The sequence below is a fragment of the Martes martes genome (assembly GCF_963455335.1).
Source record: "Martes martes genome assembly, chromosome: X".
In the NCBI taxonomy this organism is placed as follows: Eukaryota; Metazoa; Chordata; class Mammalia; order Carnivora; family Mustelidae; genus Martes; species Martes martes.
The window spans coordinates 31551769-31623857 of NC_137897.1; the positions used below are offsets into that span (position 1 = coordinate 31551769).

Genomic DNA, 72089 nt, shown 5'->3' on the forward strand with positions numbered 1-72089 from the left:
TAGTATTTCAGTATTAGAAATGTCTTCTGAAAACTAACAGCAGAATCCCTTTGCTCTTGAAAATGCAAAGTATACCATCGGTTTTATATAGACTCTCCAGGAGTAGGAGTGGAACATTTGAAATGCAAGAGTTTGGTTTTAGAATCTGTCTGATCATGAAGGGCAGCCCCTTCTCTAAAAAGGAAACAGCTTTCCCAACTTTGAACATCTGGGGGAGCTCTACTTGGAAAGGCAGTCTGAGTTTTAATCTCATGGATTTAATGGCGCTAAATTAACATTTTTAAAATGGATTTTGTAGAATCCAATTATTAAGGAAACACTTCGCAAAGCCATATAAAGGGGAATAGTCAAGCACCACATGTTAGTTTTGGAATGTGTATTTACCAAGTGAATAGGATTTACTTCACCAAAAAGATTTTTTGCACAATTCACAATACTTACAGAAATATGATTGTATCAATGGAGGAAAAAAGCTCACCCTCCTAATGATACATTTCACATTCTCTAGTAAACTAGTGCAATTCTTTATTATTTTAGGGGATACAAAAGAACAATCTGTCAATAGAATATAACTGCTTATTCCTAATTGTATCTTGGAATGAATACATACTATTATTTAAAGTAGTCTTAAATTTTGAAGAACTGATCAATAAATATTATTAATAAAATTGTACTCTTTGCAATACACTTGCCTCAGCACAAATGCAGATTTAACATAAAATTATAAAAAATACACCAAATAATAGAGATTAGTTGTTATTACTTTAAACTTCTAATTTCCATTAACATTAAGTCCAACACCAGTTATCTCTTGCATATAACTAAAATTTTGAAAGTTTGCACACAAAATGACAGGCTTCTTCAAAAATGTCTTTTTGCCAAAAACAGGTTCTACGACCTCTTGCTAATTATATTATATTTCTTTAGGGGTACTTTGAAGCGCATTCAAAGACGTATTGTTAGCAGTTAGGTCTAAATTTAGAGCAGAACATTCTGCCAGATATTTTACTATACCACAAAATGTTGTAGTACTGTATTTTATAATGAAACCAAATTCTCAAGTATTCTGGTATGTTACATATTATTATACCAAAAAACCACTTTCTATAAGTCTATTATTATGTACATAATATTTTAAAAAATGGGTATTTCAGTCCTAGAAAGAAAGTATAATGTAATACGTGACATTAAATTGATCTTTAGTCAAAGTCCGCTTAGGTATTACAGGGAAAGAGCAATCATAGGCTTGAATGTATACATTATTCTCAAGGACAAAATGGTAAATGATAATACATAAAGACACGGTCATTGGGGCAAGTTAGCTGGTGTGCACACTGAGAAGGATCAACTTGCAAATGCTCATCAGATTTTAGCTTTTGCTATTGGTTGTTCCTGGAGGGGGAAGTGCTACTAGTCAGTTGATCTTGCCTCCCCTTCGTGTGGGGGGAGTTTCTCACCGCCTTAGCGTGGTATAATGAAATCTCTTTAGAAGCAAGATTGAGTCAGAAGCTTAGAGACGCACCTTACTGTTTTAAAAACTGCTGTTACAATGTTCTAAGCACTGTGATCTTTCCAAATGTGTTTTCTGTATTTTGTACTGTAGAAAATAATTCACCATTAAACTGGGCTCTATAGTGTTTAAAGCAATGTTATTTATTGGCTTATCCTTCCCCATATTTATGTACAGTCTACTTAATCATATGGAACCTGTGATAATCCTTTGCCTTAAATTAAAATCCAATGCTAAATATTGAGTGCGCTCTAATTAATAATTCTAAGCTACAAATTAATTCGTCCTTTACAGCTTAATACGGTGTCAAATAAAATACTATCCAAATATTCTGTGGAGTGTTGCTGCCTATTCTGTGTTTGTGACAGTGTGTGTATCTTGATCCAGGACATGGTGGCCTGCTGGGTTCTATAAATAGATATCAGTAATCCTTTCAGAGAATGGGCCTGCTACCTCTCAGCTGTCGGCTGTATCCTCCCCTCAACCCTTGTAAATAGATTTTCCCATGCCACACAAGAATGAAGAAAAACGGCCCTTCGTGTTCTCTCCCTCTATAATTTTTGTCTTGATTTCTTCTGAATCTTCATATTCTGTTTGTGTCGACATCATTTTCCTAAATAGAAAAATGACAGATATGCCTTATGATTGATGGACTGCCCTAATTTCAGCAGGGAAAGGGACCTTGTAATTATGAAGGTCTAATCCCTTATGGAACAGGTTAGGACCAGAGTTTTAGGGAGATTTAGTGCCTTGCTCAAACTCTGAGGGACAGGGGGGTGGGCTGAGCCCATCCTGATGTTCACAAGGTTGTCACAAGCTCAGTGAGTGAAAAGGAGTTAGTCCTGGGGCTGGCACACACTATCAAGCAGAGGTATGCCTTGGGCTAGAAAACCGTTTCCTTATTAGGTCCTGGACTTCCCTCTGCGAGTTAGTCACAGTTACAGAGGAATAGATTGTGTAGGCAGTTTTTCTGGGAGAGCAGGCGTTGGCTCCTAAGGATTGTCTCTGATGCTCTTCAACCACAGCAAACAGCGTTTTAGACCACTGTATCTGGAAGACTGAAGGGCATGCTTATGGGACCCACTGAAACGGTAAATCCTGGCTACAGGACTTTACACTTGTACTTTGAAAAGCATCTGTGTGGTCTGGGTATTTTTAAATGACCGGAAACGCTGGTTCTTTGAGGAATTAGGCGTTCCCTAGGCCCACAAAATAGAGACTGGGATGAAAAGGCGTCCAGACCCGGATTCTGGGCCCCATTGGTCGCAGTTTTTCAAAAGGATGTGAGCGGGAGCGCGGCCCAAGGGCTCTAGGACCCAGAGGCTGCGCGCGGGGCCAGAAGGGCCCCCCGCAGCCGTTGGGGTTGCGGCGCGAGCAGTCGCAGGACGCAGGTTCGCGGCCCGCCTGAGGACTGTCGCCGCAGAGACGCAGCGGGCAGTGTGGCGCGCGGGCGGCGCACGGTGCGCGTGGGCGTGTCTCGGCGGGGCCGCGCTCCTCGCCCCACCCCAGCCCGGCCGGTCGCCCCCAGGCCCCGCTCCAGCGCCCCGGCCTCTGGGCCGGCCCGGTGCCCTCGGCGGGCAGCGCAGGGCTCGGGAGCAGTCGGGGCCGGGCATGCCGGGAGCCCCCCCCACGGGCAGCCGCCGCCGCTACCCCGTCTGCCGCCGGTGCGCGCCGCTGACGCGCGGAGATGAAATTCCCGGGCTCCGTGCTGGCGTCCGTGTTCCTGTTCGTGGCCGAGACGACGGCGGCGCTGTACCTGAGCAGCACCTACCGCTCGGGCGGGGACGGCATGTGGCAGGCGCTGACGCTGCTTTTCTCGCTGCTGCCCTGCGCGCTCGTGCAGCTCACGCTCCTCTTCGTGCACCGCGACTTCAGCCGCGACCGGCCGCTCGTGCTGCTGCTGCACCTGCTGCAACTCGGGCCGCTCTTCAGGTGCGTGCGGGCCCCCGGGTCCCCTCCCCGCTGCCCTGGCCGAGAGGGGCGGCCTTTCGGGAGGGGCGGGTGGCTGGACTGGGTGCCGGGCCCAGGCCGGCCCAGCCCTGCTCCTCGGGCCCCACCGTTCCAGTCACGCGAATGCGACAGAATCCGGGGAGAGTGGGAATAAAGCTGGGGCGGACCGCCTTCTTCTGAGGTTCTCGCGTATGAAATTGCCAATATTCAACTGAACTTGACCAACAGAAACGGTAGTTGCATATAGTTCGACCTCGTAAAATACAAGACTTCTCTGGGGTCGGGTGGGCTCTGGCAGGAATGGCTTGTGTCGTGACAAACCCTTGAGAAGTGTGTGGGCTAAATCGCCTTTAGAGCAAAAGCGTGTGCAGATTCTTTAATTTATGAAACACGTGGAGTTTCCTGTGTGGCAGGCACTGTTCTGAGCGCTCTACAAATACTAATTTATTTAATTCTTACGCAGAGCTCTAGAAATCCACGCATCATTCTCTTGGTGTGGAAACAGGGTTGTGGAAATGCCTTCCGGCCCTGCCTAACTTAACAAACACAGTCGTTGAAGCTGGAACACAGTGTGCCTTGAAGACACAAACTTGCCTGCATTAAGAAAAAAACCATTAGTGGCATTCCTGGAAATTAATTTCTATTAACACAAAGCAAGTAGAATGCATGGTAATGAAGTAGACTGGCTTAAGGACCATGAAGAGAGTTTAAAATGTGTTGTGTTGACACCTTTCAACCCTGCAAGGAAAAGCAAAACAAAGGATTCTTATCTGTATTAGAAAGCAAATTATAATACAGATTTTTTTTTAAGATTTTATTTATTTATTTGACAGAGATCACAAGTAGGCAGAGAGAGGGGGAAGCAGGCTCCCTGCTAAGCAGAGAGCCCGATGCGGGGCTCAATCCCAGGACCCTGAGATCATGACCTGAAGTGAAGGCAGAGGCTTTAACCCACTGAGCCACCCAGGCACCCCTATAATACAGAATTTAGACACAGGCGAGAGATGAATTGGAAGAGAAAGCCTAGAGCTAATCTACGGGAAGATTCAGGTAGCCAGGAATCTTTCCCTACCAGTCATCTAGTCACGAATCTTTCCCTACCAGGCAGTATCTCCCCTGCCCCAACATACACAGAGGCAAAAAAAAAGTCCAGTAGCAAGATAGATTTGAGAGAGGCCTATTATAAAACTTTGCACTTCACATTAAATACTGCTGTCCCCAGCTGACGCCCAGAATACCGCCCTGCAGCTCACACACAGTCAGGACAAACTGGGTGAGCAAGTCCCCCCAGCCTCCAGAAGCCACAGAATCCTAGAAAGGAACAGAAACAAGTACACTAGCAGAGCTAAAGCGTTGCTGCTGACATCTGAGAGCAAGGGAAGAGTTAGGAGGGAAAAAAAGGACAGAGAGAGAGAGAGAAAGAGAGGAATTTTCAAAGTCATGCAACTTGGAGCTATTTAGTGAGGACTTAGTCCTCTCTGGCCAAGTAGGCGACAGCATCCTAATTGTAATCCCCCCCCCCCCCAGTAAAATCAACGGGACCTGACTTTGGGCAAGGCACTCATCCTTTATTAACCTCATCTGTGAAAAGAAAACTCATTGCTCACGATGTTTAAATGAAGTGACAGATCAAGGGAAACTGATAATTCTCAGTGCTGCTTGTGCTACATGGTTTGGTAGGTGCTAAGATCCCTCAGGATGCTGGATCCTCACCATGAAGTAGATGTCATTGTTCCCATTTTATAGATGAGGAATAGGATGCCTTAGACCATGTTCGCAAAGCTTCTTAGAAATTGAGTTCGGTTAAAAAAAGAAAAAAGAAATTGGGTTTGGTTAATTATGTTCCTCACACTCTGAAAGGAAGCAAAAGAGTGTGGAGTACATTTTACCAATAATCCCATCCTAAATTAAAACAGTTTGGTCATCTTGGCAAAATCTAAACAAATGACCTAAATAGCTATCCAGGTGAGTGATCTCTATCATTACTGCCATTTAAAATCTTTCTAAATTCTAATAGTGACCCAAGACAAAGCTAGTGACGTGATACGTATAAAAATAAGATGGCACATCTGAACCTGAGCTCAAGGAAATATACCAAGTTGTAGAGAGTGGTAATTTCTGGATGACGGAGTTATGGGTGCTTTTAATTATCTCCTGGAAAATACAGAAAAGTATATCATTTTCCCCTTATTATATACTACTCTACATTTTTCCATTTTTATAGTAAAAATATTTTAACTTTATTTTTAAAAAGGTGGGTACTTTGAAGAGAACTTCTCAAGCTATATAAAAAGTTTCAATACCGTAAAAAGACCTATTTCCAGAAAATTCTGAGTGGGTCATTGTCTTCTTGGGGGAAAAAACAGGATAAGACGTAAAAAATAAAGCACCGAACCACCCCCTTCTGTCAACAAGGACTCTCTCATTCTAATGGAGCTGATTTATTTCAAGGAGATAATTGAACCCATGATCTTAGAGCTGAGGTACACAAAACATGGGTCCAAACCTCTTAGCTTCCAGATTAAGAGAAACAATTTGCTGTTGTGTATTTTCAGGACTTAATATCTTTTTTTTTTAAATTTTTTCGACAGAGAGAGAGATCACAAGTTGGCAGAGAGGCAGGCAGAGAGAGAGAGGAGGAAGTAGGCTCCCTGCCGAGCAGAGAACCCAGCCTGATGTGGGGCTCCATCCCAGGACCCTGTGATCATGACCTGAGCCAAAGGCAGAGGCTTTAACCCACTGAGCCACCCAGGCGCCCCAGGACTTAATATCTTATTCAAAGTTTTTCCTGCTGACAGTTTGATTCTATTTTAACTCCCAAGGCATCAGCTTTACTTCAAGATCAAAATTATTTCCCCCAAAGGAGAGTCATGGTCTGTTTCTTTCCCCTCTTTACTGATTTGACTTACTAATAGTTTGAAATTGTCTTTGGAAAATTTATTTTTTGTTGGGTACTAAGTAGCCAAACTCATGTTTTTGAATTCACTCAGTTAAACTGTACCGCATTACACTGTAATAATTATGGGCTAAATACTAAAAACTAGGCCCCACTCCTTCTTTCCCTTAGGAAAGCACTGGGAAAGCACCATATTTCATTTATCAGTCTTATATTTAAAACTGTAGTTGCAGTTTTTGTGGTTGTTTCCTTATTAAGGCTAGATTTGAATGATGTGATCATTGAATAGTATCTTGAATTTTTTTTTTATTTTAAGGATGATATTATTGTGAATGATAATGGATATTCTGGAAAACCAGAGGGGGGAAAACACCTAACAACAATAAAATCTGTTTATAATCCTTTTACAATTATGTTAATTTTTCAAATTAATTGGGAGAAGAAATAAATGAGTTTCAAGTTCAAGGAATTTTCCTCTCTTTTTATTTACTGGTATAGTGAGGAAAGTCTGGGTTTATAAAAATGAAAGCTAAGAAATCCTAGTAATTTTTTTACAGAACATTGCAACATGATTCATCATAGTATTTCTTTGTATAATAAGCTTTCAAAAGATTTTAAAATAATAATAATGGCCTATATTTGAAGAGCTTTTTTTTGTTGTTAGTGAAATGCTTCTATGTATAGTATTTAATTCCATCCACTCTAAAACCCTGAGATCTGTCATTTTCTTTTTTGTTACATTTGAGAAATTGAGACTCTTGGAGATTATGCAAGTGGCTTTTAAAAGGTCAGGTGGTGCTTTCTATGTAACTAGTTTGATTCTTGTGTAGCCTCACTGAGCATGTGTGTCACATCAAGACGACATGGTGTGTTGGAAGTCTTAGAATTTCTTTTGGAAATGTGTTTTTATTAACTGCTTTAAAGGGTCTCTGGTACCACAGATTATTTGTGGAGACACCAACAAGCATGGTTTTAGCTAAGGGATAATCTCCTTCCCCTATGATGCTTGAAAATGGGGTGAAGTGAAAAAAAAAATGGATCAGCCTGCTGATTATCTATGTTATGGGTTGGCAGACTATGCCTCACAGACCAAATCCCCCCTACCTGTTTTTGTGAATAAAGTTTTATTGGAACACAGCCATGCTCATTCATTTAATGTATTGTATATGGCTGCTTTTGTACTGCAGTGGTAGAGTTGAGTAGTTGGGATACAGACTGTGACCTGCAGAGCCTAAAGTATTTACTCTTTGTAAATTCTTTACAGAAAATGGTTGCCACCCCTCAGTCTACATGATACTGAAAAATAGCCTTGAAAGATTTTGGTGAAAATATTTAATTTACAGCTATATTTAGACAATCTCTCCAAAAAAAAAAAAAAAAGAAAGAAAGAAAAGAAAAGAAAAAAGGAAAGGAAAAACCCCACATTTGGAGTAATTGGTTGAGTCTTGCAGAATTCCAAAAAGAATTGTAGTTTGTTTCTTATCAGTTCTCTTTATCAGTAGTGGCAAGTAGGGGAAGTCTTAGGACCATACACACATTTATTAAACACCTACTATATGTAAAACTCTGTGCTGAGATAAATTTATTAATTGGGAAAAACAGTGGATTGAGAGGGTGGCCACTTGGGCTTCAGGGCCACCTCTGTCATTAGCCATTCTGGAACCTTCTATAATCCCTATTGGTAGACCTTGAGAATGGAACCTTCTATAATCCCTACTGGTAGACCTTGAAGTTTCAGTTTGTCAACAGTTCAGTACATGCTTCCTGTTTCATACAGCACCCTCCTCCGCATCAAGAGACTGGCTTTCTCCTCTGAACCTTTGTTTTCATCCATTCACCTCTTAGCCTGTGCTGGTGTTTGGTTGTTTGTTTAGTCTTTAAAAATTCTAAGTTTGATTTTATTATTCAGGTGAAACATATTTGTTGTTGAAAGGACAGAAGAGCAGAAAATAGACACAATTAAAAAATTTTCAAAAAACCTAATTCGACTGCCTAAAAAGAATTTTTACCCTTTTGTTGTATATCCTTACTCATATTTTTATAGCAGTAAGCTGGTAAACTATCTCTTGGGGGAAAAAGCCCTGAATTGTGGAGTTTCCCGGTTTCTGTGATATAAATATTCCCGTCATGGCCTATTTCAAGCTACCAGTTTTTTAACAACTGGCTCACGATTCCTAACTAACAGTCTCTTGAGTCAGTATGAGTCAAATTAAGCACTCCAGTGTTTATATGTATGTGTGATTTATATGTTTTTATATATGTGACTTTTTTAATAAAAAATTGAATTTTCTATATGTATTCTATTTTAATTTATTCCTTTCACTTACCAAATATAGTAAACATTTTTATATATTAGTAGCTTTATGTTTGTACCATCAATTTTAAGGATTGGGTAATACTTCATTGGCTATATATATTATGATTTATTTAATTATTGTTTTATTTTGGAGCCCTTTAGATTATTCCCAGAATTTTGCTATTGCAAATAATGCTATGATTCAAATCTTTGCAGTAGGCTTTCTGAGTTAATATATGAGAAATATTTTGTAAACTGAAAGTGCTATATAAATATTAATTGTGGTCATTAGTATCCTCATTGTGTATATGTACCCTTTTCCATTTAGATTATGAGCACCTCTGTGAACGAGGCAGGTGTACCCCAGCTGTCTTTGCATTTCCCACAGCACTGGCAAAGTCCATCTGCATTCACCACATATCTGAGAATTAAGACGATGGTCAATTTATTCTGTCTTGTACTCCTTGTTGTATGAAGTTGCTAGGCCTCAAATAGTTCTTGTAGATTTGAGGTTTTTCTCAGAGAAAAGTCAGTTGCATTAGCTGAACTTGAACTCATAACCTGTACTTCATTATTTTCAGTTGAACAGATTGGCCCAAGCTGTTTTACCTGTTTTTATGTATTATATCAAAGTGTCTTTGACCCCATTGAACAAAATGTACCAGACAAACCTGTCTTCCCCACCTTATCTCTCTTTCTCTTACATACACACATACACTGCCATGTACCTTCTTCCTCCCAGGAAGAAACGAACAAAGACAGCAGTCACAAAATATGTCCACTTTGTATTCATCAGAGAGGTTCTTGCATTTTCTTTCTTACATCAAGTTTTATTATTTAAAATTATAAATGTATTCTTGTTGCCATAGTGGCCTCAGGTGAGAGTACAAAGTTAACAACTTTCAGTAAAATAGATGAAGCCATAAAACCTTCTGGCAGCATTATAAGGTTGTTATAAAAATGCACATTGGGAGAAAAAACATCCTTTAACAATTTTTAAACCTAAGGCCATGAGCATTTTTCTTATTTCTAAGAAAAACCCATTTTCTCCCAACATTTTATTAAGAAGCTTTTCAAACATACAAAAGACAACTTGAAAGAATTGTACAGTGCTCACCACCTAGGTTCTACAGTTAACATTTTGTTTCATACGTGTTTCCATCCCTCGACTGACCCCTCAAACCGTGTGTGTGCGTGTGTGCACGCGCTCACACTTCAGACTAAATCACGCACATCAGCACTCTTCCTCCCTTTAGTATTCCTATCATTACCTAGAGAGGAAAATCTAATTTTCAAAGCCGGGTACCTCTGTTATTCTAGAAAGGTGACTGGTTAAGTCTCCATCCCTGGGGCAAGCTTATTCATAAGACATAGCTGACAGACCTCCAGACAGGACAGACTTTAGTCATGTCCCATAAGTGTTTATGAGAGCAGAGAGCTAGGTAGTATATTGTGGTCTCATAGGCGAGTGCTAGATGGCAAGCCGCTCTGTGCTAGGGGCTCTCCCAACCGTAGCTGCTGCTTTAGCTGAGGTGATACAGGGCATCTACTGGATGTGGAAATATATATATATATATATATATATATATATATATGCCTACATGTATCAGTACACACACAAACATACACACCCTTTTACTGTATTATTGCCATAGCAGTGTGGCCAAGTAGGTATTATCTCTGCTTTATAATTGAGGGAAAGGGTTCAAGGGTTAAATGACTTGCCCAGGGCTGCAGAGCTAGTAAGTGTCTTGAAGGGAAACTGAACCTTCTTCTCTCACTCTGCAGCGTGAACCGCTTCCCATTCCCTACTCGGTTTGGCCTTTGGTGTCATCTCTCAATTAGGTTCACAGTCATTTTCAGCCGACCTCCTGGAGGGCCGCAAGAGGATTCACTTCATGCTCAGAACGCCTCGGAGTGGATGATTTGAGAGAAGCGGCTGTAGCCCAGAGTGGCCAAGTCAAAGCTTTGAGAATCAGGCTCGTAAGTGTAAGCAGAGACAGAATCCCATCTGTCTCTGATTACCCTGACTTGCTGATTTGTTTGCAGGTGTTTTGAAGTCTTCTGCATCTATTGTCAATCAGGCCACATCGAAGAGCCTTATGTCAGCATCACCAAGAAGCGACAGATGCCAAAGAATGGCTTCTCAGAAGAAGTCGAGAAGGAGGTGGGCCAGGCGGAAGGCAAGCTCTTCACGCACCGGTCTGCGTTCAGCCGCGCGTCGGTGATCCAGGCCTTCCTGGGCTCAGCCCCGCAGCTGACTCTGCAACTGTACATAAGCACCCTGCAGCAGGACGTCACTGTTGGAAGATGTATGTATATTTTTCATTTCCGCCTCCATTCTGGGGTCAAAGCAGGGAGTCGAACATCAAGTTTCTTTGGTTTCATGTGAAATTCATTCATATGGGCCTTCCGTTCGGTGTCTGCATTCCAGTTACCAAACTGAAAGCTTAGTTAAAGTAATACAGTGTTTATTTTGCTTTATGAATCTGCAGTTTGTGCAGGCGGCTCAGGAGGGCTCACCTGTGCTTCGCTGTACATCAGCTGGGGTGGCTCAAAGATAGGGGGCTAGAATCCGTGGAAGGTTCATTCCTGCACATTGCTTACGGCTGATGCTAGCTGTTGCTGAGTGACTCTGATCTTCTCTATTTCCCCTCTCTACGTGGGCTAGTTGGGGCTTCCTCCCAGCGTGGTGGCTGCTTTCAAGGGTAGTGTCCTGGGAGCGAAAAAGGGCAGGTGGATAAGTATCACCTTTTGTGAACCAGCCTCAGAAGTCACGTGACATTATTTCTGCTGTGTTTTCTTTGTTGAAACAGTCAAAAAATCCCATGAAGGTTCAAAGGAAAGGGAGGGGAGGAAAGCTCTGACTTTTGACGGGGAATGGCAGAGTCCTAGAAATTCATTGCCGTGACCATTTTGGAAAAAACAGCTTGTCGTTGGCTGAAAATACACCTGTCAGAAGCTGGGTCTCTTTGGATTTTGCCTCCGTCATTCAGTGGTACAGTGCTCACCACCTACAACCAGCCGGGAGCCTTGGTTGTAATGGGTTCTTTGTCATGAATGATGGAATCAAGAATCAATCCTGTCTTCTTGAAGTTCTAATAGGTAGCTCAGCTTTTAAATGAACACAGTTATCTAACCGTTAGACTGTTCTTACATCATCAAATCGAGGGCAGGTTTTGCTTAAGGCAGATTTAAAAAAACAAAAACAAAACAAAACAAAACCCCTCTACATGCCTAAGACACAAGTGAAAAATCTTTATATGAGGCGAGGAAATAACTCCTCCCAAATGTTATAGGTAAAGGAAAACCACATATTCTGGTAAGTTTTACTATATAGGTAAGCAAAAATGAGTTAAAAGCCTTCAGCTGAAAGAATACATATTTAAGATAACACTGAAAATGGAATTAAAAAAATGAATCACTCTTAATGAATGTTACTCCCCTCAGTATTCTCTTCTTTCTGCCTAGGCTAGATTTTACCCTCTGGGCTCACTAGTAAAATGGCTTAATTCACAGAAGGGTCACAGGGTATTTGCGCAGCAGAGCTCATTCAGGTTACCTGAGTGACTATGATTCTTAAGATATGTCAGGATGGTAAGTTGAGGTCTTGAACCTTGGTCCACTAACATTTATGTGAAATGCCTCCCACAGCCCCAGGCAGACAGTAGGTGCTCAATAAATGTAGCAGTATCCTTGTTTTCTAAGGGCTTGTAACTGGCATGGGCAACTGACCAAGGGGAGTCCTCTGCATGCCACTCTACCCTTTGCTCAGTTCTTGGTGTTTCCACGTGACAGGGACACAGCAAGACAGCAGAAGTGGTGATAGCCCATTTGATTTTGGCCAGTTGATCCAATCTTTTCCCTCAAGTTTTTTGAAAATGAAGATTGTCTTTGTTGACCTAAATGAAGAGGCAAGGTCAAAATCCTAAAAAGAGATGAGTTTATTTGGGAATAGCGGAGAAATTGTAATTTGGGACCCACAAACGATAGCAAGCTGCAGGCAAGTCCACTGGAGGTTGCGGGTAGGCGGTCCTTCTGGGCGGGGAATGCAAAGAGGGGAGAGTTCAGTTGGAATCTGTTGGAAACAAGTAGAGACCAGCCTTAAAAATTCCCCGAGCAGACAAAACCAGTCCAGTCTTACAAACAAAGCTCAACTCCGCTCATTTTGCAAGACAGGCAACCTGGGTCATTTCTTGTTCATGCCTCTGGGAAACCATAAGCAAGGCTTTCCAAGTTGATATGAAGCAACCTCTGATTACTTCCCTATCATTAAGAAAATCACAGTATTATCAGTTTTGTTGTAAATCAGACACTTACGAGAAAGCAGTCTCTCGTCCTTAAGTTTTGTTTTCTTTGGAGCACAGGAGTACAATTTTCCATTTCATGTCCTCTGGGTCTATTTTAGATTGAAGTCCTTTCACATTTCCCCCTTTTGATCTAGATCTTTCACAGAACACATTGCTGATCAGTTATGTCCTTCAGGCATATTGACATTTTTGTCAAAATATAGTTCTTTGTAGATGGATTGTGTGGTTTGTCCCATGGAGCTAAGGAGGGTTTTCCTCAGGTGTCTCTTCCTATGGAGCAGAGGACCATCCTCAGTCGAGTCTTTCCTCACAGAGCTGAGAAGGATCCCATTTTTAAGTGTCTTGTCCCATGGAGGAGGGAAATGATAAGGAATGTCAATGACCTCATTTGAACAATAAGACGATTGAAAAATGAATCATCTCAGGTATGTCCCTTTAAGGTGGATGGCTTAGTTTCCATGATTATTTGAGTTTCAGGAAAGGCTTTTCAAAGGAAAAGAATTTTACTTTATACATACATTTGGGAAGAAGACAATGGCTTATTCATACAAAACAGAAGAAATTTAATTAAAATTAAAAAGATTAAACTGAGGACCAAACGCTCAGTGGTAGCTAGCGGTTGAAATGCACTTCTCAATCAGTTTCCCTCCTCTTCTCGGAGTAGGACACTGGTTGCCCCTGCTGGGCAGTGAGGAGGTTTAGGGTCCTGCAGTTTTATAGAACTACTTCGGCAAGGCTATGGATTTGGGGCTGCTGATATGCAAAACCTTGGACAGAAGCATTGAAAGTGGTGGACATAACTTTAGAGAGATTGCGAATTGTTTTTTTGTCTTGTTTTGTTTAATTTTTGCTACTTCAACCCAAGGAAGAAAGGCTCTGGTAAAAGCGTGCCCCAAACTTTTTCTGCCCACTATAGGGTTATATGTAGGTATCCAGCCATAATTATAACCTTCCCAGTTCTGACGTGTTCTTTTAAGTTGATAGGACAAAGACCTTACATTAGGTATAAAAGCAGAAGAAGAAAGGATTTTTCTTATTTCGGTATCAGGGGTAAGGCAACAATCCCTCCACATCCCTTTCAGTTGAGGAATAGTAAAGAATATGTTTCTTCCACATAAAAATAAGTACCCGCTCTCTTCTAAGGATAAGGCATAATTGGGTCCTTTTGCCCACATTCTTTCCCCTGGAATGAGAGAAACGATCTCATAATCAGAAATGTAATCATTATTATACAGAGCACATGATAATCTGTTTTACTAGCATTGTGGGAATGATTATGCGAGCGCTTTAAATTTTTATGGATCTGAAGTAACAAATGAGCTGATCTAGTATAAGTTAAGATTTTGGTTGAGGTCTGGGAGATCTCTAGGAAAAAATTAAGTTGAACTAAGTTTCCATGTTTACCAGATATTGGTCAGTCCCCAATGAAGTACCATTGAATGGGAGCACATTAGCTTCCCATTTCCAGTCTTACTGCATTCCTGTTGCCCTGCCACAGGGAATAGAATCTTCTGGATTCTAACAGGGAGTGAATTCATGTTCATCTAGGCCATATGAAATAGTATAGTTACAAATATTTATGGGGAGATACCCTAGAGTTTTGCCATTTCCATCATTTTTTTAAAAGGATTTTTGGGTAAGAGTCCAGCCCTGAGTGAGAGTATTGCATTATGAGTGTGTGTGTGTGTGTGTGTGTGTGTGTGTGTGTGTGTGTGTGTGGTGGTGGTGGTGGTGGTGGTGGTGGTGAGGGGGGAGACCCAATGGAAAACCATAATATTTTGTGCCAGTTTTCCAGGAGGGAAGATGTATGGTTTCAGAGGTACCAAAGGAAGATCCTACACCTTTGCCAGGTAGATTTCACCATCCTTCTAAAGATAGTGGCCAGGCCACCAATTTAGATTCATCATTGTGCATATTATTTCCTCTAGCACAAATCCAGAAATCAGTAAGTTTAGCAGAATCAGAGAGTTTTTGTAAGGTGAAGCTAAAAGGATGCATTAAAGCTAAAGTAAAGGATAGTAGGAAAACTAGGGAAGAAACAATTGAAGGCCTGAATGACAAGATTAAACACAGAATGAGAAGAGAAAACGTACTTAATACAGGCCTGGTCCATACATCTTGGGTACGCTGTCTACTTCTGATGCCATCTGCTTCAGTTCCTGGAAATTTTCATTGTTCGGTCACCAGATGGTGTGCTGGTCCATTCAGATTTGGGGGCTTTTTTCCTGATAAGACACATGAATCCAGCAATCTATTCCTTGAAGTTTGGCTGCTCAGAGGTTAATCACACCTGGTAGGGGCCTTTCCAGTGAGGGTGAAGAGAGTCTGTTTGGAGATGTCTTTTCCAATAGTTGAAATGTCCAGACTGTAAGGTATGATGTTTGATGTCTCGGTTTCCCAGGAGCTCAGTGTGGAAAGATTGTTCTACCAGAGTGTGATTATTTTCTATGGACTTGATTAGGCCTTTGCAAAACGGAAGTACATCTCCCCACCTCCCACCCCCTTATTAGTTGTGGGTCAAAAGAAGTGGGGGCTGAGCGCATTGGCCATTCTGTAATTATTTCAAAAGCCAAAAGTTTATGCATCCTGAAGAGAGTAGATCTAAGGGTTATAAGAACCAGTGGTAATGCTTTTGGCCATGGTATTTGGAAGATATCAACTGATTTAGCTATTTGAGTTTAGTAATTCCATTTGTACTTGACCAGTCCTGAAGACTGAGGATGGTAATGCACAGCTGCCGAACTGGCCAGGCAGCATAGACTTGCCAAAGTATTTGACCCCTATAATGGGTTCCTCAATCACTGTGAAGGTCAAAGGGGAGTCCCCAGGGGGAAATAACCTTTTCTAGTAGGAATTTAGGTACAGAAGAAGCAGTTGCCTAGCTACTTGGGAAAGCTGCAGTTCAATCTGAAAACAGGCAAACCATTATGAGAATGTTCTTCTGCCCAGTAGATGGGAGCAATTGTATGAAGTCCATTTGCCAAATCTCAGTGGTCCACAGGGCAAATCAAAATATCTGGGCCAGTAGGTTTCCCTGAGTTAAATTTAGGGCATATAGAGCAAGGAAGATAAGTGCTTTTTGCGCCCTTGTTGGCGTTTCCCCACCAATATTGGTTAATGAATGTTATTTTATCAGTTAATTAATGATTTAATTCACATATGGTAGTTAATATGAAAGTTTTAAATTTTCTGGCAGGACTGGTTTGTTATTGGGTCCAACCGTTTCTGTCTTCATGACACCAGCAGCCTTTAGATTTCCAATTCTGTTTTTCCTTTTCAGGGGCCAGTTGTTGTATTACCCTAGCTAATTCTCTTGGGTTGTCACTAGGGGAAGCAGTTTTCTGGACCATGACAGAGGTTTGGTCTTTGGATCCCATAAGAGTGGCATTTTCGCAGAGACATCAGCAAGGTGGCTTTCTTTGGCTTCCAGAGAGTCAGACTTAAATGACCAGGGACTTTAATAATAGCCAGGGGTCCTGGCAGGAGTATAGCATCAAATAAATTTTGGACGTAAGTAACATTTTACATTTTGTCTCTGTTGGACTTGCACCTGAGGGCATGTGTTGTTCTCAAAGAGGCGGCTCAGGTGCTGGTGGTTGCCCAGGGCCCTCTGCACAGGCTCTGGGGTGATGCGCATCTTGTGGTTGTTGCGGGCCTCCTGGCCCACCAGCTCGAGGATGTTGGCTGTCGGGTACTTGAGAATGCCAGCGAGGAAGACAGGTGTGCCTGAGCTCAGGCAGTGGATTTAGTGAACTTTTTTTCAGTAGGAGGTCCATGTGGCTAATGGGGAGGAGCTGCAGCTTGTTGCCTGATATCATCAGGGAAAGCACCAGCAGGAATCCAACAATCAGAAACATAAATGGGCACCTGGGTGGCTTAGTCTGTTAAGCGGCTGCCTTCGGCTCGGGTCATGATCCCAGGGTCCTGGGATCGAGCCCTGCATCGGGCTCCCTGCTCAGTGCGGAGCCTGCTTTTCCCTCCCCCGCTGCTTGTGCTCTCTAGCTCTCTGTCAAATAAATTAATCAAATCTTTCTTTTAAAAGAAACATATAGTAGACAATAAGGGTGCTGACAAATCTCTAGGAACTCTGCATACAGTATAGAATGAAATATTGACATTCATAATATTTTCCCTATTCGACTTTAATCTATGGAAGGCTGAACACCTCTTTTGATTTACTTTTTCTTATGCAACTAATCGAACTAACATAGCAAGTTGAGCTATTTTTTTCTAATTTTTTACGAGGTAAAAGAACAAATCTTATTTACTTCTTAGGGACCACAGTTTTGAGTACAAAGGGGTTGTTAAGTTTTATTTCATTTTTCACTTTGGATTCAGTGTTGGAAGGTAAAATTGAAAATTTCCCAGGAGATTTGAGAATTAAGTATACGGGTGATTGTAGCTTGGCTATTTATTAAATAAAGTAACAATACAATATTTGAATAAACATACAAAAATCACTAACACATTTTTAAATGCAGGTTTCTTTTATTTTAAAGGGAATAATAAAAAAAGGGAATAATCAAGGGCGTGATAAAGTCATAAGAAAGTGTTACTGTGGTGAGATAGGGAATCTCTGCTATTTGGACAGATTATGTAGAAGCAAAGTGGGAGCCTGAATAATGACCCTGAGGATAGTCAGGTTCTAATCCCTAAAACTGTGAATGACATCGGTGGGCCCTTAATGTAATCACAAGTGTCCTTATAAGAGAGAGGCAGGAGGAGTTTTGATGACAGAGGAAAAAGATAATGTGAGGATTGCTGGCTTGAAGCTGAAGGAAAGGGCCACCAGCCAAGAAATGCAAGGAATATAGCTCTAGAGGCTAGAAAAGGCCATGAAAGGGATTCTCTCCTCTAGGGCCTCTGAAGGGAGCAGGGCCCTACTGACACCTTTATTTTATTTTTTTAAAAAGATTTTATTTATTTATTTGACAGAGAGAGAGAGAGAGAGAGAGAGAGATAACAAGTAGACAGAGAGGTAGGCAGAGAGAGGAAGGGAAGCGGGCCCCCTGCTGAGCAGAGAGCCCTATGTGGGGCTCAATCCCAGGACCCCGAGATCATGACCTGAGCCAAAGGAAGAGGCTTAACCCACTGAGCCACCCAGGTGCCCCTGACACCTTGATTTTAGCCCAGGGAAGCTGATTTCAGACCTCTGACCTCCAGAACTGTTAAGAGAACAAATGTGTATTGTTTTAAGCCACCAAGTTTGTGGTAATTTGTTATAGCAGCCATAGGAAATTCTATAACAAGTGATTTTACTTCAGACAGAAACATTCTCTTTTTGGTACTTAATTAAAAAAAAGATATATAGCCATTTCTCATTATCTAGAGACTCGTAGTAGAGTATCAGTCACATGTAGTCTCATTCATATTACTTATAAGTTTTATTTTATTGATTATTTATTTTTATTTATTTATTTGACAGACAGAGATCACAAGAAGGCAGAGACAGAGGAAGGAAAGCAGGCTCCCTGCTGAGCAGAGCGCCTGATGCAGGGCTCCATCCCAGGACCCTGGGATCATGACCTGAGCCGAAGGCAGAGGCTTTAACCCACTGAGCCACCCAGGCGCCCCTACTTATAAGTTTTAAGCACTTGCATTTCACAGAGGAAACTGGGGCGGGGGGTGGATAATTGTGAACTTCTGTCATTTTAGCAGATTTCGTGAATACAGTCAGCCTAGCTTTTATTCAGCTACACAGTTCCCTTATACCTTTAACAACATTGCAGAAATGAATACATTCATCTATAAACCCAAAGATTTAGCCTCTTTGTAGCGTATACAAGTAAGAAGTAAAAGTATATAAACTAAAATTATGCTTAGTAATGAATGTTTTAGTATTCTTACTTAGAAATGACCTAGGTGTCCATTCTGTGTCTAATGTTTCATAATATCGGTCAAAGGTCTGCAGTTATCTAAAGATTTTGTAAACACTTTCAAGGTGACATACTATAAAACCTTATTACTGTGGAAATACAAGTTTGTCAGAATAATGATTCAATTTGCTTAAACATAAATTGATATTTTTGTAATCTTAAACATTCTGTAGGTAATTCTAGCCCATGTGATTATAAACCTGTGTAAGTTCAGCAAAACTATACCCAAGAGGCATAAAAATGTATGCCTGTATTATATTTCACAAAAATACATATCAGAGAAACCATTTGTTTTCATTAAACCCCAAATATTATACTAGTTGAAATTGTTAAAGATTTACATAAATTCCATATAAATTTGAATTCTTAAAATACATTTTTAAAGTTTAGCACATTTAAAATATTTGATTTCTGTATTTTAGGAAATTTCCGTTATATTCCATTTATATAAGTAATTACTTATCTACATATACCAGTGAGAACAGAGCTCCTTTAAATTAAGAAAGAAACTTTATAATCTAATATATTAATACCATCTTAAGGTAAGAAAATGTCACACATTCACACAATCAGTGGTGAAGGCATTTCTGAATTATTACAGATATAGAAACATATAGCTCCGGAGAAACAGCTTCAATTTTGCAATTTTAACCATGGATCAAGAGTAAATACAGAAACAAAATCTTCCCGGTTCAGATTTCAAAAAGCTGTTTCCCTCCCAAAGGGCATGAAATTCTGAATTGATTTAAGCTTAAAAATAGACTAATAAACAAAAAGACTGACAAACCAGATTCTCTGTTGCCTCTCACCCAGCAGGGGCTGGATCTCTATAAACCATGAGTCCATGTAAAGAGATCTCCAGATGGTCAGATCCTCAAACCAAATTCCCATCCATTTCTGCCAACCATGGGGAATAACTTAATGGCCATAAATGAACAAAAACAAAACAGAAATACATTAGTATAGAGGCAATTTTTTAAAAGATTTTATTTATTTATTTGACAGACAGAGATCACAAGTAGGCAGAGAGACAGGCAGAGAGAGAGGAGGAAGCAGGCCCCCTGCTGAGCAGAGAGCCCGCCCTGGAGAGAGCCTGCCATGCAGCTCAATTCCAGGACCCTGGGATCATGACCTGAGCTGAAGGCAGAGGCTTTAACCCACTGAGCCACCCAGGCGCCCTAGAGGCAATTTTTTAAGACAGAAAAAGGCAGAGTGAACACAGTTCTGTTGGCACTTTGGCTTCAGCTAAGAGAGCCAAGAAAAGACAGTCCTGGGCTTTAACTCTACATGAAATACATTCTCCATGTACCATTTACCTGCCTATCAGGCATCTCATTGTGAGTTTCAAAGCTGTGAAAAGGTATTTTTCAAAAGGTAAAATCATGTGTCACTTATATAGATATGGATACATGTTAAAAGATTTTATTACTTACGAAGGAGTGGACAGGTGTTAAAAACCACTTCAAAAGAGAACAAAGGGATGTTGATTAGGAACATTGAAATAAAGATATCCTTGGGAATGAAACTGGTTTTTTGCACCATGGGAGGGGAGTCCATTGAACCGCCACTAGACCATGTGCTTTGCATGCTTATCAGTGACCTGACAGCCTGTATCCTGGAGCTGGCAAGCAACAAGGCCCGTGACCTTTGCCTCGAAATATGTGGAGTGGGTAGTGCCAGACCTTGAGCTTTACTACTTCCTTAGGGGTGGGACAATCTGTCTAATTAATGACATGTCCAAATTCAGGAAGAATTGCTGATGCCGGTGTTCTAGAGCCTGGCGAGGGCCCTCATGGCCTCATCCACTGGCCGGTCCCCTCACAGTTGAGGGAGCCCCATGCTACTGCCATCAGCAAGTGCTATTAAAGGATTTGACTCCATGGGTATGCCTCTGCCTCTTCTCAATTTCTGTCATTTTGAGTTGGAAGTCATCATAGTTTGATGACTTAGTTTAAACTAAACATAGTTTAGTTTTTGTTGGTTTTTTTTTCAGATTATATTTATTTATTTATTGTTTTGTTTTTTGGGGTTTTTTAAATATTTTTTTTAAATTTCTTTTCAGTGTAACAGTATTCATTGTTTTTGCACCACACCCAGTGCTCCATGCAATACGTGCCCTCCCCAATACCCATCACCTGGTGAAGATTTAGTTTGCAAGCAAGAATGGATGTATAGCCAGGAAAGCTAAATCTGGGGCCCATAGCAGGCTCTTGGATACTCTGAGCCACTTTCCCTTGGCCCTCTCGATTTCAGTGCAGCTGTGGGGAAGAGTTCCACATGCATTGCCAGCATCCCACATGAACCGTGAGTCCCAGCACACACTGTGGCATTTCTCTTTTTCTGCTTCCAGGTTTTCTCCTATGCCAGAGAACGCAGCTCAGATATAGATGAGACGGATGGGGGAATACTGTGGGGCCACCTGCAAACTAAAGGAGATGGTAGTCAATGGATATAGCCTCGGCCTCTGTCCTTAAGATAGATAATTTGGGGTCCAAACTGTATAGTCGTCTGTGGATCGCCAGAGACAATGAGCCCTGGTTGCCACGGTGGTAGTTGGCTTCATGTAGTCTTTATTAGCCTTGCTGCCGTCACTCCTTCACTTCGCTTCCCAGGCTTACATCCCAGATGATCCGCGTGCATCCAAATGCTTGCCTCAGGCTCTGCTGCTTAAGAGTAGTCATCTGAGTTGTAATTTGAACCACAGCAGGCCAGGCATGTGCAGCTGTGGAAAAGGCCACTAGAGTCCTCCAGGGTACAAGTTCTACCAGAGGCTGCAGAACAACTGAGGGGCAGGTGTGTTTGAGGTTTGTACGAGAGAATGAATGAAGTCGTGCACCAAAGGTTCTTAGCGGGATGGGGGGAAATAGAGGGTTCATTTGATGTGAGTGCTTGATAAGAATAAAAAAAAAAAAACAGTCGTAGTAGTTCTTAGACAAGTGAGTTGAATGGGTAGAAAGTGGTGGTTAGCATAAGATGTTTCCGGAAGTGGTTTCAGAGATGCTTCTAATTCATCCCTCCTGTTTCATTTCTGCTGTATCTGGGGAAAGGCTGAAGAGGCTAGGGTTCACCGGTCTAATTTTATAATACGGTTCTTTGAACTTTGGTAACCTAACATAATTGCCTTCATTTTAATCAGGTCACTTCCCAGAGATGTGCCTTGGCTGGACATAGTGTCTAGCGTCAGGAAAAAACTTCCTTAATATATCACATATTTCCAGGGCCAGCTGTGTTTTATGAACTAATCTAAAGATAACAGTTATAATTCCTACATTCTTAGAGACATGTGGAAGGAATATTGAAGGATAGCTCTGTGTGTGTGTATGTGTGTATAGTGCTTTATATAAGTTTATACATTTCTGCCACAACATCTCAGTTTTTTGCATGTGTATACACACTCACATACTCATATGCACATATGTACACACATACACAAAATAAAAAACTTCAAAAGGAGTCTCAAAGGAAACACCGAAATGTTAGTTTTCTTGAGATAGTGAGGTTGTGGGTTATTTTTTCTTCTTTCCAGTTATCTGTGTTTTTCATGCTTCCTCAATGAATGCTTATTAGTTTTGGTTGGGGATGGGGAGAGTGGTCTACTGGTCTAGCCACGATCTTTGTCTTACTCATTTGTGCAGTTTGGCACTTATGGGTTCTCAGAATATAGTCAATGAATGATGAAAACTAAAGAGCAGGGCAATTGTATTAATTTCAATTTTATAGACGAAAAGGCAGAGTGTATCATTTAAAACATTGCAATTGCAAATGAAAGAAGTCCCGACTAAAAGTGGCTTAAAAATAAATAAAAATATAAAAATAAATATATATGTAACATAATATATATCACCTCACCTAAAACATTCAGAGGCAGTGTGATCCCATGGTTGGCTGACTTATTGGCATGACGGTGTCATCAAGGGCCTGGGGATCTTCCATCTGTGTGTCTGTTTCCCCTCGTGATTGCAAGAGAACTGTGTATTCATAATATATTGCTGCATAGTAAACCACCACAAAACTTAGTGACTTAAAATAATGACAGTCATTTCTTTTGCCCATGAATTTATAATCTGGGCAGATCTCTGCAGGGTCAGCTTATCTCTGCTCCTTGTGGTATCAGCTGGAGCAGCTTGACTGAAGGCTGGAGAATCCCCTTCCAAGGTGGCTTAGTCACGTGGCTGGCAGTTTGGTACTCTGTTTGCTATTGCTTGCTTAGCTGGGGTTGAGAGCCCGAGGCCTTAGTTCTGTTCCATGCGGGCTTCTCCTTTGCTCCCTCGCAGCATGGCAGCTAGGTCTTAAGAATGACTATTCTAAAAGACATGAAGTGGAAGTTTTCTGTTTCTTAGTATGTTCGCCCAGAAACTGGCAGTCATTTTTGCCATTTATCAGTTACCAGACCTCAGGTTCAAAAAGAGGAGACACAGACTCTACTTCTCAATGGGAAGAGTATCAGAGAATTTGGGCGCCGTGTTTTAAAACATGTACAGGTTGTTACAGATCTAGACATCACATGTAGGCATGACCCAAGTCAGGGAGAAGAGAGAGGTTTCTTGCTGTGTGTCTTTCTTTACTGGGGAGGAACACCTTTTCTTTTCTTTTTTTTTTTTTTTTAAGATTTTATTTATTTATTTGACACAGAGAGAGAGTTCACAAGTAGGCAGAGAGGCAGGCAGAGAGAGAGGGGGAAGCAGGCTCCCTGCTGAGCAGAGAGCCCAACGTGGATCTCGATCCCAGGACCCTGAGACCATGACCTGAGCTGAAGGCAGAGGCCTAACCCACTGAGCCACCCGGGCACCCCAGAACACCTTTTCATTCAGCAGCATTCTCGGGTTTCACTGGCCAGGCATAGGTCAGGCTAAACCAGTCCCTAGCCACAGTACTGGAGTTACAGATGCCTCTAAGGTATAGATGCCTTTGTCCCTGAAGAGCAGCTGGGTGGGGTCTGGAATAGATAGATCAACTTCATCTACTGAACCCTGTGAGTACAGCATGCAAATATCATTTTTTTTTTCCATTTGCAACACAAAATTGTAGGAGACTGGCCTACACAATTCTTGATGTACTCCAGGGGCCAAAACTGTGAGCATCTTCCTTGAATATGTGAGAGGTTTAGCATGTAATCAGAATTAGAGTTCTGCCTACAAGGAATGGAGGAAGGGTACCAGTTAAGTGGAAGGCCCATCATATGGGCGGCACCAAGGTTCAGGAAGTTGAAGGGCCCAAAGCCAAGACTGAAACCCGGGATTTTGGATGCTTGGCCCATTGCTAGTCTTTTAGCCAACACTGCTTCTCATGGAGATGGAGAATGTTAAGAGGTAGCAAGGATTTAAGAGGTCATCATGTCTGACTTTGTACTCTATGTAGAAATCTCGTCTTTGGTGTCTCTTAAAGGTGGTCCACCAGCCTCTGCTTGGTTATGTTCGGCAGCAGAGCTCTCAGTCCTCAAAAGGCACCATTCCATTGATAAAACTTCCTTGTTAGTATGTTCTTTGTTGTATAATAAGTTAAGTGGGACTTTTCCCTTTTTCCCCAGAAGACATCAGGCCCAGGAGCTGAATGTGCCACATACAGGAAAAAAAAAAAAAGCCGCTAAGAATTGGTCAGATTCCTTTCTTCAAGATTTTCCAAGTGTGACAAACCAGCCCTACCACAATCTGCCCCCACATCCCCACCCTCAGATTCTATCAGGAAATACCTTTGGGAAGGGGTGAGAGAATAAGGGCTTCTATAATATATGTGGTAAGAAGCCACTCCCACTCTTTCCCTCCCAGAAACCACCTAAAGTGGAATTTCAAGATGCAAAGTGCTCACAACATGGGTAGTGGTGAAACACTTCATTTCGTGCCTTCTCAGCTGGGAACCCACAGGCCCACCCCACTGCTGGTCTCCTGAAATAGTTCAGGGTGTGTACCCTGGAGTTTGGGAGTATTCACAAGCGTAAAGACTGAGACCTGATTATGATCTGTAGATTTTTGAAGGTGGGAGACTTGAGGGAGTAGCCCCTAGGGTGAGAAGAGACCAAGGTACCATATGCCAAGAAAGGGGACAAGAGGGCTCCTTGATAGACGCTAGCTGCTGTAAGTGGCCCAGACCACCTAACACATTTATTGTTGCTCATCAGGGTACAGGTCAAGTGGGCAGTTCTGGTCTGGGCCATCCAGGCACATCTTGGGTCATTTGGGACTGACTGATCGAGGATGGCTGCCCTCGGAATGGCTCACAGGGGCTGTACTCCCTGTTTCAAGGCTTGGGGAGGAGTCAGACCATGCAGAACTGCAGAGCCCCTTGTGGTCTGGGCTCAGAACTCGGACACCGTCACTTCTTCCACATTCCCTTTCCACAGAGCACAGTTGAGAGGAGATTGGGGGCAAAAATAAATCCCTTTCATGATAATACCCCACCAAGCTGACACTACTAAGTAGAGATTTTTCATAGTAATCAGCCTCCTTTAATCTTCAGCCTCATGGTTAGATCTGGTTTTTTCCCACTAACAGCAGCACTAACACATCCACTCGCCCTTACTTCATGGCAGATCTCCAAATAGTCACAACTATCTCGTCTCCTTTTTCATTTCCGTTCTCCAGATCTTCCATTCATTTCTCTAATGGAATGCCTTGTAGCCATCAAGGTTACTGTACTCAGCATAAAATCTGGCTTGTCACTTCTTTTCTTAAAACATAGCATTCATAATTGCATGTGATGTTGCAGACTTATTTTGGCAAAAACTGATAGCAGTGGGACTGTTTTATTTTATTTTTTGGCTTTAATCTGAACTCTGTGGTTTTATTTATGTGCCCAAATGATTTAGCTTCAGGAGGAGCTGAATAATGCAATTGGTTTATATGGATGGATATAAATTCCCCCCCCCCCTTTTTTTGGTCATACTGAGAGTAGCTAAGCCAAGATTTACCCATCTGTACCTGTACAGTGTATTTTTAAATATATAAAGGTAGGGCTTGATGTTCTTTCTTGTTCTATTTCCTTTTCTTGGATTCACGCCCAGGGTATCAGCCTGTTGAGATCATTCTGAATCACGATTCTCTTGTCTTCCCGGTTTTGTCCCAGGTATATGTGTATGTCTTCAGTAGTTGACAAGAATGTGAGATTAGGACAGCCCCAAAGCCACAAGCCTCAAGCTCCTTGACAAATGCCCTTTAGCCTGAATGGAAGTAGTGAAGAGAATCAGTACGGATTGCTTATCCAGGTGCAAATCCATCTAACTGCACTCATGTTAGCATATGAGTTTTCTGTGACTTACCCACAAGGATGTCATGAGGGCTTTTTTGGTGTTTTTCTGGCAGCCTGGTAAAAACCACACAATGTCTGCCCCATCTGCCCACTTATTAACTGCAGGTATTTTTTTCTTTACATTAACTTAAAATATTGGTATTATAAAATATTAAAACATACAGACAGGAGTAGAGAATAATGTAACAAACACCCACATACCTCCTTGCGTCCTTTATCAGTTATTCACATGACATGTTTGCTTCAGAATTATGGGTTTTTTTTCTCTTTTAAGAAATAACGTATTAGTATAATTGGGGCACCATGTGACCCTTGTCATGCTTTCAGAGTTTAGCATTCTCTTGAGGATTTATAACTTAATTGCATTTGTACTGTGTCCATAAATACCATATATTGATTTTGCAGGGTCTTTAATCTTTAGCATTCTGCAAACATCATCTTGGAATTTGCATTTTTTGCTCCACATAATTAGCATTTTGAGAACCACGCATGCTGATGAATGTAGTGCTAGTTTATTTTGTGTGTGTGGTTTAGAAGTGTTCTATTGCAGGTGACAATTTTCCGTAAAGGGACAGATGGTAAATATTTTAGATTTTTCAGGCCATCATGGTCTGTGTCACTTATTCTTTGTTTTTGTATGTTTTTCTGACCCTTTAAAAATGTACAAAACCTTCTTAGCTCTTGGGCTGTACAAAAATGGGACCCAGTTTGCCAACCTTTGTTCTACCATATGACTCTAACGCTATTTTTCCGTCCTCCTTTTGATTTTATATGGCCTCCTGGATCTCAGGTTCTTTTCTGAAGCAGAAGTCACAATGACTCTCTTGCTCACCTCCTTAGGAGTGTAGGAAGACAAGGCAGAAAATGAATTTGAAAGTGCTTTGAAATGTTACAAAGGCTGTTTTATTCCTTTCCTGTCTTCTTACTTCCCTATTCTTTCTTTTCCTTCCCTTCTCCTTCCTTTTTGCTGGCCCAAGTAGGCTCTGAGTTAAATTTCCGTGAAGCGATCCGGGAGCTCACTGAGAAGCCTAGATGGTCAAGACACACACATGAAGATCGTGTGAGGCAGCTCGGGTTTGGGGAGGTCTGAGCCCAAACCGTGGAGTATTATATTCTCACTGGAAGCTTCCCCACAGCTCTGGAGCATCAGTGCTGCGAAATTCAGGGGGCATTCTCATTCTGGGCAACCTCAAAGCTGAAACACAGCTGGTACTTTGTTTAAATCCTCTGGGACTAAGGTCAGGAGCTTGGGCTCATTGCCTGTTCTACTATTGAATAGTGCAACTGAGCTGACCTCAGAGACCTTTTGTCTCTTAATTTATAAACTGCATCTATCAACACAGGCTTCGCGGGAGTGTTGTGAAAATTAAATAAGACAAGCAGAAAACATTGGCATGTGGTACGGGCCATTGGTTAAGATGCTCAGTAGAGGTTAATTAACTATATTATTAATTGTTTATTTATGGAGGGCCCCCTTTTAGAGAAGGGGTATATGTCTTTTTTTGGTATAGTATTGGTAACTTTAATGGATTTTAATTTAATGAAAATTTTAACCTTATAGAAGTTGATTCAAATGGGTTTGGATTCTGTGTTTTGGCTCCTTCTCTGGTCTTGAGGCAAACAGTAAGAATTAAATTTTCTTCATGGGACGGTATTGCTAATGAATTTAATTTTTTTTTAAAGATTTTATGTATTTGACAGAGACAGCAAGAGAGGGAACACAAGCAGGTTGAGTGGGACTGGGAATGGGAAAAGCAGGCTTCCCGCTGAGCAGGGAGCCCCTTGTGGGGCTCCATCCCAGGACCCTGGGACCATGACCTGAGCTGAAGCCAGACGTTAGCGACTGAGCCACTCAGCCGCCCCTGAACTGAATTTCTTTAATAGATAGACAGCTATTCAGATTTTTAATCTCATCTTTTGTCACCTTTGGTAAGTTGTATTTTTCCAGCAATTTGTCCATTTCACCTAAGTTACTGAATTTATTGGTAAACGTTGTTAATAATATTTCCTTATATGTTTGATATCTGTAGTGATATAGCCCCTCATTTCTGATACTGGTAATTCATATTCTGTCTTTTTTTCCTCAATTGGTCCAGCTAGGAGTTTATCAGTTTTGTTGATTTTTTTCAAAGAACCAACTTTGCTATGTCTATTTTTATTTTTATTTTTTTTAAGATTTTATTTATTTATTTGACAGAGAGAGATCACAAGTAGGCAGAGAGGCAGGCAGAGAGAGAGAGAGAGAGGGAAGCAAGCTCCCCGCTGAGCAGAGAGCCCGATGAGGGACTCGATCCCAGGACCCTGAGATCATGACCCGAGCCGAAGGCAGCGGCTTAACCCACTGAGCCACCCAGGCGCCCCGATATGTCTATTTTTAAAACTATTCTAAAATAAGTTTAATTTGAGAAAAATATGCCTAAATAATAGCATTCCTCATACATTACTGCCAGCACCACCTTAAGCACATGTTTAAAAGCACTTGGCCTGGTGAGAGGCATGTGAACATACTAAAGACTTTTTAAGAAAGGTGAATTGAATTCACATTCGTGTTTCTTAAGTGTGACATACTCAGTCCTTCCTTGTCCTCTGCTGTCAAAGATCACCCTGATCACTGAGTAGAGGAAAAACAGGTTGGCTAAGGGCTGGAGATTTGCAGATGGGCAAGGGGAACGTGTAGAAAGGGTCAGGTTAGGGGTGCCTGGGTGGCTTAGTGGGTTAAAGCCTCTGCCTTCGGCTCGGGTCATGATCCCAGGGTCCTGGGATGGAGCCCCGCATCTGGCTCTCTGCTCAGCAGGGAGCCTGCTTCCTCCTCTCTCTCTCTCTGCCTGCCTCTCTGCCCACTTGTGATCTCTATCTGTCAAAAAAATAAATAAAATCTCTTTTTTTTATAATTTTTTTAAAGATTTTATTTATTTATTTGTCAGAGAGAGAGAGAGAGAGAGCGAGAGAGCGAGCACAGGCAGACAGAGTGGCAGGCAGAGGCAGAGGGAGAAGCAGGCTCCCTGCCGAGCAAGGAGCCCGATGTGGGACTCGATCCCAGGACGCTGGGATCATGACCCGAGCCGAAGGCAGCCGCTCAACCAACTGAGCCACCCAGGCGCCCCATAAATAAAATCTTTAAAAAAAAAAGAAAGGGTCAGACTGGCTCCCACAGCTGTGTTAAAATGTGGGTAATGTCATTGGTATCGCTGGCCTTTTTTTTTTTTTTTTTTTAATTAAGGCTGATTCTGCAGTTTTTCCGCATGTAGGAGACTGAGAAAGATTTAGAGAGCCAAGCTTTATATTTCCAGAGATAAGTAGTTTTTAATGCTTGGTTCAGATTGGAAGCTATATCTGGTATTTCTAATTGTGCCTCAAGAGACCTAAAAGTAATTTGGAATCAGTGGATAGAATGAAATTGAATTTTCTCTAGGGAAAATAATATTAAGCAGAAATTCAAAGCATCTTATAACAAGGTTATTGTAGTGGCATATGTTCATTGTGTTTAGGAAAAAGTAAGACGATAAATTCATGACTTCAGAACTTTCAAGAATTAGCTACTTCGAGTTGAACTTAAGGACATGCAGTTGTTACTGTCTGCTTCTGTGAACATTTTCGGAGTTGTTATGGTGTATGTGGATGAGGATCCAAATGCCAGGGTTAATTAAATGGACTGCATATGTGTGTGTGAGTAGGGCAATGAATTATCTAGAAAGAATCTAGAAAACTTACTCTTTGATTCAAAGTTTTCTTCATTTTTAAACCCTTTAGAAATGCATTTGAATGATTTTAGCTAATGCTTAGTAAAAAGGATGGTAATATATTGAGCAAAGAGTTGGTTAAATAACGGTGACTGGCAGAGCAAATGTGCCATGAAACTCAGTTAAACAGTCCAAAGGAGATGGAGATTTCTGGGTGTTTGATTTTCTGGTAAACAGGGGCCTTCCAGAAACCTATTTTGTTCATGTATTTTTCAGCCTTATATTTGTTATCTTTCTGCCTTTCTTTGGAGAAGATCCCATATGTATTAGAAATATTCTTTTTTTAAAGATTTTTTAAAAAATTTATTTGACAGACAGAGATCACAAGTAGGCAGAGAGGCAGGCAGAGAGAGAGAGGAGGAAGCAGGCTCCCCGCTGAGCGGAGAGCCCGATGCGGGGCTCAATCCCAGGACCCTGGGACCATGACCCGAGCAGAAGGCAGAGGCTTTAACCCACTGAGCCACCCAGGCGCCCCTATATTAGAAATACTCTTCAAGGATTGAGGATGGTGTACTGTTTGGAACATGTTTGTAGCATATGGTTTGGTAAATCAAGAAGATATGTTATACTGGCTTGAATACATGATTTTTAAAATTTACTAGTATATCTCTGCTATCACCTGACTTCTTCAACAAATATCTATCAAACACCCACTGTGTGCCAGGCACTGTACTTGGTGCCGGGCATCAGTGAACAAAACAGGATGTGTGGTACGGTTGAGCTTGTATTCCATTAGCATGGTGAATTAGACCTAGTTCTCTTTTACCTACAAGTGAGCATTGGGTGGTTGGAAAATTGGTTAAATAGAAGCTCATTGAAGTTAGTGGTTATTTTAAACTTTAGCTACTAAAAATTTTACTTGTATAAGTCCAAACTCATCAAATTATACACATTAAATATGTACAGTTCTTTGTACCCCAATTATACCTCAATAAAGCTGTAAGAGATTACTATAGCTTGTTTTCTTCTCACCCCAAGGTTGAGTTAGGCATATTGTAATACTGTATTGACTTTGCTCCAGCATGGAAGATCCTTAAACCTCTGCTCTATGTTAGATGTCTGTGTTTGAGCTGCACAATGTTCTCATCAGCCTGTAACCAGATGAATTTATTTGGCCATTGCAAATCCAACAAAGATTTGGACTATATATATATAGTCACTTCTTTGTTGGAAGTATATATATATATATATATATATATATATATACACACACACACACACACACACACACACACACACACACACACACACATACTTTTCTGCATCAAAGAGCATTCTCAGCTATATTCAGTATAGTAGCAGTCTAAACAGTGGTCTCCGTGATTATGTAATGGTGTATGTCAATGCATATTACAATACGAAGTCTGGAAGACTTGAGGGTGGGTTTCCATCCATTCTTCCTAAATTTAACTCACCTCTGAATGCACTGGGCAAAAAATACTCTTGTGTACCACCAAAACTTCTTATCCAGGCTTGGCTTCTGTCTGGGTGTAGGCTTCGATTTTCTTTTCAGGATTCTGTGGCCACAAGCCAGTGGAAGTTACTTAGTTACTTAATGCTACTCAGTGGGAAGGACACCCCCCCCCCCCCCCCCGTAAAGAGTATGTTGTCAAGGCTGTGCTTGGATTCCCTGGAGGATGGCAGTGCTGTTTATATAGCTTCTCAGGTTTCCTTCTAGAGCCTGTGTTTGAAGAATCCAGCACAGGGCCTTCTGATTCCACATCCACATCTCTGCAAAGTAGGCCTTGGTAGTACAGCTTGGAACTGGCGGCACTGAGCAGGTGTAGTCACACACAGAAGAACTGAGGTCTGCTTTGCAAAGTCCGAGGCATTTACTTATCCATTTTTTATTATTTACATTCTACATATTTCTAAAGGTTTTCATGTTATTTACAGCTGTAAGCACATACAAAATAAGGCCATTAAATAAGAACAGAAAAGCATTTGAAAAGAGGGAAGGGAAGATAGATTTGGGGGGAAAATTATACTGAGAATCATTGTGGGAGTTGAAAAGACTAGTGGAGGTAAGGAGGTGTGTGTAAATATATGTGTTTCTGTGGCTCAAGTGTTGGCAAAGGCAGAAAACGGAAGAGATTATTTCAGTTGTGGAGGGTCAAGTGGCCATGCCTGATTATTTTCAAAGTTCACTGTACATGAGTAACTGTGTTTTAAGAAGGTTTGGTGTGTCTTGCTGTAGTTGAGAAGGTGCAGCAGAATGCAGAACTTCTGTCTTGGGCTTCTGAGTGGTCCTGCTACAATCTTGCTGTTAAATAACCTGATATAGGGGCCTGCACATGGGCCAGGTACTGAGTTTCTTTGTCTGGGTATGGAGGGCAAGGGTTTTCTTTTCTGTAGCTCAGCTCATTGGTGCCTCGTCTCTCTGCCTGAGGCAGGGTGATAAGGAAGTTGGTAGGGCAGATAGAGGAGCATCACCACCCCCCCCCCATTTGTTGTGCCTTGGGAGATGATTCCCAGAAACCAGCTTAGTGCAGTGAGGCCTACCCACTCCCCAGTGCCTAGACAGCATGATTTCGGGAAGTTTTTATGTAGAGAACACTCATGTAATAGAAAATAGGTATGAAATTTGGGCTCAGTGGAAGCAAGGAAGGATTGGACAACTCCCCAAATGCTTGGGAGGGATTCTCCACACTCCTTGAGGCCCTGGGCAATTTCAAGTGTAGCAGATTCCTGCTTCTTGCCTCCCATTGATAAAAAAGATGAAAAGTGAAGCTAAGACCACAGCTAGGGAAATGAACCTCATTATATTTATTAGGCAGAATTGCCTACTGGTTAAGACCAAGATTCTAGAGCAAGATAGCTTAGGTTTGGATTTTAGCTCTGCTAGTTGAGTGATTTCTGGGAAGTCATTTAGCATCTTTGTGTATCTGTTTTGTCATCTGTATAATGAAGATAATAAGAGTATTTACTTTATAAAATTGTTGTTAGGATGAAGTGATGACTACCTATAAAATGTTTATACTAGTCCTTGGTATGAAGTAAAAGTACAATAATTTTTTTGGACATAAGAGAGATGATCTGGAGTATATTTTATCATCCAGTTTCCTTAGGCAAGAAATACAAATATTTTGGAGCGAAAAATAAAATCATTCAGGATCTTTGGGGATTATAGATGGTAATAATCACATTATGCATGCTATGAATATTGGGCTATAATATTTGTTCTGACACTTCTGAGTACAAAACAAGATTATAAATACATATTGAAACTCCTCAATTTCTGACCAAACATCTAGAAAACTGGCAGATGTTCAAGTGGGATTTTGGTAACAGTAAGGTCTTCGTCACCTAAACTTTAAAATGTATTTTACAGCATTTTAGGGTGTCATTCTGGTTACATCTTTAGAACCAGTTTGCTAAGTAGCTAAGTAGTGCTAAGTGAGCTAAGTAGGAGTTTGAACTGTGTTTTCTATTTGACATTTTGCCAGCGTAGGGAAGGAAACTATTTCTGGAACAACTTCATTGCAATAATGAATGAGTAGTGGGTTTTTTGGCCTTCTAAAAATGTAATCTAATAAACATTTATTAAGTGCCTAGTTTAAGTATAATAGTACATCTAGATGTATTTAAGTAAACATTTTCATTGAAGTATAAAAGGTGCGCAGAAAACTATACTCATCATGTGGGTGATTAATTATCACAGAGTAAATGTGCCCATGTAGCCCTCTATCCAGGTCAAGAAACAGAAGAGTACCTACACTCCCAGAAGCCTCCCTTATACCCCTTATCACTTTCCCAGGCTTCCTTCCCAAAGGGTATCCACTAAGCAGAAAGCAGACTTCTAACATCACAGATTTTTAATTAATTTTTCCTGATTTAAAAAAATACATGTAAATAGAATCAGGCCTAGCTTCTTTCATTCAACACATTTTGTGAGAGTTATTTATGTTGTGGATTGTGGCACAAGTTTATTCTTTAGCGTAGTTGTATAGCATTCCATTGAATGAATATACCACAATGAATTGATACAGTCTTCTCTTGATTAATACTTAGATTATTTCCAGATTAGGATTATTAAGAACAATGCCACTGAAAAAATACTAGTAAATGCCTTTTAGTATACATGTATATGCGTTCTCTTATGTCTATACTCAGGAGTAGAATTCCTGGGTCATAGGAATGCCTATGTTTAGCTTTCGTAGAAACTGCAAAAGTGGTTGTATCAGTTTACATTCTCACAAGCAATGTATTAGAGTTCCAATGGCTAACACCTGGTTTTAATTTTAGGAACACAGTGGGTATGTAATAGTGTCTCATTTTAGTTTGAATTTGTGTTTCTTGATGACTAATGAGCTTGAGTTCCTTTGCACATCTTTAGGGGACATTTTGGTGTGTGTGTGTGAGAGAGAGAGAGAGAGAGAGAGAGAGATATGATTGTTCAAGTCTTTTTGCCCGTTATAAAAATTGAGTTGTATTTATCTTTTTGGTCCCTGTTCAGACCTTCCTGTATCTCTTCATGTTTCCATGTGGGATCAATTTCACTGGGCCCAAAATATCACCTTTATTATTTTCTTTAGAGCAGGTCTGCTGGTGACAGATTTCCTCATTTTTGTTTTGTCATAAGATGTCTTTTACCTTCATCTTTAGACGTTATTTTCTTCCCACTTTGAGATGTTCATTCCTTTGTCTTCTGGCTTCCATTATTTTTATTGCAATGCCAATGTCCTTGTTGCTTCTTTGAAGTTAATTTTTTTTGTTTGCTTGATTGCTTTTTAAGGTTTTCACTTTGACTATAGTGTTCAGCAATTTTAACATGATATGCTTAGTGTAGTTTTCCTATTTATCCTGCTTGGGGTTTAGTTTTATCTTTCAGCAGCTCGGGAAAATTCTCAGCCTTCATTTCTCTAAATATTGTTTTGGACCCCTTTTTCTTTTTTCTCTCTCTCCCCACTCCCTGACATTTTCACTTTCCTGTAAGTCTCTCATCCTTTTTGTTTCTCCATTTTCTTCTGACTTGCCTTCTGTCTGGTACCAATTATCCTTATAGCTATTTGTAACCTCTTAAACTCATTTGTTGATTTTTAAACTGTATTTACTATATTTTTCAGTTCAGTTTTTAAAATAGTTTCTAGTTCCTGGTAAATTCTCCATCTTCTTATATAATTTTGTGAACATATTAATTACAGATATTTTTAAGTCCAAGTCAGATACTTCCAGTATCTATTATCTTCTATTGGCTTGTTTTTATCATCTGTTTTCATTCTTGGATTTTGATAATTTCTTGGTTCTGTTGTTGGCATGCCAACTTATTTTTAATTAAACGTCAGTTGTTTGTTTGTTTTAAAAAGAGATAATTCGAGGCTCTGGATGAATTCTCTTTCTCCAGGAAGATTTAACTTTTTTTTCTTTTTTTTTTTTTTTTTTTGAGAGCGAGCAAGTGAGTAGGGCTGGGGGGTTAGCTGGGGAGGGGCAGATGGAGGGGGAGAGAGAATAGTAAGCAGGCTCGATGCCCAGTGTGGAGCCCATCTTGGGGCTCCATCCCACTGCCCGACACCATGACCTGAGCCGAAATCAAGAGTCAGACTGAGCTACCCAGGTGCCCCCAGGAAGATTTAACTTTTGTTTATAGCAGGTAATTGGATTAGATACAGATGAATGTGATTCTTTTACAACTTGAGTTGGTTGACTTCTATACTTAAGTCTTTGTGATGGCTTCTCTATTTCTGGTCACCTATACTCCTAACATCTAATCTTTTGGGTTCTCACCAGAAAGCTTTGGGTGTATATCAGGACCATTATAGGGCCAGAATGCAATATTTGCTCCCATACCCACCTGCTTTGAGATATTACTGAAAGCTGTGTTCAAAGTCTTAGTCTCTTAGTACCTGCTGTCATATGGGCAAATATCTTGAGGGGAAAAGTAGCTTCCAAATTTTTTCTTGGGACTTTTCTTTGAGATCTTGGCCCCGGAAATACTCACTGCTTTGGTAGATCTCTGATGCTTTTGAGTGGATGTTTTTCCAGTTGTTCTTGGCAGAAACATTAGACCAAAACAAAGGAATCTACCATTGCCAGGATGAAAATCCTTTTTGGCTTTTTCATGCCAGTTTTTTTAGGGAATTAAAAATGCATGAGAAGATAGAATTATACTTTTTTTAAATGTTCATTGATGGCTCTTGGTAAGGCTAATATATTGTTCTTAAATTAGTCTGTGCAGATCTGGCCTTTGAATTTTGTTAAACTTTTTGGGATACATATGGGACAGTGTGAAATCTCTTGTGAGTTTGTTCTACAGTTAGAAATGAAAAGCAACGAAGGAAGATGGACAGATGAACCAATAAGCACATGAAAAGATGCTTGGCATCAAATTTTCCTGAGTCACCAGAAGAATGTAAATCAAAATCACAGTGAGATACTACTTCACACCCACTTGGATGGCTAGGATCAAAAAGTTAGTAATAATAAGAATTAAGTCAATAATAATAACAAACATTGACAAGGATATGGAGAAATTGGAAACCTCATCCGCTGCTGATGGGAATATAAAATGGTTCAGTTGCTTTGGGAAACAGTGTGGCGGTTCCTCAGATGATTAAATATAAAGTTATCATATGACCCAGCATATGATAGACTGAAGAGAGTGTATCTGTACATGAACGTTCATAACAGCACTACTCAAAGTAACCAGAAATGATGCAAATTGACATCAACTAATGAATGAATTGAGAAGTGTACTATATTCATACAGTGGAATATCATTTAACCGTAAAAATGAATGAAGGACTAATACATGCTACAATATAGAAGAACTTTGAAAACATTATGCTAAGTGAAAGAAAACGGTCACAAAAGACACGTGATTTCATTCACGTGAAAGTCCAAAACTGGGAAATCTATGGAGACACAAAGTAGATTAGTGATTGCTTAGGGCCGAGTAAGGAACGGGTCTTAGAGAAATGATAGCTAACGGGCACTGGGTTTCTTTTTGAAGTGATAAAAATATACTAAAATTGACTCTGGTGATGGTTGCACGTATTTGTGAATGGACCTCAAAGAAACCCACTGAATTGTACACTTTAGATTGTGAGTTGTATGGTATGTGAAATTATATCTCAAGCCATTAAAATAAAGAACCAAAGCCATTTTTGTGGTAGCAGCTGGGGAGGGAGGGTGGCAGATGCGGATACAAGTTCATGGTGATGATGAGCTCTCATTCTCAGCCTCTTTGTTGACAGTTTGTTAACCGGTCGTCGGGGCCTGGACTGGAATTAGAGCTGCACACTGGAAAAAAACAGTGAAGTAGAACACTGGGTTTTAGAATAAGCAGTCAGGGATCACTCCCAGGAGTAAACTGTGGAATCCCGCCAGAATAGTGATCTACTAGATAAGTGGCCCAGGAGAACCCAGCACCGCCAGGATCCTCCAGAATGGTCTTGCTTCTGGTTGGGCCTCACATGCGGACGCAGTGCTTAGCTTCCTTAGTTATGCCTGTGGTCAGAGAATATTGTACGGGTCCTACATCTCCCTGTTTTGCAGGCCTCTCATGTACCTCAAAGAGGATTTTTTTTTAGAATGTAGACTTGAATCTCAAAGACATTTTCTAATTTGGATCCGACCTCAGGAAATGTTGGAAACAGGTGTAACTTCTTGATTGAGAAAGGCCTGCGGAAGCAGATGTATTTGCATAGGAAACCCATAACCACAGACATCACCCTCTGGTAAGGGGCTTTGAGAGTTCTCATTGCTCACTTGAATTATAAATCTGTGAGAGACCCGGAGCTTACATTCTGTATTCAGTGCAGAAAAGAAGGCTGTTCACAGGTTGTGCCATTTTTAATTCACTTGTTCATTCATTCATTTATTCGGCATACATGTATCAATTACCTGCTGTGTGCCAGTCACTGTGCTAGGTGCTGGTGACAAAAATCTGTATCAAAACAGAGGCACCACCTAGGAGATCGTGCCAAACCCAAGATATCAGGTGATGAAATCAAAGTGTGCGTAGGTAGGCGGCTGTGAGATCTCAATAAAGGGGCAGTTAATTGGGCTCAGAAGAGTCTTGGAAGCATTTAGCACAACTGAATGAATGTAGTCAAATAAAGGCTGAAGAGAAGCATGATTGATGAGTTAACACTTTAACTGAACCTTAAGAACAAGTAGGGTTTATCCAGGCAAAAAGACAAGGAAGACTGGCGGCAGAGAAGGAAAGGAGTTAGGACCCTGTGGTAAGAACCACATGAGGGTTAACAAGTGACAGAACATGAAAGGCAAGAGGAATAGAACTTCGGGCAATATCAATGCCCGTGTCAGTCATCTTAAAAGTGTTTGACTGATGAACTGTAATGGTCATACAAATCACCTTGAAAATCCTGTCGAAATACAGATTCTGATTCACTGGGTCTGAGGTGGAGCACGTCTAACAAATTCCCAGTGGTATTGCCGCTGGTCCATGAGCCACGCAGAGCAGCAAGAGTTGAGAGATCTACTTGGCTGTGATGGGAGAGGAAGGTGGAAAGTCCTACTGAACACGTAGATTTCCGGATAGGGTGATCTGGGCTGATGGTGTCATGGGCTGTTAGAGGAAACATCAGGAGTTTTCAGGAAAATACGTTTTGTTGTGTTTGTGGTTTTGTTTTGAGGCACTTGTAAGATCTGTAGGAAGAGAAATCTAGTAGGCCATGGGATAGGAGGAGACCATGAAAGTGTGGTTCCTGAGTGGAAGAGAAGGATGTGCCTATGGATGAAGTTGAGAAGAGGCTGCAAGGAAAGCAAGAGAATGATTAGCAGCAAACAACGTGATCTCTTCTCCAAGAGAAGTTTCAAGAAGGTGTGAGTAAGCAGCATCCCATGTTACAGAGAGATCAGGAAGGAGCCAGACCAGAATCCAGACTGCAAGGAGTTCAGGATGAAGGAGTGAGTGTTGTGATTAGAGATGACTCAGGAGGTTTGACTGAGAAGCGTCAAGGACAGTGGAGTGGTAGACAGAAGTTCAGGGTGAAGGAGAGGTCCTTCCTCTCTCTCTCCCGCACCCTCCTCTTCCTTCCCTTCCCTCCCTCCCTCCCCGTCTCCGTCCCTCCCTCTCTTCCTTCCTTCCTTCCTTCCTTCCTTTTAGCGTTATTATTGTAGCAATTTTGCAACAGGCGAAAAGATGGAGAAGCTACTATAATGAATCTCCCATTCTATCACACAGCTTCCACAATTATGTCAGTTTTTGCAAGTGAAGGATGGTTTTTTAGATGCAGCTGACATAGGCATATTCATACACTAAAGGAACAGAGCCAAGAGAGAGGAAGCAGCTGCAGATTTAGAGGAGAAAGATGATAATTCTTGGAACAAGGTTTTTGAAAGGGGAGCAAGTGGTGGAGTGCAGTACAGGTGGAGATCGCGGCTCTAGACAGTAAGGAAAGCACTTTCCAATTGCTGAGTTGAAAGAAAAGGAGATGAAAGCACTGCTCTCCAGAAATCTGGTTAAAGGCGTGCCTGTGTGGCTCAGCCGCTGAGCATCTGCCTTCGGCTCAGTTCGGGAGCCCAGGGTTCTGGGATCGAGTCTCACACGGGGCTCCTTGCTCGGAGGCGAGCCTGCTTCTCCCTCTGCCCTCCCCCTGCTGGTGCGTGCATCCTCTCTCTCTCTCTCTCTCTCTTTCTCTGGCAAATAAATAACTAATATCTTTAAAAAAGAGAGAGAGAGAGAGAAATCTGGTTAAAATTCCGATTTTCAGAAGCTTCCTCAGTGTGCCTCGGTTCCTTCCTTGAAGTCATTCACTAAATTTGGGGGAAATGTCTATTCCACCTAAACATTTTATAAGTTCAGTCATTTTTATTTGAAGACCCAGTGTCCGTGGAGAGTAGTCACATCACAGAGAACTGCCATACACTGTCTCCCATCCGGGGAGCCTCCTCTGTTACCTCTCCAAAGCAACAGAGAAGCTGTTCCACTTCTCCTACATAGAGAATTCCCCTGCTAAGAGGAATCCCCGGGAATAAAATCTTCTTCATCACTTAACATAGAGATTCGGTTTGGGTGTCAAGTCAGGAAATGAGTAAATTCATGCCTAATAACAATTCGTTTCTCTGTGAAATAGGAAAAGAGTTCATTTGGAAGGAGATGATTTGACGGGAATTGAGTGGGAAGAAGCTTTATAAGTATGGCAAGAGTTTGGAATAGTGCCAAAGTCTTCTGTTCAGCTTTACCTAAGGGGATGTCTTGCCTTCTAATAAAAGACGAAGGCAGCAAAATGCAACCCCCGCCCCCGCCACACACACACTCATAGGAAATGAGAATAGGATTATTAGAGGGAAGTGAGACTTCTATGAAGTGCCACTGAAATGAACAGGATTGCCAGCGGATCCCTTTTGTGTTGACTGTGGGAAGATAAGGTTGGAAAGTGGCATCAGGGAACTTTTTTCCGTTTAAGTCTGAATAAGTAGGTATTCGCATGACAGCTTAATTCAAGAGGTAGAGATGTGCATTCCAAGCATTTTGTACAAGACTTCTTGTCTTCCAAGTGCATCTCTCTTCCTGGACCCCTTTCTATCTGTGACATTTTGCAATGACCACCCAACAGTGGGAATGACAATTGAAGTCAGTGATTTTATGACAATTTCTTTGCATTCTCAAAAGGCTTCAGTGGGTGATTGCCACCGAGCACCAGTTGGGTAATTGTTGGCTCATTCTCTTTATAGAGAAATAAATGCAATTTGGAAATAATTGGCCTAACAAGAGAAAAATGGGTAAACGCTTAAAAAATCACTTGGGTCATTGTGCTGTTAAAAGTAATAAATAATTTGAAGTACCAAAAATATAACTATATAAATACTGTATGTGTGTAAAGATAAAATTGACATTTTAATTATGTATGCTTAGCTCATCTTCTACATATGAAGTATTTTTCTTGTGGGGAAAACCTAAGGGCTAAGAGAAGAAGATTCAGTGTTAAATTCTTAGGGTGTAGAAATTTGTAAAAATATAAAATACATAAAACATATAAAAATACATCACTGGTAACGTACTGCTTTACAACGCTCCACTGAGTTAGCCTCTCAGGAAAAATAATTCAGTCCAATTGCTGCCCAGTATACTCCTGTGATAGTGTTTCTGTCTTTTAAATTTGATTAGTAGATGATAGTCTTTCCAGTGAATGAATTTGATGATTTAAATCAGTGCCAAAAGACAATGAAAAAAGTCGATGCTTTGAGTAAAATTGAACTTCTCCCAGGCAAATAAGTACCAAAGCCTCAGAGCTTTTATGTCCACCAAATATAGATGTTTTTTCATTGATTTAGAAGTTAAATAAGGAAAAAACTCTTTATTCCCATGTGTTTTAAATTATACATTTAGGGTAGAGACAATTATGTTATATGGACATTGCACTTCATGAAGCCGACATAGAAGGTATTATCATCTCAATTTTATGGGTGAGAAAACAGAACCCAAAGAGATCACCATTTCCCTGGTGTGGCCTGGCGGGATAAGACCAAAACCAGAGCCAGACTCTGGGTTCCTCACCCCAAGCCCTGCCTCCCATCTCTCCTTGCTCCAGTATTTGGAGGTGGTGCTGGTCTGTTGTAAGGGATTATATTTCAGTTTCAACCATACAGTTTGTGTTCATGGCTTGGCGGCACATTTCTGAGACAGTAGCTCACAACCAGGGTTGTGCTGTCGAACACGGTACCATGTCCCTTTTTTTTTTAAATTTCATTTATCTGAGAGAGGAGGGGAGGGAGGAGAGAGGAAGCCTGAGCAGGGGGAGGGGCATTGGGAGAGAGAGAAGCAGGCTCCCCACTGAGCAAGGGGCTCGATCCCAGGACCCTGAGATCATGGCCTGAGTCGATGGCAGATGCTTCACTGACTAAGCCCCCCAGCCACCCCACCAGGTCCCGTTTAAAATGAGCCATATTTTGCCCCCCACAATGCCAAACTTCTGCTTGTTATAAATTGAAGAAAGCCATTAGCCACAGGTCATTTTAAGAAATAGGCAGCTCAAGGGGTGCCTGGGTGGCTCAGTGGGTTAAAGCCTCTGCCTTCAGCTCAGGGCATGATCCCAGGGTCCTGGGATCGAGCCCCGAATCTGGCTCTCTGCTCAGTGGGCAATCTGCTTCCCTCTCTCTCTCTGCCTGCCTCTCTGCCTACTTGTGATCTCTCTCTCTCTCTGTCAAATAAATAAATAAAATCTTAAAAACAAAACAAAACAGCAACTCGAGTTGAGACTTCTCAAAACACCAAGGCCTTGCAGCCCAAGACAAGATTCCCAGTAATGGTGAGATTCTCGTTTCTTCAGCAATCCACAGTTATGGTCTTAAATGTAACTGAGGAGTAAAGAAAAGTGAGCATTCTGTAGTCAGGATATTAATTGCAAGTTCTCGCAGATATAGAGGAACTCACTGAGCATTATTGAGACCTTTCTGTTCGTGTACCTACTGCTGTTCTGTGTTCTGAGGCACCAAGACAGGACGTCAGGCTTGGTCATTCTTTTTTTTTTTTTTTTTTTAAGATTTTATTTATTTTTTTTTACAGAGAGAGATCACAAGTAGGCAGAGAGGCAGGCAGGGGCGGGGGGAAGCAGGCTCCCCGCCGAGCAGAGAGCCTGATGCAGGCCTCGATCCCAGGACCCTGAGATCATGACCTGAGCCGAAGGCAGAGTCTTAACCCACTGAGTCACCCAGGCGCCCAGACTTGGTCATTCTTGACTCTGTGGGAGTTTATAAGCTAAGTGAGGAAACAGAACACACCACATAAAGGACCTTACATATTCTGGCAGAGCAAGATGGCGTTAGAAAGGCATCTGAATTTGAGTTGACCCTGAAGCAGACATGGAGACAAGGCTCTGCATGCATGTGTTTTTGGAGGAGGGTGTAAGGAGCACGGGAGAAGGGACTAAGACATGGCAGGCACAGCAGCCAACAAAGGGAGTGTGATTAGACAGCAGTCACCACGCGTGACCAGCAAGTTGCCTGTAAGGAAACACTGGAAAATAGGAGAGGACACAGGCCTCGGAGTTACACTACCCAAGGCGTGGGGGGCGGGGGGTGGGCGGGGTAGTTCTGTTCCAGCTCTTATCAGGGCTAGACTTGGATCTGGAGGGCTCTCCCGGGGCATGGATTCCCTGGCCCATGGGCCTCCCCGGCCCCTGGGCAGAGCAGCGTCATGCGGCCCTGGAAAAAGCCATGCAGCACAGTGAGTGGATACGGACCGCTGGCAGTCAGCCTGTGAGCAGAAAAGAGAGGGGGTCTGAGAAACAGGGGCAAGGAAGTATCTGCGAGAGCAGGATTCTTGGTGCAGGTGAGACTCGACCGTGCTCTTTCTCTCCTCTCCCCAGGTCTCTTCATGGTCCTGTCCCTGTTGTCCATTGTATACGGAGCGTTGCGCTGCAACATCCTAGCCATCAAGATCAAGTACGACGAGTATGATGTCAAAGTAAAGCCTCTGGCCTATGTGTGTATCTTCCTCTGGAGGAGCTTCGAGATTGCCACTCGAGTCATTGTCCTGGTCCTCTTTACCTCCGTCCTGAAGGCCTGGGTGGTAATGGTCGTGCTCATCAACTTCTTCAGCTTCTTCCTCTATCCCTGGATCCTCTTCTGGTGCAGTGGCTCCCCATTCCCCGAGAACATCGAGAAGGCCCTCAGTCGCGTGGGCACCACCATTGTCCTGGGCTTCCTCACCTTACTCTATGCCGGGATCAATATGTTCTGCTGGTCAGCCGTGCAGCTGAAAATCAACAACCCTGACCTCATCAGCAAGTCCCAGAACTGGTACCGGCTCCTGGTGTACTACATGCTGAGATTCATTGAGAACGCCGTCCTCCTGCTCATGTGGTATCTTTACAAGACTGACATCTATATGTACGTGTGTGCGCCTCTGCTGATTCTGCAGTTGCTCGTTGGCTACTGCACAGCCATCCTGTTCATGCTTGTGTTCTATCAGTTCTTCCACCCTTGCAAAAAGCTCTTCTCCTCCACGGTTTCCGAAGGCTTTCAAGAGTGGCTAAAGTGTGTCTGCTGTCACTGCAGGCAGCGGAAGTCCCGTGAGTCTGTAGGCAAGGCGGATCAAAGGTCAATCGGAGACAGAGATGAGACACCTTCTAGCAGTAAAATAAGTTCTGTGCCCAGCCAGATTTTGAATACCGAAGAGCTCTGCTCAGCTTAGTAGGACCTGAGTCTCTCGGAGTTCAGACCTACTGTTTTCTGGGTTGATCCTTGTTCTTCATACAAGGGACGGGCCCTGTGCAGTTGACAGAGAGGGAAGTTAGCTCTCAGCTCCCTGTGAGTTGCTCCTCTTTAGAGAGCTCTTGGGCATGTGGGAACTATGGAGAGAAGCCAAGGAAAGCCCTGAGTATTGGAGAAGCAGCCCAAGGTACCACCATTTGTAGTTGACCTTGTTCTCCCAGGTGTTACTGGCCTTTTCCCTGACAAGGGCCCCTTGCTATCTGAGCTGGGCTGGTTAGATCCGTCAGGTAGAATGAGGACAGGACCTTTCTTGTTTTCTAGGTTTTTTTGAACTGCTGGTGTAGGTAGCCTCTTGTTTTATTTTCTCTGAGCATAGCTTTCATCCAAGAGCTGTCCTCATGACCACAGAAGGTGACTGGGGTTTTGTCATCAGCCATATCATTCCTGTCAGACTTTTCAGAGAGGGCTGTTCAAGTTTGCTTTTTGAATAGGCAGATGTTCCATTTTCTGTCATTAGGGCTCTTTGTACATAACCAGCTGTAGCCACCTTGGCCTGCTCGGATTCAAAAGTTCACACTTGGAGACTTTATTCCCAAGGATCCATGGATGCAAAATTGAATTCTGGATTTGGCTTTGGAAGCCCTCGGATTTTAGGAAGGTTTGTATTCCTTCAATGTGTTCGAGAGAGTCTGGATTACAAGGGTTGTTAAAATATAAAAATAGGCTTTTATAAGCAGAAATCTTACCTTCTCAGGATGGTTGAAGATAAATGAATCTGCTGGAAGGTAGGTTTAAACTTCCTCAAGGTTCAGTCCCATCCTACAATTCTGGGAAATTTATAGTTGACTTTTGTTAGGATTTGCCTTCTTGACAAAGAAGAAAAAATAGTCTTCTCTTCCCCCTTTCCTTCCTAGCCTGTCAGAAGAGTTTTAGACAAGAGTTACATTGGTTAACTTAAGCTTTTCTAGGAAACTCCTCAGAAATCTCTCCCCAGGCGTAACTATGTAGGGCATTTTACTCTTCATTATTGGAAGGGAAAGGGTCTCCTCTCCCAAGTTAGATACTGACTTCAGAAACTTTTAAATTATACAAAGAGATGAAATGACCAGGGGACTTTTGTCTTTAACCGAACGTATTTTGATTTGGCATGATTGTGAGTTTTTTGAATGCTATCTCCAATTTTATGCTTCTGTGCTCTCCTGTCTCCAGTATAATTTCTCCTTTAATCTGGAACCGTATTTATTTCATCAAAGGATTGTATAGCGTATCCTCAGTTGTCTCGGGAAAATGCCCGGATCTAGTGCCATTATGTCTACCATAAAAACCGTGATAATGAACTATCTGGACCACGTGACTTGTCACTGACTAGGCTGGACATTGCAAGGCAGTCAGGGTGTATGGTCTAAGGACCCCTAATGGCTGAACTTTCTGACCCACTCAGTTTCTTTCTTTTCTTCCCCACCCCACCCCCAATCCAGTTTTTTTTTTTTTTTTTTTTTTTTTTTTTTTTTTAAAGTTTTATTTATTTATTTGAGAGAGAGAGAGAATGAGAGAGAGAGAGAGCATAAGAGGAGAGCGGTCAGTGGGAGAAGCAGACTCTGTGCCGAGCAGGGAGCCTGATGTGGGACTCGATCCTGGGACTCCAGGATCATGACCTGAGCCGAAGGCAGTCGCTTAACCAACTGAGCCATCCAGGTGCCCCCCCAATCCAGTTTTTAATAGGCAGTCTGTCAGGAGACAGGTTACACATGGTGAGTTTGAGCAGGAATTGTGGTCCAAATTAGAGAGGGATGGAGGGATGGATACATCCAACCTTGGCTTGGAAGCCTGTCTCAAGAACTGTTACCAAATCTCAGCCTTCAAATGCATTTTAAATCATTTTAATGGAGAAGATAGCTAAGCATCTTAAATGACCCCAAACCAAACTAACAGTGATGGTCTTTCAGGCTCCCATAACCCAATTATAAGCCACATTTATAAGGACAAAAAGGTTTGCTAACTAAATGGGACATTTTGTCATCTTTAACCCTTGACAGACAGATATCCCTGCTCTGGGGCTATGTGTGTCCATTCACTTTGGGGGAGAGAAACCACTGTTATTTTCTGTGTGGTAAAAATTTAAGTCATGGTGAACTGAGAATTTTTGTTTTAAAATTATTTATATTATACCTCTGAAATGATAAAGTGATGATAGTTCAGACTGCAGAGCTAGGTTGCCCAAAAGACAAACAAGCAAATTCCCTCATGTGTTGAGAGTTAAAATGCTTTTCATTATAATTTCAATTTTTAAAACTCTCAGTGCTTTGTCTAATTAATTGCATGCTGTAACTTGTCATGACAGCCGCTCGAACTGAATCATGATCATTTAGCTGAATGGAGGTGAAGTGTTTCATCAGAATATATTGAAATAAGATCATCAAAATGTTTAGGTTTTGTCTCTTCATTACTGGAGACAGCACAATGTAGAGACTGGCGCCTCCCCGTGTAGCCCACAAGTTACTGAATTGTTGTATGCCTCAGTTTCTTCACTCACCAAAATTGATTGATATACTTGCGCGGCCTACCTCACAAGGTTGTTGTTTGAAAGATCAAATTAAAATAAGAGATATGAAAATGCTGTGAAAATATCTTAAAGTGCCATGCATATTTAAGGAGTTGTTCGTATAATTATTCAAGTCCGTAAACAGGTTGTTACTATGTTTTTACTGTTAGAAAAGAAATAAGCAGTATCATCTACATGAGTGTCTCGAGTGAATACCTTGGCCTTTGACCTTATGGAAGGGCAAGTGTAAATGGTCTTTATTCTTGGAGAGAACTCAGAAGTTGCCCAAACCCGTGGTACTTGGAGGAAGAAAACCCACTGGAATCTGAGAAATTGCTTTTGGTGATTATGCGTTGTTCATTTTTGTATCTTTCATCTTTCAGTAAGGACATAGTAGCTATTGTCTTTCGACAGTTATGCTTTATGAGTTGAATGCCTGATCCTGGTAGACTTTAATTGAATGTGGGTTTAATCTTTTCAGGCTTGTAAATGGGAAAATAAACATTAAAAGTGTCAAATACTGCGTTTCCTTGGAAACCACCTTAGAACATTAGTGCTGTGGTTATGAGTGTTATGTGTCAGTACCTCTCAGTCAATAAACTGTGGATGTGAGCTTTTTCGCAGGCTGCTTCCGTTGCAGCCGTTGACTCTAATAACTACTGTTTATGTTTCTTCATATAATAAATTAATTTTTCAGTTTCCCCTTGTGTTTCATTCCTTATACATTTCTTTCCTGGCTTTTTGATGTCAGGGATTATTTTAAAAACAGAAATTTGAAAATGGTTTCATTGTGATTAATTATGGTTTTTTTTAACCTCACCTGGGAATTCCTTCTGCAGGACGAGAAATTTGAGACTGCTAGGATTGTGACTTGCAAGACACCAACAGTTCATGGAATCTTCTCTGTTTCATAAGCATTTATTCCATTCGTTGAAGCTACACTGCTGGATACTGAGATTCTGCTCAGCTGACTGTTGATTGCTGTGTGTGATACCAAAAAAAGAGAGGCAGTACAGATCTCTTCTAGACAAACATAAATGGTGTACTGATTCAGAAATAAATGGGTGACTTGATACTAACATAAATAATCAAATGTAAATGACAATCCATTTACAAACTATCCATTGATAGTTTTGGAAGAAAAACTATCAGCTATTGAAGGAGTTGTTTCAGAGCATGAGATAGACGTGGATTGTTTGAGTAATTCCTTTTCTGAAGGTGGCCTTGCAATTTGGAAAGACTCAGCTAAAGGATAAGTCCTTTCAAAGACAGCCCTTGGCATTCAGTCAATCCCTTGAGAAAACTGAATGTCAACAAGTACAATGTTTAAGTAGGTCAATCTAAAATTACTTCATTTGCTGTTTGTAAGTGTTTCAGTTTGAAGTATTTTCAAACTAATGGAAAAACCTCAAGAAACTGCAAGGGATTCCTTTCTATCTTACACCTAGCTCTACCTATTAACATCTTTCTGTGTTTGCTTTGTCATTCTTGCTTTGTCTCTTTCGTGCTTTATTCCGAAATACTTCAGTGTGTGTTTCCTAAGGGCAGAGGCATAGTACAGTGACCGAATTTGGGAAATTTAACACAGACACAATACTAGTTATCTGTCTGGCCTCCACAGTCCATTTCACAATGGTGCCAAACACTTCGTTTGTCTTCACAAAGCTTCCCCAACGATGTGAATCTACACAGTCCTCTTCTTGGAAGGTCTCTTTATTTAAAGTTATGAGTAAGGTTTAACTTCCTGTGAACACTGGGACATGTTGTCAGTACTGATGAACAGCTTAAAACCATACATTTGGGATGTTTACTGGTAAACTGGGAAATTTTTTCAGGGATGCCCATTTTACGCATCAAGTTTGGCTGCCTAATAATGTGAGCCTATAGTTTACTCTCTTCCCCCACCCACCGTGATAGTTCTGTTTTACAGTGTGTAGGCTTAAGTTTGTAAAGATTAGGAAGGAGCTGAGGGAAATATATGTTATTCCTCTATGGCTATATTCCTCTGGTGCCCCCCTTCCAGGAGACTATGCACTCTATGCATATCTTTCCAAACAGGAAAGAGCTCAGAAGTGTCAACTCTAGGGGCGCCTGGGTGGCTCAGTGAGTTAAAGCCTCTGCCTTTGGCTCAGGTCATGAATCCAGGGTCCTGGGATTGAGCCTCGCATCAGGCTCACTGCTCAGCAGGGAGCCTGCTTCCTCCTCTCTCTCTGCCTGCCTCTCTGCCTACTTGTGATCTCTGTTAAATAAATCAATAAAATCTTTAAAAAAATGTCAACTCTATACTGTAATTAAATGAGTAACATTTTGAGCATTTTTTTCCTCCAGAAAAAGGCACTTTATAACAGCAGAGTTTGGTATAAAACTGGGAATTCAGAGGGATGCCTGGGTGGCTCAGTGGGTTAAAGCCTTTGCCTTCGGCCCAGGTCATGATCTCGGGGTCCTGGGATCGAGCCCCGCATCGGGTTCTCTGCTCAGCGGGGAGCCTGCTTCTTCCTCTCTCTCTCTGCCTGCCTCTCTGCCTACTTGTGATCTCTGTCTGTCAAATAAATAAATAAAATCTTAAAAAAAAAAACCCTGGGAATTCAGAAATATCCCCAATGCTGTCATTCCCAGTGCATAATAAACCCTATCAGACTAGGCCCTTAACCTGCGAAGAAGCTGTGTCTGTTGCAGAAGTCTGCCCTAGGGAATGCCCCATTCCTCCTTGTCACCCCCTCTGCAGACTTGTTTCTCTGTCTGTGATTAGGCCCAGGAGGTCAGAAGCAGTGTTGGCCTAAGTGGGTTTTGGAAGCCAGAGCGACATAGATCCTGCCTGGGCTTCTGGTCCCTCCCTGCCTCCCATCCTGAATTAATTCTTTCTCTCCGAATGATGGGTTCCTGATTGAAACCTGATTAGCCTGCTTCCTAGAGCCCTGGGAATAGCACCTTCCGTAGACATCTGGTTTCATTTCTTATCAGTCAGCTTCCTACTTTAATTACCTACACTGTAGTGTTCACGAGGCAGGTTTCAAGGAGCGATAGCACTCAAGAAACAAAATAGGATTTAGAAAGTCTATTTTGGGGTGGTGCTGTAAGACTATCCCCACCAGCTCCCCAGTACAGAGGAGAATGGTTCCCTGGTGTCACCTTCTTCTAACAAGGGGACTTGAAGCAGAGTGGCAGCATTTTTTAGAACAACGGTGCCCAGCCCGACCTCCAAGAACTGGACCGGCATTGCCCTCCTCACACTAATGAGAGATGTTTGCACACTAACTAGACATGTCTGGCATACACTTGTGTGGTTCATTTTCAAACCAATGGGGATGCTTTTGGGAATGATAGACCAGGACTGATTAAATGTGTTGCTGTATTTAAGGTAACTGCGTCATCATCCCCCCAGCCTCTACCATGAACAGATCTTAAAAATTCAACTACGGTCATGAGGGAGGTGACCTTAAAAGACTTCCTTTGTAACTGGAAATGTCAGGAATTACTACCTAGAAAGTCGTTTTTTGTTGTTGTTGGTTTCTTCTTCTTTTTTTTCTTCTTCTTCTTCTTCTTTTTTTTTTTCTCTGCTGGAATAATTTCTCAAATATACTTATCATACACTCTTTTCTTTTGGAAATGAAGGTTGCTCACATGCAAATCACTCGGCTTCTCTCATTTGCAGTTGGATTCAAGAGATGAGAAAATATTTTTAGTTTCAAAATGTGATGTGAATGTTCTAACTTCACGAAGTAAATTACCCACCTTCACACAAAGTATGTCATCAAGGTGAAATGTTTTTATACTTTCAAAGCACTAATAAATGTATGTGTCAGCAGAATAACCATCCCAATAACGAAGTGATTTCCGGGCATTCCTCACTTCACCTCCCAAGTCACCTCCTTGGACTTACTAGGAATTATTTTATCAAGATACCTCCAACTACAATTTGTAGAACACCCTATCAAAAGTGGTTTTTAAACAACAGGATTGTTACCTGACCTAACAAGTTTGGAGAGAGGTGGTTCTAGATTGCAGTGGGCCAAACAGCCTCAGGCCCCAGGGGCCTTCCAGCTTCCTTTCTGTTGTCTGCAACCTGTCACTTCACCTCCATGCTCGCCTCCTTGTAATTCCAAGATGGCAACCTGAGTCCCAAGAATCATACTTACAGAACTGAGTCCAAAATTAGAAAGGAGATTTTCCTTTGGGCAGCTCTTTTACTTCTGGAGAGAAAACTTTCCTAGAAGCCCCCAGCACCTACAGCAGAACTTCCCCAATTTCTTCCTGGCTGGGATTGAGTCACACCCCTCCTCTAAAGCTGTCTCCAGCAAGGAGAATGTAATTACCATGCTTTCCTATGACTGCACATCGTTCATCCCCTGGGGGCTGGCAAAGGGGCCACTGTCCATTAGCCTATGGGAGGATGAATACCCACAAAAACAGGGTTTGGGTAAATAGCCATTTGCTGGGCAACCTGTAGTGTCTTTTTTTTTAAAAAAAGATTTTATTTATTTATTTGACAGAGATCACAAGTAGGCAGAGAGGCAGGCAGAGGGAGAGAGTAGGAAGCAGGCTCCCCACTGAGCAGAGAGCCCAATGTGGGGCTTGATCCCAGTACCCTGGGATCATGACCCGAGCTGAAGGCAGAGGCTTAACCCACTGAGCCACCCAGGCGCCCCGATCTCATTCTCTTTAATGGCCAGGTAATATTTCCTTGTATATACGTATCACATCTTCTTTATCCATTCATCGATCAGTGGTCACTTAGGTCGCTTCTATATCTTGGCTTTTGTAAATAATGCTGCAATATACACAGGGGTGCAGATGTCTTTTTGAATTAGTGTTCTCATTTTCTTTGGGTAAATATGCAGGAGTGGAATTACTGGGTCATATGGTATTTCTATTTTTAATTTTTGAGCAAACTCCATGCTGTTTTTCGCAATGGCTGCACCAATTCCCTGCCCCACTAACAATGCACAAATGTTCTTTTTTCTCCACATCCTCACCATCACTTGTTATTTCTTGTCTTTTCGATTCTAATCACTCTGGCAGGTATGAGATAATTTGGATGGCCTGTGGCTTGGATTTGCATTTCCCTGATAATGAGTGAATTGTGCATCTTGTGTGTTGGACACGTGTATGTCTTCTTTGGAAAAATGTCTATTCCGGCACTTGCCCATTTTTTAATTGGATTGTGTGTGTGTGTGTGTGTGTGTGTGTGTGTTGAGTTGTGTAAGTTCTCGACATTTTTGAAAATCAAGACTCAGCTAAGGTGATGAGTTGGGGAAGAACGCACAAGTTCCCTATCCTCTCTTTCCAAAAAGAAAAATCCTATACTTATTTCTTCTTGCGCTATGTGTCCCTGGTTAAGAAGCTCTCTGGAGGAAGCCATGTATTGACTAAACATGGCAATTACTCCCAGTTCCAATGTGAGGGTGCCCACTAGTGGGGTTGGTTGTCTCAATGTCACAAGATTGAAATCGTGGAGCAGTGGGCATCTAGAAAGAGCAGGAAGGCAGCCTCTTGTCAGCTGTGGAGAATCAGGAACCCCAGAGGTTCGATGGGGAGAACCAGATATTCATTCATTAGTCACACACACATTTAGAGTGCTTTTGTATGCCTGATGCTCCACTAGGCACTGAGGTGAGCGAGAAATTCGTCTGGTTTTCAGAACTCATACTCTATCTGAAGAGACAGCCATGCAACCTGGTGATTTCAAAGCTCTTTTCTCATCAGAGCTGTGATGGCGGTATACCTAGGGGGTCCCAGGGACAGAGATAAGGAGTCCAGATCTGGGCTTGGAGGTTCAGAGAAGGTACAAAAAGAAAGTGACATAAAATCTGAGACCGGGGTCAATTTACCCTGAAGTGTATATAGCTTAAGCCTCAGGCCCCCCTGTGAATGCTGGGAGGTATAGCATGTTCTGGGCGGGAAGGAGAAGTCAGGAAGCAATGGGGAAGCTCATCTACTAAGCATTTCTGCCACACCGTCTGAAGAGATCACAGAAGGAAGCAACCTGAAAATAAGTAATTTGCGGTGAGTTGTTTCATTCTCAATATTCTTTCGTGTTGTACCAAATTCGGAGTTAATCTTTTTTCACGGGTATTTTTTTTTTTTTCCCAAAACCTCTCCTCAGACCAAATTATCTGTTTCAGGCACCATAAAACTTGGATCTGCCCCTGCTTGAGATCTGAATCCTGAAGAGGCATTTGCCTGATGAAGGCACTAGAAAGAATGTTCCTGGTAAAAGGGACATCATGTGAAAAAGCCTGGAATTAGTACAAAGGACATTTATAAGTACTGAAACAGCCTGTCGGTCCGTGTTGCTGGAACGTGAGAGAGAGCCGATCAGGAGGCACACAGTGAGGGGGAGAAGGAATGATAGTGTTGACATGAGTCAAGCCTAGGCTAAGTGTCTTGTAGCAAATCTGGTGGCATTTCCGGGGGGGGGGGGGACTGGTACAAAGGGGCACGAGCATGTATAAGGCAGCCCTTCCTCAGTAGGGAGGACTTGCTCCCGTTTGGACCTCAGGCTGGGGGCTGAGGCAGGGTGCCGCCTACAGCTTCCGGCACTGCAGCCCTGAGGGGGTCACTGGGCTGGAATCAGGAGGGTCCCAGACGAAAGAACTCTGGAGTTGGAATCCCATTCTCCTACAATATTTGTGCTCAGGGCCACTCTCCTCTTTTCCTGGTAAAACAGATAGGACTTACCGAAGCCCAACTACTGAAGTAGAGCACACCTGAGCCTAGAACCTGGTTTATCCAGTCTTATTTCTTTGTTCTTTGGAACCAAAAAAGTTACTACTATTTAAATAGATAAATTAGGAAAAAAAAAAATTTCAAGCCGGTATTTTCGGAGGGAGACTATTAAGTGCTTGAGTTCCTGAGAAAGACAGTTGGATTACAGGGTCATAGTTACATGGCATTTGATGGTCTGAGGCCAGGGAGCAAGAAGTACTTCAACTCCTACCCGGACCGTTCACCTCTTTCTTCAGAGTCCCCATGACAGTGTTTCCTGAGAGAAGAAAGGTAGCAAAATCACTGATTTCCCCACACTGTACTCAGATGTACAAATAAAATGTATCTTTTTAATAGACTGGATCTGAACTTCCTCATGATTCCCAATCCCCATTTAGCACAGGTGCATGCGTGTACACACACACACACACACACAAACACACACACACAGTACCCACAAAATTTTGCTAACCTTGGCTTCTCTGCTTCGTTAAAGTCTCCTTGAACTAAATGGACATCTTAGACTTAAAATGTTCTTTCAGAATGCCTGCCCCGCCCTCCTCCTTTGCTAAGATGGTGGCACCCAAGCGTATGGGAGAGGGACTGTGTGACTTCATGGCAGAGGACCTTGTAGCCTGAGGCTGGTCTTGAGGCCAGGTCAGGCCAGTGTTAGCTCTCACCTGGGTCCTACACATTCTGCAGGAGTCTGCTGCTGAGGTCTGCAGCTGGGGGGCCTGTCCTCTGTTTGCTTCCTCGGCCTTCCTTGGCTCCCTGTGAGCTGCAGACCCCAGAGCCCATGCCATTCCCTCCTTTGGGCCCTGGGACTGGGCTGTTTCCCACATAGAAGAGGGCATATGGAAGGCTTTTAGCTTCAGCCTCACATCCTACCTCCTCTGGGCAAGGCTGGACTCCCAAATCCCTAGAGCCACACCAGAGGGCTAGTCCCTGCCCTCTCTGTGTCTGACTGCACCTTTCCTCCCCATTGCTAACACATGATTAGGCGGGGCCCCAGATAAACGTCCCTCAGGGGTCACCAATGGGAAGAGGAGCAAAAGCTCCTAAACCTTTGGTATTCTCTCAATTGATTCAATACGCCCCATTCCCAGGCTTATGTCTGGGGGACTGGCATCAGGATTCAGGGGGGTCCCTCTTCCCACAATCACCCAAGAGCCCATTTCCTCTCCCTCATCGCCTGGCTTACTCTGGGACAACATGCCTCCTGTTCTATGTGCTCAAGGCTGAAAGAGTGTCCTCTCCGCTCTCGAAGAGCAGGGTGGCCCCAGCCCTCTAGGATTTGCTTTTGACGTGCCCAGTGAGAGCCAAAGGAACTTGAAAAACAGTTCTCTCTCATAACAAAGCCTGACTTCCAAGATCATGTCTTCAGCTCAAAAAAAACCTTTTTTGCCAAGTTCAGGTGGAAATGCTCTGCCTTCCTGTCCCCAGTTCTAGCCCCTATTACATCCGTTAATTCCCTCATCCCAAACAGATGCTGCCTCAGGGTGACTAGGGACAGGGTCAGCCACATGGAATGCAGAAGGGAAAAATGCATTAATATGCATCTCAAGATATGATTATCACTCTTATTACAATTCTTTTGGAACGGTTTAGTAAGTGCCAGGCCCTGTTCTGTGGGCTTTAACACTAATCAAATAATCTTAATCCTGGTGACAGCATCATGAGGAAACAGGCACAGAGAGGTTAAGTAACTTGCCTGAAGTCACACAGCTGGCAAGGTAAACCAGGGATTTGAATCTAGACTGGCTCCAGAGTTTATGCTTTTAACCTCCTGAGCTCTTTTCTCCCCCCACTGCCCCCTTCCCCTCTGCGGCGCTTCATTTCTGTTCTTGGGAGACACAAAGGTGGCAAGCTGCGAGGAAGCATTCTTTCCTCACGGGAGACCCAAGAGATCTCACTACTGAAATGCCTTCTGGGAGGAGCTGGAGTACAATTTTTAAGAAGTAAATAAACGCTTGGGAAGACGACCTCAACTGTATTTACTATCAACCATTAAGCACCTCCTCCCCGCCGTATTCAATCTGTCTCTGTGGCCTTCCCCATCGTCGTTTGCTTCAGGCCCTTTTGAATTCCAGACCCTTCTGTTAACCTGGGGTTGTTTATTATGCAACTCTCCCACTCACTACTGCCTCCGGATTTCTCCTGGCCGTCACTGGTAACTCGGCCCTACACGATTCACATGTTTCCATGCGATTATATGTTGCTTTCTGGTTATGTCCTCCGTGCGCGTTTTACTTCCTCTCCTTGACTGGGAACTCCTTGAGGACGTGGGGGAGGGGGGTCCTGCATCAGACTCGCAGCCCCCCCAGCCGCACCCCTGCAGTGTAGGCAGGGCGGAGTAGCAGCTCAGTGAATTTGCGGAGTGATTCACTTGCGAAAAGATAAATGATTTCTGTGACTTCATTGACGTTTCAACTTCTTTCCCTACTTGCTTACGCTTCAAAAGTTGGAAAGTTACACGCCATCTCTGGGTTCCTTTATATTTCAAACAGATGCGGTGGGCTCTGTGCCCTGTTAGCATTGCCAGCTCCTTTCCGAGTGACTCTGGGCAGGGTGCTTTCACCCCTCCCGTGCCTCAGTTTCCACAACTGTAAAATCAGCATACAGGTGTACTCTCCCACTAGGTTGATGTGAGGAGTAGATGAGCTAACACACACTCAACAACTCAGACTAGAGCCTGGCATGTTGTAAATGTGCAGTAACTGTCTGCTCTACAAAAATAGATGCGTTTTCTTCATTTACCTTTTTTTAAAAAAGATTTTATTTATTTATTTGACAGACAGAGATCACAAGTAGGCAGAGAGGCAGACAGAGAGAGGAGGAAGCAGGCCCCCCGCTGAGCAGAGAGCCAGATGCGGGGCTCAACCCCAGGACTCTGGGATCATGACCTGAGCTGAAGGCAGAGGCTTTAACCCACTGAGCCATCCAGGTGCCCCTTCATTTACCTTTTAATGACACTCCTGCTGCCCTCGGGTTTCTAGACCCCACATTTACCCTCACCTGGTGAAACACGATATTTTAAATATTTTAAAGTTTCTATGCATTCACCCATTTCCTCACATTTTTTCAAATACGTGATTTCCGAACGGACTCCTTGACAGACTCGTTCTCCTCGGCCACCAGGTGGCGGTGTTTGCTCAGCCAGGGACAAAGCGATGGCTGTCGCCTTACACGGGAGTCCAGCCTGAGCTTGGCCTGCTGTTTCAGAAGTCACACACTCCCCCTGGGTCGTCTGATGGGCTGTTCCTTTCCTTCTGCTTCTTTTCCCTTGGACCACTTGACCCACCTGTGTTCTACATCTAACTGCCTCCTCAAATACGCACCTTGTAGGGGGTGGCCTTGCAGAGACCCGGTTGAGGCTTGCATACCATCTAGCAAGGTGCCCATCAGAAATAATGCTTTCAAAAATATCTGCTTTGAAAATTCGGGAAAATTCAATAGTAAGTCACCAAATATTCAATCACTAAAGGGGCAGGAAAGGCAGATGCCCAGCCGGTGTCTTCACTCTAAACTCGTCACTCCATTCCAAGCCCACAGTAGGCCAAGATGACCAATCAGGAGATCTGTTGCCACCCCGACATTTGCCATGACCTCAGTCATGTCAGCACAGCTCTCCAGAAAGTTTCCAGTACACAACAGGCCAGGAAGACAAAACCACATTTGCCGTCCCAGGTAGGGCAAGTTTCTGGGTCTGAGAGGGTATATGTGCCGTTCCCAGGCCTTACAGCCTGCACTTAGGGCTGCTGTCTAGACCTCACCGCCATTCCTCTTTCCCAATATGAGAACAACAGCAAAGCATTCATAACAGCAGCTATCACCAATGAGCCCGTTCTATGTGCAAGGCATTAAGTGAGTCACAAGCATCATCTCATCTTCAAAACAGGGCTGAGAAGTAACAGTTACACATGTGGAAACCATGGTGGGGGTAACAGTTGGTCTAAGGGGCGCCTGGGTTCTCAGTTGGTTAAGCATCTGACTCTTGATTTCGGCTCAAGTCATGACCTCAGGGTTGTGGGATCGAGCCCCCTGTTGGGCTCCGTGCTCAGAAGGGAGTCTTCTGGGGACTCTCTCTCCCTCTCCTTCTGTCCCTCCCCCCTCAAAAATAAATAAATCTTTAAAAAAAATTGGTCTAAGTCATGCAGCTAGGAAGTGGAAGAGCCAGAGTTGAGTCCAGGCCATCTGACTTGAAAACCCTTGCTCTTAACCTCCCATTCCCTTGAGGGCTTCCAAGACATCACATGTTCTTGCTTCAGAGGCCAAAAGTAGAACAATGCCTGCCATCACCCTTGTACCCACCCCACACCCACACTTGCCAGATGTCACTCTCCCTCACCACCCGTGGCTCACAGCTCTGCAAAACAATCAGAGTTGGCAACTTGACCTGCCACTCTGGACCGGCTGTGCTCCTTTACTCTGGGGTCCCATCTCCAGCAAGCTGGGAAAGAGCCCCTATAATCCCCACAGAAGCAAGTTAACACTATGGCAACAGGAGGTTGGACATAGGGTGAGGGAGGTGACAGGATCTGCTGTGCCGAAGGAGGCTGGGTGAACTTGCAAATGTGGGGAAAACACAAAGGGCGGCTTGCAAGGAGGCATGCCAATCCAGAGCTGAGGTTTGACCTCTCTGAGTAAGTCAGTCATTCCTCCACACCCCGGGGAAGGGCTAGCTCCTGAAAGGCCCATAAAGAAATAAAGAAATTATCCTCCGAGTGCCTCTTGAGGTGAGGGAAGGGGTCAGCCCTTCCGTATCCTGGGTGAGATAGGTTGACACACCATTTCTGGGACATGATGCATTGGACAAAGGCTGGCGACAGATTCCGCATGCCTGCCGCTTCAGTCCTGTGTCACATTTACCTTCCTGTTCTGATGAAGAAGAGGAGAAGAAACAGATTGCCCTCATAGTTTTGGTTCACTACATGATGCTTTATTGGCCTGAAAAATGCAGTCATGGAAACCGTGGAAGGCTTGTTCTGGAAGGGCCCACTAGCCTAGTGTTGCCATCCATATCTTTTGTAACTTACATTCCAGAATTTCTTTAACCTGTGGCTTGCAAACCACCAAGGGATCCCAAAATCAATTTAGGGGGGTTCACAGTCTGATTTAAAAAAAAAAAAGGGAAACAGACTAGAATTGAATACAGAGGAAAGTAGGAAAATGCATTGCATGTATCACATCATTTATTCATTATTCTTCGGGGGAATTTTTGTTTCCATTGTATACATTTATGAGTATCCTGAGTCACGATGTTAAATGTATCCTTATCATGACTGCGGTCAGAAATGTTTGTGAATCTCTTAACCCAAGTCTCACCTTGACAGAATGGGAAATCCTCCTTTTCTTCAGAGAAGGACAGTATTTGTAATCGTCAGACACTGGACACAACTCAAATAGCCACCGGCGCTAGAAAAGAAAAATAAGGTGTGGCGTAATTATACAAAGGGAATTTTATCTATACAGCAAAGAAAGTGAATGAACTATAGCTACCTGTGACAAAATGGATAAGTCTTACTAATGTTCTTTTGAACATACAAACACAAGAAAATGTCTACTTTATGATTCAGTGTATGTGAAAATTTTAAAAGGCAAAATTAAGCTCTGTGACTTAACCCGTAGGTGGTAAAATCATGAGGAAAATGATAATTGCATAAAGCCAGGTTCCTGGTTACCTCTGAAGGGAAGGCAGTTAGACTTTAATCAGAAAGGGATAGACCAAGGGAGAGATACCACAGGACTGGTGCTGTTCCATTTCTTAAACCTGATGGTGCTTACATGGGTGTTCACTTTAAAATTATACATTGATTTTTTTAAAGAAAGGATTTTATTTATTTGTTTGAGAGAGGGAGAGGGAGGGTGGAGGGTGAGTGGGAAGAGGGGCAGAAGGAGAGGGGCATAAGGGCAGAGAGAAGCAGACTCCCCACTGGGCAGGGAGCCTGACGAGGGGCTCGATCTCAGGACACTGAGATCATGACCTGAGCAGAAGGGAAATGCCTGATGGACTGAGCCACCCAGGCTCAGTACATTGATGTTATATGCCCTTCTAGATACGCATCTTTCCTGATTTTTAAAGAGATTTTCAAAAGTGAACAAATTGGTACCTTTAAAATCTACATTTTAATTAGTTGCTGTAAAACATCTTGTCAGTGAAAGTCTCACAGAAGTAATGATATGGTTAAATTATGCCAGGGCCCGTTAGTGTTATCAAACAGAAATTTCAGTGATAATGGAAGTGTTCTACGTCGCACCACTAATGACATGGAGATATTGAGCACCTGAAATCTGACTACTGCTGCTGAGAGATTCAATTTTAAATTTTATTTAAATTTAAGTATTTCAAATCTAAAGACTCGCATGTGGCTCGCAGCTACCATATTGGGCAGTACTGGTCTAGACCCATTCGCTTGGTGTAACCATAAGTACTAATGCTTTATCTTTAGGCCATCCTAAATTTGAATCCTACCTCTGTGACTGCCACCATAAGACTTTAGATGAGGTACCTGTTTTCTCTAATCCTCAACAGACTGATTTGTAGAATGGGGATGAGAAGAAATACTTCTTAATCTTGATGCGAGCACTGTATTGAATTAACGAATGCAGACCATCTATCACAGCCCCTGCCAACAGTTGATGGTCAAGCAGTGTTGTTTTCCTTCCCACATCTGTGTGGCCATCTTGAAATTGGGTGACCCTCAAATGAGGAGTGGGTGAGAGAACTCAGAAAATGTGGTGCTATCAACTTCTCACCTCTGACAGTAGGTCTAAGCGCCCTCGTTGGAGGGCAGCAATACCATCGTTGGCCCTCTTTTCCAGAGCTTCTTTCAGAACTCCAGCTCCAAAGAAACATGTCTACCCATGTCTCCAAGAAGAAATGTGTTCCAACACCAGCCCAGCCCTTAAATATACAGAGAGACCACCTATTAGCATGATTTTTTTTTCATTTTGTCTTGTTTTGTTTCTTAGACTCAACAATTTATACATTTTGTCTTTATGGAGCAGGATGCATTATTTATTTCTTCCCTCAGTGAATAATTTTTCAAGGTTTTTCCCTTTTGATATGAATATTATTATTATTATTATTATATGTTACTGAAACTTAGTTCATATTGTCTTAACGTTTTTACTTTTGTGTGTTTCTAATGTGTCTTAAAATATGACCAGAAGCCTTGACAAATTTGCAGTGTTTTAAAATGGAATTCTCATTTACAAATGATGGGATGAATTGTGTCCCTCCCCAAATTCATAGGCTGAAGTCTTAACCCCCAAGACCTCAGAATATGACTGCTTTTGGAGATGAAGTGTTTAATGAGGAGATGAAGTTAAAACGAAGCCTTAGGATGGGCCCCAGTCTGATATGACTGGTGTCCTTCTAAGAAGAGATTAGTGCACAGACACACACAGAGGGAAGAGCGTGTGAGGACAAAGGGAATTATGGCCACCTATAAACCAAGGAGAGGGGCTTCAGAATGAAACTGACTCTTCAAAACTTTGATCTTGGACTTCTAGTCTCCAGAACTGTGAAACAATAAATTTTTGTTGTCTAAGCACCCCCAATCTGTGGTGTTTTGTTATGGCCACCTAATACTACAGCCCTTTCTCTCATGAGGCTTCACAGGTCACATATACTTGGCCTGAAATTTTTTATCAGATACCTCAATTGTTGCAGTTTCTATTAAAATGGTCTGGTGGTTGAAATTGATTGCACATTTCTATGTGAGCCAATAATGTGAGGCAAGTCTTTGAAAGGGTAGTACAATTGGTCTGAGATTGCACCACTGACATGCTATCTTTAAAACATAGGAAGTCAAGATCCCCCTTCACCCTTGACTAGTCAGACAATACCTAGAACATTTTTCTCAGTTCTGTGCACCACATTTATATGGGAGGTAAAACTCAAGCATTGTTGAGCACTGTGCCATGTGCACTGTGTACCCTTCATTATCCCCCCAGTTCAGTGAGGTGGATATTAATACCCCTCTTCCATTTTTCAGATGATGAAGCTGAGAGTAAGAAAGCTGAAATAGATTGGCTAAAGTCATACAGCTTTATGTAGGGGGACTGGATTCAAACAAAGTCCAGCAGCAAAGGGGTTAATGAAATTTGCTACTAGAGGAGGGCCTTCATTCTGGGTGACTTCAGCGGATCCAGAACCCTGCCTCCCTCTTCCTTAGCCTCCTCATTCAGAAATCATCTCCCCCGACTTCAGCTACCCTGTCTCATAGCCATGCTCCGAGCCTGGTCACCTCTCAGAAGTATACTACCTCTAAAGTTTCCATCTCAGACGTGACCCCTTGGATCACCACTTTCTGCTTCTCTCTCTTCCTCATTCACTCACATCCAAGGTTGACTGTCTCAACCTCATCAAAACATTTGGTTTCTCTTTGATTCTTTGACTTTGCCTCCCTCCTGTATGTTCACTTCCTGGTCCTCTACCCATCTTAGACTCTACCATCCATCACTTCAGCATTGTCTTGCATACGTCCTGAACTCCCTCACACAATGTCCTTCCATACCACCTGTCAGGCAAGACCCAACCCTGATCACCTCAGCTGCCTTCTTCCTCTGCACTTGCACATAAGTTGGTAAGAAGAGCTATGAAAATTACCCCAGATTCATACCACTGCTGATCTATGATCTCGGAGCCAAGTGGGTTCTTAATTCTGTCCTGAATCATTTTGTTCTCTATAGCCGAGCCCTAAGTCTAAACAGCAGGCACAAAACTTGAAAGCTTTCTTCATTTTCCTGAAATGTCCATTAACCACTTCATTTTCAACAGAAAACATTTCCTGTTCTTTCACAAAGAAAATGGAAACCACAAAGAGGAAGTCCCTCTAGCCCCTGCCACCAGCCCTACAGACCTTTTTGCATTTGCACTCTCTTTCCCTCTTTTTTTTTTAAGATTTTATTTATTTATTTGACAGAGAGAGATCACAAGTAGGCAGAGAGGCAGGCATAGAGAGAGGAGGAAACAGGCTTCCCACTGAGCAGAGAGCCTGATGCGGGGCTTGATCCCAGGACCCTGGGATCATGACCTGAGCCGAAGGCAGAGGCTTTAACCCACTGAGCCACCCAGGTGCCCCTCTTTCCCTCCTTTAACAAGAGAGGAGTCCCTCCCCTCCAGTCTAAGTCTCTTTCCATTTCCTTCTTTCAAAGTACTCAGGAACCTTGTTCTGTCAAAGATCCTCTGTGTATTGCTTCTTCCCTTTGCCCTAGCTCATTCTCACCAACACTTACAAGCTCTTAATTAGAAACAAAATGAAACCAAAGCTCTCTGGTGTCCACATTTCTTCTCGAATCCAGCATGCTTTCTTTTCCCTATCAGAGCCAGCCATTTTGAGGTGTCTCTAGTCTTTCATCTGAGCCCATGAACATCTGGATCCCCTTGGATCACCACTGTCTACTGATCATGCTGTCTACTGAAACCTCGTACTGAGGTCACTGATAACTTCCACTTAATCGCTAAATCTGGGGTCACTCATTAGTCTGTATTGTACCTAATTCTTGGCATCAAATGACTAGTACCTGGAACTCTAGTGGCTGCCAAGCCCCATAGTTGCAGATTTTCCCTGTCTTCTCTGACCGCTTTTCCTTTTCTCCATTTCAGACTTGTCCTCTTCTGTTAGGCTTCAAACCAAAGTCTCCAAGGAATATCTGCCCTCGACCTCCTTCTTTCTTACTGCTGTATTCTCCTGTGGCCTTGTTTACCTTCTACTTACTTTAAAAAAAAATTTTTTTTTTATTTTTAATTTTCCTTTCAGCGTTCCAGAATTCATTGTTTATGCACCACACCCAGTGCTCCATGCAATACGTGCCCTCCACAATATCCACCACCAGGCTCACCCAACCTCCCACCCCCCACCCCTCCAAAACCCTAAGATTGTTTCGCTGCTGGGAAAATTGGACAGCTATGTGTAGAAGAATGAAACTCAACCATTCTCTTACACCTTCTACTTACTTTTGACACTGTGTCTCCAGCCAGACCTCATTAAGTTCCACATTTATACATCCAACTAACCCGCCAGTGCTTCCCCTTGGAAATCTCTCCTTCCCAACCTACCTGAACTCAATCCTGTACAAAACTGAATTCATTACCCTTGTCTGCATAATGGTTGTTCTTCCTGGCCATTTTCTCCATATGGCCTTACTGTTAACCCGGTTGCCCAAATCAGAAACCAGAGGTCAGACTTGACTCCTTCCTGTTCCTCACTCTCGTCCAACTAATTCCTCAGTCAACAAATCCTGGCAATATTGCTTCTGAACTTTCCATTTCTCCCCCTTGCCATTCTCCCTAGTCTATTCAGATCTAATTCCCATCACTACCGTCTCTCACAGTGGTAGGGTAGTGTCTATTTGCTGTATTGTTTGAGATTACTGGATTCTGCTGTAGAAGACAAGAAAACAAATGCGACAGGTAAAACTCATACAATGTGTTAGGCAGAGATCAGTGTCTTAGTCAGCTCAGGCTGTGATAACAAAATACCATAGACTGGGGAGCTTAAATAATAGAAATTTATTTTCTCACAGTTCAGGGAACTGGAAGTGTAAGATCAGGGTGCCAGGATGATTAAATTCTGGTAAGGACTCCCTTCCTGGCTTGTAGATGGCTGCCTTCTTGCTGTGTCTTCACATGGCCTTTCCTTGGGCATCTGTGTGCGCACACGCGCGTGCATGCGCGTGTGTGTGTGTGTGTGTGTGTAGAAAAAGATCCCTTTGTCATTTTCTTTTTATAAGAACAATAGTCCTATCAGAGGGTCCCACTTGCATGATCTTATTTAACCTTAAGTAACCCCTAAAAGTCCTATCTCCAAATACATTCACACTGGGGGTGGGAGCTGCAACATATGAATTTTGGGGTGACAAAATTCCAACCAAACCGATGAGTAAGTTATTAACCTGGAAGACATGTGAGGTAAGTAAAGTAAGTACAGAATACGTGTATGAACCTAGATAGCAAAGAATGGAAAGAGCAAGGAAACACTAGTCGTCATGGTATATATGACAAATATACATGAGGTAGTTGAGGCATACTCTTTTGCATGAGGATGATAAAGGATTCTATATTCGTGAAGTCTTACATTGGCCACCCACTGGTGACACCTTCCTGGTCCCGTGTGTCCTCTCCCTAAGAAATATGAATCAAACCCTTAGGTGTTCTGTAGACTTACTGATAAATATAGCTGTGGCTGGGTGTACTTGTCTCCCAGAGGAAGTGTGTGCCGTTGGTCATAGGTACTTTCTGTCTGTGGTCCCCTGGCTTAAATCTCAAGTCTAGTGCTCACAATTGCACCATGAGCTGGGCAGGTGGATGCAGCAAGAGACAGACAGACTGGATGTATGCCCACTGCCTACTCCAGGATTCAGAAAGTGTGCGCCCTCTGCTTTTTTGTGCCCTGTGTGCAGCATGCCAACCTACCTCACCTCCTTCCCCTTGCCATTTGCTGTGTGTCTTAAGGTTTGTCTGATAAACTGTGTTGATCAAGCCTTTTCATGTAGTCTGTGGGTCTTTTCTGTGACTGCTGGGACAGTTGGCCTGCTGGAGTACTTGGAGGCCACCATTGCCTTAAGGTAGTTTCCCGCATGACTGGTGGATTGCGTTAATAGCCTCCATTCCTCACCCCTCCCTATGTGCACACCCTTTGTAATGTGACTTTATAGTTCCTCTCAAGAAGGGACAAGATGTATTTTCCTGCCCTTTGATAATGAGCTCTACCATGTGCTTTGCTGGATGGGATGCTGGCAGACATGACACTAGCAGAGGCTTGAAAGAGCACTTTTCTGCTTAGGTTTACTCCCCTGCACCCCTTCCATCTGTAGGAGAAGGATGTTCCCGTATTTGCCTGCTGTCCCCAGGAGAAGGATAAAAACCGCAGGCTATGGAGTCCCGGCCAGCAGAACCCCGTCTAGATCAGCTGACTCCCAACTTGCTCAGCCAAGATTAGTCATCTGTCAACTGATCCACATACTCGCAAGAAATAATATCAGATTCTGTTTTAAGCCACTAAGTTTGGGATCTTTTCTTACACAGTGATAGCCAATTTACACACTCACCGAGACACATTCTGGAGCCTTCTAACTTTTATTTGTTGATAGTGCTTTTTAGTTTATAGTCCATTTCTTATTGAAGGCGTAGTTCTCTACTAAGACACAAATCGGATCATCTTACTCCCCTTCTTAAAGCTTTCAGTGTGTCTTGTCTTTATCTTTAGGATAAATTACAAACTCCTGCATAATCTGGCCCTGCTCATTCATCTCACCAGCCTCATTTTTTACATTTCCCTCCTCTCCCTCTCTCAGTTTCTTTTATTTTTTTAAGATTTTTATTTATTTACTTGACAGAGAGAGAGATCATGAGTAGGCAGAGAGGCAGGCGGGGGGGGGGGGAAGCAGGCTCACTGCTGAGCAGAGAGCCCAATGTGGGGCTCGATCCTAGGACCCTGGGATCATGACCCAAGCCGAAGGCAGAGGCTCAACCCACTGAGCCACCCAGGCACCCCTCCCTCTCTCAGTTTCAAATACATCGAGCTATTCACAGATCCTTGACCGAGCCCTGTCCTCTGTTGCCTCCAGGCCTTTGCACATGCTGTTTTCTCTATAGGAGGCATAGATTAGTTTCTTCGGACTTCTATCACAAAATGTCACAGATCAAGTGGTTTAAACAACAAAACTTATTGTCTTATAGTTCTGGAAGGTAGAATTCCTAAACCAAGTTGCCAGCAGTTCCCTGCTTCCTCTGAAAGCTGTGGAGGAGAATCCTTCCTTGCCTCTTCCTGGCTATGAATAGTTGTTGGCAATTCTTGGCATTCCTTGGTTTGCAGCTGTGAAGATTTCTTCTCCCCCCCACTGTCTTCACATACTTTGTTTATAAGGACACCAGTCATATTGGATGAAGAAGGGTCCATCCCACCCCTGTATGACCTTATCTTTCCCTTTCCCTAGCTTTGTTGAAATATAATTGACAAATAACATCGTGTAAATTTAGGGTATACAACATGATGATTTGAGACATGCATATATTGCCAAATGATTACTATGATAAGGTTAGCTAATACCTCTATCACTTCACATAATTAATGTTTCTTTTTTGTGGTGAGAACATCTAAGATCTAGCTTTGTAGCATCTTGCAAGCGTATAACACAGTATCACTAACTGTAGTCACTGTGCTTCACATTAGATCCCCAGAATTTATTCATCTCAGAGCTCAAAGTTTGTACCCTTTGACCAATATCTTCTCATTTCTCCCAATGCCCAGTCTCTGGCAACCACCATTTTAGTGTTTGTGTGAGTTAGACTTTTTGTGATTCCACGTATAAGTGAGATTAGACAGTATGTGTATTTCTGTGTCTGGTTTATTTCACTTAGCATAATGCCCTCCAGGTTCATCCATGTTGTTGCAAATGGTAAGATTTCTTTTTTTTAATGGCTGAATACATTTTCTTTATCCATTCATCTGGACCATACTTTCTTCATACCTTCTTGTTTCTAGGCATGCCTTGTAATTTTTTGTTGAAAACTGGATATTTTGAATATTATGGTATGGTGACTTAGCTTCTCCCTCATTCCAGGATTTATTGCTTGCTGTGGGTCACAGTTGTTTGTTTAGTGACTTTCCTAAACTGCTTTTGTAAAGAATATATTCTTTGCCATGAGTGGCATATGAGGTCTCTTTCCTTTAAGTCAGGGGCCAGCTACTTATTTGACCGAGATTTCCTTAAACTCTTGGAGCCAAATTGAAAAAGGTAGGAAGGGAAGAAGGAAGGAAGGGAGGGAGGGAGGAAGAAGGAAGAGAGGGAGAAAAATACACTCACCAGGTCCTTGAAGATTGGCTTCAACCCTTAGCCAGGCCATTTCCAATTCTACCTTAGCCCTCGCTTCCTACTTGCCCTGAGCCTAAAGATCAGCCAGAGGTGGAAACTTATGGTTTTCTTAGGTCTTTTCTGAGCATGTACCCTGCCCTGGATGTGTGTTTGCATGGCTTTCTAGTTTCCCCAGTCTACCCAGCAGGTTGTCAAAACCCTTATTCCCCCCCAGGAATCTCATGCCCCAGTTTTTCCTGCCTGTCAGTGTATCTATTATTTGCCCGAAGTCTTATGTTTTTGCCCCAGATGGCAGTGGATTTCCTTCTGATGTCTTTGAGGGAGGACCTTTGCTTAGCCACTTCACCTTGAAAGAGCTCCGATGAGGGAAACAAAGTGCTTAGGTCCCTCATGGAACCCCCAGATAGGTCAAAACAAACCCTGACAAATGCTGTTCCTTGGGAGCAGGGTCTGCTCTGGTCCCACTACAAACAAGTACCTGTGAAGGGAAAGCAGCCTGCCGTCTTCAAGACCATTGCCACATGGGGGGAAGGGGATTGGAGAAGGGCAAGTGAAAATGCCACAAACCTCTCCTACTGTGTTTTAGTGGCCATTCTCTTAGCTAAGCATTTACTCCATTGCTAGAAACCTCTCATTATTTTCCACAGTTTGGATAAGGTTTATCTTGCCAGTTTTTCCCAGGTTTTCCGATGATTCTGGGGATGGACAGGCCCCTGCATTTCCTTACTTGTCTGTATTAATCTTCTCAGGCTGCCATAACAAAACATTACAGACCGGGTGGCTTAAACAACTGAAATGTGTCTTGTCTTGGTTCTCAAGGCTAGAAGTCTCCGATCAAGGTGCCATCATGGTTTATTTCTAGTGAAGCCTCTTTTCCTGGTTGTAGACTGCTAATTTCTAGCTATGCCCTCTCATGGCCTCTTCTCTGCGCCCATGCAGAGAAAGAAAGAAGTCTCTGGTGCCTCTTCCTCTTTTTACAAGGACACTGTCCTATCAGATTAGGGCCCCACCCTTACAACCTCATTTAACCTTAATTGCCTCCCTAATGGCTTTATCCCCAAATATAGTCATACTGGGGGTTAGGACTTCAACATATAAATTTTGGAGGGACACAATTCAGTCCATAATACCATCATTTTTGCTCACTTCATCCCTGACTTTATTATTATTATTTTATCAATAAAGTAAAAAGCTTTGGGGATTGCCTGAGTGGCTCAGTTGGTTAAGCATCCGACTCTTGGTTTTGGCTCAGGTGGGGGTCTTGGGGTCATGGGATTGATCCCCACGTGGGGCTCTGTGCACAGCACGGAGCCTGCTTGAGATTCTCCCTCTCCCTGTGCCCCTCCCCAACCTCAAATAAATAAATAAATAAATAGATCTTTTTTTTTTAAATGCTTTTCTAGTAATGATTTGTTCCCTGCCCCTGGAAAAATTTTATTTTGAGGCTACTTGCAAGGAGTTTGGGGAAGTTTGGGAGACCTAGTATTTGTTTTTTTCATTCTCTGTATTGGGAGGCAGCAGAGAAGAAGGAAGTTGAGAAAATTTTTGGAGTAGCCAAAAACAATGCCTATTAATGCTGGTATTTAGCAGACTAAATTACCCTGGAGAAATGTGAAGTAGATACAGCCAGGGGGTACCTCATTTTGACTCTGGGCTTGCATTGCTCATGGTGCCCCTTTGATTTCAGCTGTTTCATTAATGATAACAATTTTATACAGTCACCTGCGACCCAAGCATAGTTCATCATGGGCCATATTGCCAGATAGTTTGGGAGAGTTTGGGTATCTATATTCATACATGTACCATATTTCCAAGGACACTGCCATTTTTGATGGGCAAGTTCCATTTTTAAGCCAAATCAATAGTTATAAATTTGAGTCACACAAGACTGAGAGTTATCCAATTATATATGTATGGATATAAATATTAAATTTCAAAGGCAGTTGAAGAAATTTTAAATGTCATTCATGGTCTTCAAATCTGTTTTTTAAATTGTAGTTTCATTTCCACCGAACTGTCTGCCTTTGTTCAAAATTGTTAATCTACTGAACCCAGGGAGGTTTAGAACAGGAAATGAGTGTGGTCTCTGATTTATATAAAAGTCTATCTTCAGTCTAAATATCTTCACTTCCTTGAACTGACAACAATATTCACATTTTTAGCCTGTAGTTTCAAGTTCAGTGTGTGCAGATGTCTTCCCGTGTCAGTGAGAAAATAAAACCTTATGATTCATTTGAACTCTTGGTGGTTGAGTTTAATTACTGAGGTCTCAGACTCAAGAAAGAAGTTTGGTAAATCTCATAAATGACCACAAATTAATAATCTTACTGCATTAAAATAAAATAAACATTTATTACGTGCTTAAATTTTTTTTACACATGGTCCCTAAATTAGCAAAGCTTGAAAGTACACACACATAGGGAAATTCTCGTTCTTGACCTGCCTCATCTACAATGGGTGAGTTTACCTTGCTGAATGAGAAGTTACCCTCTTAATGATTGTTGCAGTAAGGGGTGCGCACACCAACCCTCTTCTCTGGACTTGAATAAACCTTTGAAACATGCATATACATATTTACCATTTATTGAATATGATTCCATAAGTGGCAAATGGATGCTGTTTTCCTGCATAGAATCAAGTTCTCCAGGGTTCTGCAATCTTCTTCCCTTTAATATGCAAATCCCTACAATCCAAACCCCAGAGAATGCCCGCAAGTCCAGTGCATTTTCCCAAATACTTCTGGGGATTTTTCAGCTGTTGGTGGCCTCCTGGTTGTCTCCTGTTGCTCCCTGGGGGGGGGGGTCATCTCTGATCAGCTCACCAGGACTTCTCCCTGCTGCCTCAGCCCCTTCTAGCCTACTTTGGCCATGGCCAGGATCTACCTTATCTTCTGGGATGACCATTAATTCAAGCTGATGCTATATCATGCCTGTTAATCAGCTTTAGCGAAGACATACAAATAGCACAAAAGAATTACAGTATAGGAAAGGGAAAACCAGCAGTCATTATTGTGTGCCCCTGTTCTCTGAGATTGTCAACACGGACAGGAAAGCCCCTCATTGGCCATGTCTTCTTTTGGGCCAGACATTCTGTCCTGTTCTGGGACCTAGTCATCATCTCTGTGGGAACCGCTTGTATCCACCATGACATTCTGTTTCATAATCTCCAGCATAAGCTTGAAATCAGCTAACACTCTAAATTTCTCCACGCAAGGATGTCACCCTTTCATTTTACGGTGCTGAGCAGTTTAGCTCTTTCCCAGCTACACCTCTGACACCCAGACCAGGTCGTGCCTTTGAATCATGAAAAAGCCAATCTAAGTGTCTTCCCCAGTAAAAGGGCAGCATCTTGCCAAAATGTATTCTGCCCCCAATGCCAGAGAAATCTGTACACACCGAAGACAGCTTCGAATGTCATATTTTAAAAACCTTTTTATTTTAAAATAATTTCAAGCATGCGGAAGAAGGACCAGGATAGTACACAGCAATCTAGTAAGCTCTCGACCCAGATTCATCAACCATCAGTATTTCATCACATTTATAGTATTCTTGTCTCTCCAGATTATTTTTTTTGAACCATTTCAGCCTAAGTTGCCTACATGTAGCCTTAAACACTTCCGTGTGCATTTCCTAAGAGCAAGGCCATCACCAGTGGACATGACAAACCAATGTCATGTGCCTCCTGATGCGGTACCCTGAGGAGGACATATGCTACACCATTCCTATGACACCGCCGGTGTTCCAGGGAGAGCTGACTCTTGAATCTCTCACTTGACTAATACTTAACTTACCGGTTGACATCTTCACAAGGATGAGCCTTTGCTACCTGCCCAGCGCAGGTCGTGGGGAGCTCACAAACATTCTGGGGTGGGAAAAAGTGTTGGAGAAGACTCAGAGACAGAGCTTTCCACCTTCAGGGCCAGGTAAAATACGCAGAGACTGGTTGTAGGTACCTAACCCTTTACTGTTCAACTTCTCCAGGCTTCTTGGGCTGAGCCGGTTGTGCTTGCGTGTGGTTACTGCAGGAACCTGTCGGTGACATTTAGGCTGTCAGAAGGGGACAGGAGACCAAGGACGGTTCTATCAGTCTTGTGACAAAGAGTTATATTACATGTTGCCAACAAAAGCACGAGAGCAGAGTTCAAGTTGGGGGCCTTGGGCGGCAGCTGGTACTCATGAAATGATTTTATTATTTATGATGAAGCCCTAGCTTTACAAAATGGTCTGGTGGCTCAAATAAGCAACAGTGCAACAGACTTCCCCGATTGCAATCTCAGCTCTGGCATCAAGTAGCCATTTGACTCTGGGCAAGCTACTTTATCTCCCTGGGGCTCTCATCTCTCACCCGTAAAACGGTGTATGAGTTTCCTATTGCTGCCATAACAAATTACTCAAAGCCAGCTGGCTCACAAGAGCACAGATGTGTTTTTTTTACAGTTCTGGAGGCAGGAAGTCTGAAATCAGCTTTACTGGGTGAAAAGCAAGGTGTCAGCAGGTTTGTATATCTTCTAGAAAATCGAGGAGAGAATCCATTTCCCTGCCTTTTATAGATTCCAGAGCAGCATTCCGTGGCTGATGGCCCCTTCCTCCATCTTCGAAGTCAGCAGCATAACATCTTCTCTCTTCTGATCTCTGCTCCATTCCTCCCATCCTCTCTCTATGCCTCTGAGCCTCCTGCCTCCATCCAGTAAGGACCCTTGTGAATACACTGGGCCCACCCAGAATAATTCATGCAAATCTTCCCATCTCAGAGTCTTTAATCACATCTACAAAGTCCTTTGAACTCCATAAGGTAATATATTCACAGGTTCCAGGGATTAGTACTGTTGGGGAATGTGATCAAAAAGACGTGACCACCAGTTGACCCCTGAGCTGTTCCTGGGTACTTGGAGGCTCCTTAACCCCTGTTCTGTCCTTGGACTGTGGGTTCCACTCACCTAGCCTGCTCCCAGAGGCTGCTCCAAGGACAGAGCCTTGAGATGGTGATGGGATGTTGAAAACACTTGCACGGTGTATGTGACTGAGCCCAGTTAAGGTATCTTTATGTAAACTTTTAAGATTTGGAGGTCAAGTGTGGG

At 42.5% G+C, this 72089-nt stretch overlaps 1 protein-coding gene across 1 annotated transcript; it reads left to right on the top strand.

Annotated features, from left to right (window-relative positions):
• Positions 1–3057: 3057 nt before the first annotated feature.
• XK (X-linked Kx blood group antigen, Kell and VPS13A binding protein) lies at positions 3058–47185 on the top strand. Its single transcript, XM_080794821.1, has 3 exons — positions 3058–3442; positions 10702–10964; positions 43095–47185. The coding sequence occupies exons 1-3, from the start codon at positions 3198–3200 to the stop codon at positions 43919–43921; spliced, it is 1335 nt and encodes a 444-aa protein (XP_080650947.1). The 5' UTR covers positions 3058–3197; the 3' UTR covers positions 43922–47185.
• Positions 47186–72089: the final 24904 nt, after the last annotated feature.

Bases quoted from the DNA above. Each gene is read 5' to 3' on its own strand.
- XK (XM_080794821.1), top strand. From the start codon at position 3,198: ATGAAATTCCCGGGCTCCGTGCTGGCGTCCGTGTTCCTGTTCGTGGCC. The intron at 3,443-10,701 runs GTGCGTGCGGGC...ATTTGTTTGCAG, and splicing joins CAACTCGGGCCGCTCTTCAG to GTGTTTTGAAGTCTTCTGCA. The intron at 10,965-43,094 runs GTATGTATATTT...TCCTCTCCCCAG, and splicing joins GGACGTCACTGTTGGAAGAT to GTCTCTTCATGGTCCTGTCC.